Source organism: Paramormyrops kingsleyae, chromosome 11 (genome assembly GCF_048594095.1).
Source record: "Paramormyrops kingsleyae isolate MSU_618 chromosome 11, PKINGS_0.4, whole genome shotgun sequence".
NCBI lineage: Eukaryota > Metazoa > Chordata > Actinopteri > Osteoglossiformes > Mormyridae > Paramormyrops > Paramormyrops kingsleyae.
In genome coordinates, this window is record NC_132807.1 from 12,051,407 (window position 1) to 12,123,495 (window position 72,089).

At 42.5% G+C, this 72,089-nt stretch overlaps 1 protein-coding gene and 2 long non-coding RNA genes across 8 annotated transcripts; 2 read left to right on the top strand and 1 right to left on the bottom strand.

Annotated features, from left to right (window-relative positions):
- Positions 1-1,796: 1,796 nt before the first annotated feature.
- Positions 1,797-46,512, top strand: LOC111841016 (MOB kinase activator 2-like). Of its 3 annotated transcripts, none has more exons than XM_023806457.2 (5): positions 1,797-2,282; positions 42,449-42,609; positions 43,042-43,135; positions 43,987-44,111; positions 44,274-46,512. In XM_023806457.2, the coding sequence occupies exons 1-5, from the start codon at positions 2,266-2,268 to the stop codon at positions 44,540-44,542; spliced, it is 666 nt and encodes a 221-aa protein (XP_023662225.1). In that variant the 5' UTR covers positions 1,797-2,265; the 3' UTR covers positions 44,543-46,512. The 3 variants fall into 3 exon arrangements, with proteins under 3 accessions (XP_023662225.1, XP_023662215.1, XP_023662207.1); XM_023806447.2 differs by lacking the exon at positions 1,797-2,282 and adding an exon at positions 16,367-16,621; XM_023806439.2 differs by lacking the exon at positions 1,797-2,282 and adding an exon at positions 34,052-34,271.
- Positions 18,345-19,931, bottom strand: LOC111841031 (uncharacterized). The gene is made up of 3 exons (XR_002837581.2): positions 19,686-19,931; positions 19,459-19,511; positions 18,345-18,831 (listed from the first exon to the last, which is right to left on the bottom strand). It is a non-coding gene; the product is annotated as an uncharacterized lncRNA (long non-coding RNA).
- Positions 46,513-61,150: 14,638 nt separating the features above from the next.
- LOC111840154 (uncharacterized) lies at positions 61,151-70,307 on the top strand. Of its 4 annotated transcripts, XR_011993789.1 has the most exons (6): positions 61,152-61,551; positions 62,025-65,997; positions 66,513-67,206; positions 69,010-69,093; positions 69,209-69,366; positions 69,873-70,306. It is a non-coding gene; the product is annotated as an uncharacterized lncRNA (long non-coding RNA). The 4 variants fall into 4 exon arrangements; XR_011993790.1 differs by having other exon boundaries at positions 61,151-61,551; positions 66,513-66,875; positions 68,979-69,093; positions 69,209-70,307; XR_011993788.1 differs by having other exon boundaries at positions 69,209-70,306.
- Positions 70,308-72,089: the final 1,782 nt, after the last annotated feature.

Below are 72,089 nucleotides of genomic sequence, written 5' to 3' on the forward strand. Positions count from 1 at the left end.
TTTGACATTGAAAGGCTCTACTGTACATTACAGTATGTAAAGTTCACTGGCAGCAGAAAGCACTTGCATGTGCATGTAACTTCTTCAGGTCTCAAGACAGTACTTAAACAAGCTGTCTTTATAATTAAAGCTTATACATTTAATTAATTTATGATTTATAAAGACAGCTTGTTTAAGTGTCTAGGTTTATTAAGATTTATTTGAATCAGTGATTGAACAATTTAAACTTTGTGAATCTTAATATGCATATTAAATTATTAATATTATTTGTATTTATATGATTTAGATTGATAGAAACATTTCTTATAATTGAATTGTATAAGTTGAAAGAATGACCCAATTTTTTTTTTCTGTGTATAGGGAGTGAATGTAATGAATTAGAACTATACAGTACACATTACTGGAATTAAGCAGTGTTTCAAATACTTGCATTTTTAATATATTTTAAGTTGTAATTTAACCTGTCTGAGTAAGTAATCTGCTTCAATGTTTAGTTACTTCACAAATGAATACTCAACTAAAATCTGGAAAACTGGCTTCTCATCCACACCTTTGTGCACTATAGTATGACATGCCTTGCTTCCATCTGATTTTTAAAGCATTAAATCAGTCTGGGCCAGGACAATGTCACTTTTTCTATATAGTGGGATACCTGACGTGTACTGAGAAGTTCATATTTGCCTGATTGGGCATATTTCCGGGCCTGATTGGGAGTGGAAAGACGTTTGCGTTTGTCTCATTTTCTGATAAAATACACACATACTATTACTGAAACTGCCCAGATATGTACTTTCCTCAAAATAGTAACAAGTCAGTAGAATCGTGTTCAGTTAATACGAATCGAAAGCCAAATACAGTCCTGAAGGTAAGCCTCGCTAAATGAGCCCTACAAGCGCAATCGCGTCATTGCATTGGGCTGCGCAACATTTTAAGGTGGACCGGAAAATCCGAATAAGGAGCCAACTTCAGCCTCGTGATTATGCAGCTAAGCGTAAACTGTTCCTACATTCGAATTAGATTCGAGACAGAAAACGACAATGATGTATGTCATCTATGGACTTCGGTCCGATGCAGAGTTGCAGTGAAAAGATACAGACGAAGCAGTCTGTGTATTCATATAAACGAGCACGTTAAAAGTTCCTCGCTTTGAGTTTTCTTTCAGTTCTTAATTTATTTCAGTAATAAATGAAAAACAAAGTTGTATTTGTCTCTTTATTTTTTGTTAATCCGAAAAATGATCCGATCCGTGACTCAAATACCGTGATGTGAGCCGAACCGCGAGTTTTGTGATCCGTTGCCCCCCCTAAACCAAACCAAGCAAGCTACCTCGCCAACACGTTTACACGGCACATTACGGGTTCATTGCAGCTGTATTTTAAATAATTCTCATAAATACAGAGAAAACACATCGGTAGATATATCCCAGACTCAACAAACATGTGGAACGTCCAGTTGGTTCCGGTAATATCAGACAGTGATATTGATTGGTTGTTCACGGCGAAAACGTCATTCTGCGCGACAATATTTTCATTTAGCAGCTACTAACTACGATTACCTTAAGTAAGAGTGGTGCAACAGACAAAGAATGACACTAGTTTCAAATTATTTAGTTTCAACGTAAGACTTAAGGTACACTTTACACGATCGAACTTACGCTAAGTTGGTGCAACCCAGTGCTGATTCTGAATATGCGATACGTGATGGCTAATTGGACTACATTTCCCAGCGGTCACCTCGGCTGCTGTGCGTTAACGCATAAACATCCCGGGAAGAAAGGGGGAGGTCGGGTTAATGTTTACTTCCGGGTTTCCTGTATGAGGCAGCGCCTGGTCGCAGAAGCGGTTGAGTAACCCATGCAGCCGTTCATGACCCAGGACGGTACAGCAACACCCCCCGGGACTCCTTCTCTTTGGTCCTGTAAGAGGAAGAGGAGCTACGTTACAGCGGAGCACAGCAACTGCTGTCGGGACCAAAAGGACCGGCTTACACCGCCATAGTTGTCGGCGATTGCCTGTCTTAAGCTGAAAGTCAATGCGGTCCTCTTTCGAGTGCCTTCTAGAGGAGTAGCGCCAGGCTTGCCGTTATGCTCCACTTTCTCCTTACTGGCAACTCCTGCTCCCAAAATTGAGAAATTCTAAATAACCTGCGGGTAAAAGTATAAGCATCCCCCTACGGAGAAGTTGTCCAATAAAAGGTTGGAGGGACCCAGATAAGCCGGGGGACGCCTCCAGAAGGCAGTGGATCTATCCTACCCTCCCAGCCATCATGGACTGGTTAATGGGGTGAGTCACGGACCAAAAAGTAGCAGTTCACCTTAAACAGCCACGTTTCTGGAACTTTCTTCATCAGTCGATGAAGAAGGAAAAAACACAGAAACACAATGCAATGCTCTTTAATGCATTTCGTTAGTTTTGCAAGCTACATCATGCTCGGTGTTTGAGTTTCACTTGTTCTTCTTATCCGAGCTGGTCACACTTTTAGGGCTTGAGTGTCCCCGTGGCTTGTGGCACAAGTACTTCTATGGGTTTGCTCAACAAGTTACTTTGAATGATTATGAAAGCCTTGTGTTATAAACAAAAATCTGCAGCGTTTCATAGTTTTGCAGCCTGAACTTTCACATGCTGTCCGAGATCGAATGCACACGTTGTAGTTCTTGTGAATTCTTCTTCCGAAACATGTTTAAATGATTTTCATGCACAGTCCTGTCGCTTTACATCTAATGCAATGTTGTGGACAACGTGAGGATCGTTACGCCAGTGCTATCGCTATATTGAGTTATCCAGATTTATTGGCCGTTGAAGTAGTCATTTTATCTCGACAGTGTTTTAAATAATGTACAAACGATGAAGTCAGACGTGATCTGCAGGGCACATAAAACCGAGCTCCCAGCCATTTGTGGATGTTTTCTCATTTCCCTTGTTAATAAACTTGTAGTTAATACTTAACTAACGGTAATAGATAGTATACAAGCCTGTGATCTCAGGCGTATGCTGATGATGGTGGAGGTGCTGATGACAGCTTCTTTTTTTAGGAAAGTGCAGCAACTCCATGCGACTTTCTTTAACACCGCTCCTTTCCGTTTAAGGAGTGCTCTTATCCAAAATAATAGTGTTACAGCACATTTTCTTCCCAAGAATAAAAAGCATAGCCTAACAATGGTACAAGCAGTTATAGCAGGAAAAAAGGATGTTGATGTTACTTCCTAATGAGGCTGACCTAGTAAGTGGAGTATTCTGTCATTTCAAGTTTTTACTTACCCAAGTTAAAAGATGTTTCCCCAATTTTATTTATGTTATTTTCTTTGATTTGGTTTTGGAAATGTGTTTAGTACATATTAGTCCACTGACAGCTTAAGACATCAAAGCTGAGGTAATCTGCATGGTGTGTTCAATTGTAGAGCCATGGTGGCAAATATTTGGCATTGTTATCTACGCCAGAATGAGTATATTTCCATTTGGAATCTATGTTTTTAAAAACTGAGGTTCAGAAATATATGTTCCTATGGTATGAATTTCAGACTTCTGGGTTCCCCTGTTGGCGTTCATGTGGGACAGTCACCCGTCCAGCCAGTGTAGATGAAATCTCGAACAGGTTTGTTAAATCTGTGTTAAAGTCTTTTTATTGACAACTTACAAAAAACATTGTCTGTGCAGGCTCTAGCATGCCTTAATTGTTCTTTTCATCCCTTAAGCCTTAAGGTTCATAAATCCTCAGCTTTTAAATGAGGCGACAGCTGTTCAGATTGATACCTTTCGAGATGTGTCCTGCATGTGATTCCTCAGGTACTGCTCAGGCATGCTTGGTCTGTGTGGTGATAGACCCCATGTCTGAAACCAGGAGTCTCCCCACCAGGCTCTCCGTACGGAGCACAGCCGAAGCCTGTCCTTCTGTTTGTCACCCAACCACCATGCATCTCTCTACAGTGACAAGGGGGGAGGTGCCACCAACTGTTTAGGCCTCCTGATGGAATTAGGCTGTTTCTTCATTCTCTGTGTATCTTCAGTGGGGGGGTTGTACATGAATTTGCTCTAAAAGATAAATGTAACTTTTGCATTCGACTGACCAAAAAATCTTGGTCAAAATAGAACCCGTGAGACTTGCATTGTTTGTTGAAACTATAATAATAATGATATTACTTCTGCTAGCTTGGTGGCTGATCTAACCCCCCCCCCCCCCACACACACACACACACACACACACACACACACACTTATCGTATGCAGTAGCGTCATGATGCATTCTGAATGAAGCAACAGGCTGCCATATCACTGTCCTAGGTTGATCTTGTGGCACTTTGTCTAGAAAGACTTCCTGGATATTTATCCTAGCCTGAATGGTCAGTATAACCCAGTGCTTCCCTGGTAGCTCAGGCACTGGGTCGCAGGGGCTGGATGGTGGCGCCGCGATGCTGCGTCAGGGTGGGTCCCATGCCCACGCCTGGCCTCCTGTCCAGCCTGTTGTCCATTCCAGCCACACCCCCACACTTCCCAACAACAGTGACCTTTACAGATGGAACCCGCACTGGAGATATGCTGGCCTTTTAGCTGCTGGTCTGGATACGCAGAGTTGGAGGAGGAACTGGTCTATAGGAGTGCCGTGCTTCAGCAGGGCTGTTGAAAACAGGAAGCCCCCAAGCCTTTGTAACACACTGTAAACGGAATGGGACCTTGTCTATCATAGACTAAATGCTCTATGAGAAAGTATTATGTTCCAGCTTAGGATCTGATATCTGAGTAATATAATTTTTGAGAAATTTATGAATGGTGCTAAGAGCAATGTTCATATCCTGCTCACGGCTCATAAAATTTTGTCCCTAACATGATCATACTGAAACTGAAGCAGGTCGTAGTAAAGATGTAGCTGGAGCAAAGCCTGTTCCTAGTGTAGGTTGTTCAGCCATTTTGTCTTGTACCTAAAGCACAAGAACCCTTGCAGCTTATCGCGACAACTTGTTTGCTAATGCTGAAAGAAAACTGTCGTCCACGGCAGCCAAACAGCGAGGCCACATAACCGGACCAAACGTTTGTACTTTTGGCCTGTCCCAAAACCCCAAGGCCGGCAGGCTGATCTCAGGCGGGTGACAATTGTGCAACTGTTGTGTAAGGTATTGGCATTGCATGCTGTGCGACGGACAACAGTGGGCTGTCTGTCAGCTCTCTGTCTAGAACATTCTGTTATGGATGAGTCCTTCCCAGTATGAATTCATATTTCTAGCTGATACTGTAAATGCAGTCTCATTTGTGACCATTGGCATATATTTATTGCTGATACCCATCTGAGTGATTCTTGTAACTTGAATGAGTCCTTGATTCTTTTTGGTGCCTGAGTGGCACTTGGAGGACTTGTGCAGTTGGCCAGCTGGTTTGGCCAAAGCCACCCTAAAAGGAGTCAGGGAACCCTCAGAGCTGTTAAGGGAGTAGCTTTACAGATGTGGACATGCAGGCTATCCCCTGCATTAACCAAGCAGCTTTCGGTATGTGATTTGCTTTCGGTTCACATTGTCATATCTCAGGGTTTGGTCATGTACAGGGTGTAATATACATTCAGCGCAAAGTCCATGTAGCTACAGCTTTGGACTTCTTTTCTATCCTTAGAACAGCCTTTGAATCTTTCTGTATAATGAGCCTATTTTTATACTAAAAGATGGAGTTGACACATTTTTAAATGACTTTTCCTTCATTCTCAATCCCAGTGTTTACATCCCTTTTAGCAAGCATGTCCACTCTTTTCTGTTTCGGTAATGTTAGTATGCCCGGGGGGGGGGGGGGGGGCAGCCAGGTGACCTTGGACCCCCAGAGCTTTTTTTTCTCCCTACTTGGGAGTTTTTGGTTCCTCTCCTCCGTTGTCTTCTGGCTTTCTTTATTCAATTTCTTTCTTTCCTTTTTTCTGCATTCCGTATCTCCCTCTACTTCTGTTTTATGTATCACAACACAATCCTGTAAAGCGCTTTGGGACAACTCTGTTGTGAAAGGCGCTATATAAAAATACATTGAATTGAATTGAAGGTTTTGTCAAGTTTTGTCTTGGGTCTTTTGCAGAAAGTTTTGATGTTGAGTCCTGGGTCTTATTGTCGTCATTTTGCACTATTTTTTTAGTAGTAATTAGTGCATGACTGTAAATATGTAACACTTATTGCAGTCTCAGACTGGAGACTTCTTGATCAACATATTACACGTTAAACTACAGTGGTGTATTTTTTAACTGCACTAATTTTAGTGCTTATGAAGGAGAAATTACATTTCAATTTATGTGACAAATGTGGCAGGAATGTACATGATAGTGACGAGCGGCTTTCAAAAGCAGCTGGGGAGCCTATTCTAATTATCTTTTTAATGTTTATGATGGTGCAGTGTTCTGCTCGCGGCAAATGGCGCAGTGTTTGAATAGCCTCTTCCAGGAAAAGGTGTTTGATCTCTGATAAGCTGAGCCAAACCGAAATCCCTCTTAGCAGCACTAAATCACTCAAGATTCACCTTGTGTTTCAGAAGGCCGTAACAGTCTTGGAGTTTTGGAGTGTGTGTGTGTGCGCGCGTGTGCGCACGCACAGGTGTATGTGTGTGCATACATGTATACATACATACATACATACGTACGTACGTACGTACGTACGTATATATGTGTGTGTGTGTGTGTGTGTGTGTGTGTGTGTGTGTATATATGTATATGTGTATATATGCATGTGTATATGTATATGTGTATGCTATGTTTACATGTTTTATAACTACATGATAAGGAATTGTTTGCACTTTGACCTGAATTATTCATTTATTTCCTGATTGCATCTCTAAGCCTTCTTTTCTCTCAAATATTTCACAGCACAGTAGTTTACCTCCTGCTTCGTTGAGGTTATACGTGTGTTTGAAAATGGAAAATGAAAAAACAGTTTTGAAAGTCAGTAGCTGTGTATTAATTGGTCTAATATTTTGGACAAGAATTATCTCACTGACCATGTATTTATACAATTTTCTTGAAATCCCAGGCTGGAAAGTGTCAGTGATACTGACACTTAAAACTACCTATGAGATCAAATGCCCACAGAGGGTCTTCCTTCTGTTTTCTAGAACAGTGTTTCTTAATCCGGTCTTTGGGGACACCCAGACAGTCTGCATTTTTGCTCCTTCCCAGCTTCCTACCAAGGACTGGGTTGGGGCACACTGGTGTCTTAACACTGATAATACTAGCAATTCTGATGTCGACTCTGTCTGACTGACCAGTGAAGCTTCTGGGACCTCAGTAGTCTTCTACGCCTTAAAATAGGATATGGTAACAGCTTCAACTCCAGTTGGTTCCTCCTCAGATTTGTTAATTTTTGGGTCTTTGTAAGATAATTTTTTATCTTTGTAAATGGATTCCATCCCTCATGAGAACAATATCACTTCAGCATGATTGCATTGAAAAGAATAAAGTGAGTACACCCATGGAAAAATACAACCTCGATTTAATCTAGAACTGATCTGATGAAACAGCACCATAGACTAAACTGCGATTGTTATCATGTTGCTCAGTCCTCAGGCTTCATATGTGGAATGTGTGGCTTCATGTAAACAAGCTAAGACTAGTGCCATGTTTGGTGAGAGACCAAAGACATTGTAGCATTTGGCATTTTCCCATATCTCCCTGCTATATTTTCATTGGTCGATTATGGCTAGTGATGAGCTTGTGGGGTTACCTTGCATGGGGTAGACCAGTAAGGGATAACATTTTTTATGCCTCCTGTGTAATCAAACTATTCCTCACTTGTTTAGTTCTCTGAAGGTATGATTCGGTGGTACTTGCCTGAATATTACTCAGTTTTAGCAGCTGAAATCACAAGCTCTTTTTCTATATTTCTATATCCCCCTTTGGATCAGTATTTAAGGTGCTTCCTAGTTAATGCACCTTTGTTTCTAATTAAGCTTCATGGGTTTTGAGTAACCTTGGGACAAAAACTGGCATAATGGTTAAGAAGCCAGGCCTGAGACTCAGAGGTTACTCTACAGCAGGGCTATTCAATTACAAATTCAGTTGGGCCAGATTTTCAAACCAAGAAATTTAGCTGGGCCAGACATTTTCAGCGGCCCGGTAAGTAGCAGGTAATGACATTTTAAACCAGCACAAATGAATGTATTGAAAAACAATTTTTATTCATTGTTTCCTCTTTAAATCTGGTCACATCTGACACAGGTATCAAAAAGTGCACATAAAACAACAACAAAGCTATAACTGAACAGAATCTGAAGTAGTAGCAATATTTTTTTCCACTTTTGAAATAAAAAAACATAAACATTTTGCTGGCATCTGACACTGGCACATCTCAAAGTGCATAAAATCAAAAAAGTGCACAGTATTAGCAAATAGCAATAAAATTAGTTTCCCTTTTGAAATAAAATAAATATTTTGGTCATATATGACCCAGGCACATCTCAAAGTGCATTTAACAGAATAAAAAGAACTATCAATGCGGTCAATGCACACACCTATGACAAATGATAACCATAACTAACACGCAACGTCGACTGCACACTGGGGGAAACATTTTAAGCATTTGAACTGGTGTTCGTTTTAAATCGCCACTTGTGAATGTGAGAATTCATGAAGGCTTGTGAAATGTGTTTTTTTTTTTCTTCCTCTGCATTTCTAATCAACCGATCCATACTTATTATACGAATCTGTTATCGGCCATATATGACCGATCCATGTCGGACACTTAATTATTTAGTTTTTGGTAGACTATAAAAAGATAGTTCTCTAAATCGATTTGTACAATCAATCGCACGTCCGTTCTTTCCCGTTTTTCATGTGTTTTTTTTTTGAGACATTCAAACTGAACGCTAACGCTGCAATTCAGTTTCTTTGCCACTCACCAGGTCTGAGCGCAGTGAATTCCGCCTGCTGTGACTTCACGCCCGTACACTTCGCGGTAGGAGGAGCGTAATGAAGTGTATGTGACGCTGTTGCCAGTGAGAGAAAACAATCCATTTTAAGCATTCAGCACTCGGAAGATATTCAAATTGAACTGCAAATGCCTCAAAAATGCTTAAAACAATGTTAAAATGAGGTGGGACAGTACGTTACGTATGTTTCTAGTAGCCAAATTAAATATTTTTTAGGGATACAATTTTTCATTTGTATTTACTAGTTAAAAAAAGAGTTCTGGTATCAGATATTGGGTATCATGCTTGTATCGACACTGGATAAAATGTGATCGGTGCACCACTAGTTTCTGGCGGGGTCCCGTTCTGGGCCGCTTGGAGGTAGCTTCTGGGCTGCATGTGGCCTGCGGGCCACCATTTGAATAGACTGGCCGTACAGTAGACCATGACAGCAGACCATGCTTTCCACAATGAGCCATGACATGAGGTCCCCTGCCAGTGTCAGACTTCTCATTAATTTCCCAAGGCAGAGTGAGTGAACTCTTGGTAGCAAGGTCGGCTTCTGGCTGGTGGAGGAGTAGCTTTTTTGGTTATTCCGCATTATGTAAGGGATTTATTTTAATAGTCTGTCACCCAGCCCTGGGCCCCAGCTGCAGAGGCCCGCTATGCATAGCAGGCCTGCCTGGAAGTAAGATACGCCGCAGACAGGATGTAACCTGAGCCAGTGCTTACTGCGCTAAGTGGACCGAGTTACCTGGATGCTGCTCCTGCCCTGGCTCTGCTTTGAATCGTCACTAAATAGGATTAGCTCTCATTCTCTCAGGCTTCCTTTGGTCTCTAGGATCAGGAGATGAGCCGAGTTGTTCATTCCAGAGATGCCAGTTTGGGTGAGGCCCCTGCTCTCAAGTGCGCCCCCTCCCCGTTCAAACCTACACACCATCCTGTTTGACTTTGTAACCCCCACCCCGGTACTCCCTTTGCCAAATGCATACCCCACCTGCCCGTTTCAGAAGCCCCGCCTCACCCAGTGGCCCTTAAATGTGATTGGCCGCCTTGTGTTTCGTTTGGTGCCGAGCGGCTGCCTGCTGACCTGCCCCCAGCTTTGCCCCTATGCTGCTTTCTTGTGTTACTGGTGAGAGGAAGAAGTTGTTCAGGGCCAGCAGGGTCAGGCTCACATCAGCCGGCTTACATTTAGGATTCAAACTAAACCTTGTTCTGCTCTTACAACAACAACCAGCTTCTGCTGGTCCTAAAGCTATGACTGAGCGCATGCTTTGTGTCTGTGTACTATATTTATGTTATTTATCTCCTTCCTTTATTTATATAGCCATTTTTTTTGCTCCAGAGAGAGCACCACAGAGCTCACATTTCCTGTTTGCAAGTTCCATGTAGACATACTATAAATGTCTTGAAGATCATTTGTAACTAACGTCTATCTTATTTTTGTGATTTTTTTTTTGTATCAAACGATATGAATAGTTATCACAATGTAATTCAAACCATTATTTCCCTTAGAATTGTCCTTAAACAGGTTCTGAAAATGACAAAAAACAACAAATTGGATGGACTGCCGACTGACATGTAATTTTAATAAATAAATCATACAAATATTTTTTTGATAGGGTGTAACACTAGAAAATGACAGTGCATGGTGTTGCTGGGTTTTTTCTCTGCCTCACTCAGCATGTTTACATGCACATTAAGAAAATCAAATTATTGTGTTAGTCCGACTAAAACTGGACTTACAGTACAGTACATATAAACATGGTAGTCTGACTGAAATCATACTAAATTGGACTAAGCCACCCAGAGACTGGTAGTTGATTTACTCCGGCATGTATACATTCAGTTAGACTCAAACCGGCCCAGGCACTCTGCCCATGCTCCACAGAATCCCCCTGGGCTTTGATCTGGAAGTAACAGAAGAAGCTGATACCCAGAACAAGCTTGGAGCATAAGAGAGGACGCACAGTACGTACGAAATGTACAGCGCTGCAAAGCGTCCAGTTCACCGCTCAATCACTGCCATAAAACATAGAACCCACGCTGAATGACATCACAATGTGATGTGGGGTGTTTTGTACTGAAGCCGAAAAATGGCTGTAGTAGGAATGGAGGGCGTGCAATATTAATACCAACATCACATGTTATGCACATCCAATTCTTACATTGCTAGTCAGCTAGATTAAGATCAGGCTTTTTCTTACATTCAGTTTAGTACGGGTATTATAGTGTCGGGAGTTTAAATCTCGCTAAAACGTTTTTACTCTGTCATAGGAAAAAAAACCTAGCAAGTTTTGCCATTTTAATTACTATTCCTTTTCAGGATTATGTAGTATAGGTTTAAAAATCAGTTTAAAGTTTTACCTCCGCTGCTTTTGCATGAGTGCTGCATGTGTTCTCCGAGACGATCATAATAATTTTCATCCTTGCTGTTTAAATCACTCCTAGACGGGTTTGTGAAATTCATGTTGAACTCAATCAAAGCTTGTGTCACTTCATTTGTCCTCAGACCTGTTGTTATTAATTTTATTATTTTTTTACGTCTGTGACGTAATGGGTCAACCTGAAAGAAGCCATATCGCCACATATCGTAGCGGAGTTGGACGTACTTTGATCAATAAATCGATTCCCATCCCATGCATGTATACTTGGGTTCCATGCATCAGGCAAGGGGGCAGATGGGTGTTTTTCATCTTTGCTGACTTTCAGCATTAAGGGATGTGTTATAGTGACAAATGTCAAATTAGCATTCTGCAAATCCTTTGAAAACTCTGAAAAGTGATTCTGGCCAATGTATGTAGTATTGTTCCTTGTGTGTACCATGTAGGTCTCTACAGTAAACAGAATTTCATTTCTGTCAGTAATTTTTAAGTGTCTTTTCGACTGTGTGCATCAGATTCATGAGCTGAGTCAGATCGCAATTTGCGGTTTTGTCTCTCTACCTTTTTCTGTCAGATTCCGCTTAACTGGGGGGAGCTGGCGGCCTCAGCCACTTCCTGTCCCACGCGGGTGTGCAGGTGAGCAAATGCTTTCGCTTCGGCAAGCCGTCCCAATCTGGTGCTGAATTTGCTCTCCCTGGGCCTCATCACCATGTAAGAAAATGCACTCATGCCGGCCTTGTTTGCATGGGTTGCTGTGTTTCATGGGCATCATTTATTTAACCAAAACTCCTGCTTGGTAGCAGGGTAGGGAGGAAAGAAAAGAGTGCCTTACTCTGTAGTACAACTGCACTGAGCTTGTGAAAGCCACTCTGACACTGAGATATGTGCTGTTTAGGCGTTAAAGGCGGAAAAGAACTTGTTGCCAGCATACACCAAACCACCAAATAACTATCAAATAATTAAGAAAAAAACCCAAAAATATCAGTCGATTACACTACATTTCATAACATTAGATCTTGAACAGGGGTAATTTTATTGTCACTAAATTATGGGCAGTAAAAGACGACACAGTCCTGGTAACAGATAATTACTGTTGCTTGTTATCCAGTGACAGAAGAAGTTTGTTTAATTTCGATTTAAGAATTTTTAGGTTCCTCAGCCATCCTGAACCCGGCTTGGCTCCACTAAGGTGGTACCACTGACATGCTAAATGCATCGTTGATGGAGCTGATGAGCTGAATTTAACCGGCTGTTGCACTTCCCGGAATTCCACCACCAGGCGGCGCAGTAGCACGGATAATCAGTGTCGTGCTGAAACTCGCTTTAAAAGCAACTGTCAGGGGATTTTTAGTTTCCTTATCCAAATAGATTTAATTAGTTCATTTTACATACATTTTTATCAGAAGTAAATTCTTCTCTCTTACAACTTTAATATTAATCTAATTCTTTTTTTTAAATCATATTCCCTGTTACCACAAATAATGAAATAAAACCCAACTGAATATATCTATGCATATTTGATTTCTAAAAATAAAATATAATCATGAGTAAGCGGAAACATATTGCAGAGAGTTACTGCACACTTATTAAAGCAGTTTATTCTGTGCCCTGGTGGGCGAATAAGGCCCAGTCTCCCTGAGCATCTGCTGTCGGTCTGGGGCCTATAGTACGAAGCGGGGTTACTGGCTTATCAGGGTAACTTGTAGGATTTAAGGTAGTCTGGGCAAAATGTAAGTGAACGAATATGAAGTCCATTTAAAATGTGGTACCTTAAATCCGTTACCCCAAAAAGCCAGTAACCCCGCTTCGCAGTACAGGCCACTGGTCTTTGTTCCAACCCAGGGCTGCAGGGACAGCAGGGACATGAGAACACAGCAAAGCAGTGCGCAGTGCCTCAGACCAGCTAACAAACAGCCCACAGGTCGCAGCACTCTCATGCATTCAGTCTTTCTAACAGCATATTGCTGGTTGGGCTACTTAAACTCACCGCAAGTACAATTGGGCATGGAAGGTTTACAGTTGTGTGAGTATTTAATAAAGGTTTTTCAGTAAAGTGCATACTTATAGGTGCCTTCATACAGGGTGGGTACAGAAACTCTTCACAGATATGCAGGTTTCTTCTGGGTTTATTTTCATTGACTCCTGTCCAGTTTTTCCATACAAGGTCTATGGGGTGGTTGTTTTGAGACAGGGCAGGCCTGGTCATGAAGTTATCTTTCACTTTTCCTTCTTCGCCTGTTAGCTCTTGCACAAGTTTAAGGTGTGCTTTGGGTCCTAACCTTGCTGAAAAATGAAGGACTGCTCTATCAGTTGTAAACCTGATGGAATGGCATGCCTTTGAGGTATCCTATGATGGCCAAGCTGGTGAAGAAGGTCACCAGCAGAGACACCCCAGACCGTGGTTCTTCCATGCATGCAGAGCTCACACGCTCATGTGCTGCATCACAGTAGCTGAACCCTGATATTGCCAGGTCTACCTCATTAGTCCATAAGGCTACTTCCAGTCCTCACTTCTGTTAAATGACGCACTCCATACAGTTTAACACATAGATAACTATGGTTTCAGGTAGCTGCACCAAAAGTTTAACGATATTCTGTGTGTGTGTGTGTGTGTGTGTGTGTGTGTGTGTGTACACTCCTTTGAAGAAAGGGATGAGCTTGGAACCTTTCTGCCATTCCGTTACTATTCCGATCCAGGAGTAATGGCACAGCCCTAACAAACAAACAGGGGGAGGAGGGTGTGACACAGCACAGCCAATAAGGGTGTGATTGCCCCCCTGGGTGTGCAGAGCCCTGAGCTGGCTTCTGTCTCGCTGCACTACATAAGGCTGCAGAAGCCATTCAGGGGATTTGTCATTGTGCTGACTCGCTGTTAGTGAAATGAGAGATGGAGGTTCAGCGGCGGCCGACCAGGAGCTCCCATTAACGGAATGCTCCACGGAGCGTGTGGACGTGCCCATGCTGTGTGTGGGGTCTGGGGGCGGGGCCTTCAGCCGGTGCCCGCGAATCCTCACATCATCTCGCCGCCTCAGGGTGCCGGCATCCCCAGGGTTGCCCGCCAGAGGAAAACATGTCCACCTCAGTCTGACCCGAGAGGCATCAGGAAAGGTTGGGTACAGGCAGTCCCAGGGGGTGGGGTGGGCCGTGTCGTGTCGGGGCATTCTGTGGACATGACTCAGCACGGCTAGGGACACAGGACATGCCGCTTTCGTCCCCCCTTATGCCCTGCGCGTGATTGGGAGAGCGAGGCCACCTTGTAAGATCGCTGTGCTCACAGCTGCAGAAAACTTAGTGTGTCGCACCCCCAGGAATGGGGGCCCTTAAATTGTTATAGTAAAAATATGCGTGTTTGGAAAAGCCCTGTGGTTTTTTGTGTCCTTTTTAATCAAGGAGCTGTGTGTCTTAAATCTGTACAATATCTGTCTGGGTAAGTCTGCAGGAACAGCCAGATTGCCCAGCTGGAACCTGGACAAACATGGCAAATTTGGCACATTTAGATTCTTGATCATCAAGTGTCTAAATGTAACATTAGAAATGATGATATGGTATGGAAAGGACAGCGATCTTCCGGAAAAGCCTACACATCATCCCGCTAAACCAGGGCTGTCAAACGCACTTCAGTTAATGGGCCACATTGGACCCAGTTCAGTCTCAAGTGGTCCTATCAGTGCGTGAGTAGAATAGTCCATATTACTGGAAGTCTGATGGTGCTAATCAAAATGTAATTGCCAGTATAATACACAGTCATCAAAGTGTGGCACTTAGAACGTCACCTGTGATTTAGTTTTCAGTAAGGTAGTCTCCATTCTGTGTAGTTTATTCAATTAATAACCAGGCAGTGATGAATAAAGAAAATACGGTAAAATATATGAGATCTGGAATCCTGTCTGCAGCCGCATTTCTTGGCTGGACAGGACAGTGGGCATCTGCAGCTTTGGACGGGCATGTCTTCACAAACTCACCATCCAGGTACGGCTTCGATGATGTGGTGAATCATTAGCGTTTATGTAGCTAGGTTTTAAAGCTGCCTTACTGATCTCCCAAGTACATTATAAAATGTCAGTCCTGCCAGTAGGCCGTTTGCATTCCGTTACATTTTCAGCATGGCGAGTCTGATGGTCACTGTGAATATTACAAATATTTAGATTCCTTCAGAACTTCCTCTCCTTTAGGTGGAAAAACAAAGAATGGCTGGGCTTTTTCTTCTTTACTTACTATAATTGTAATGTGAAATTTTTCAAAACAATGTGTCTGTGTTCTGGGATCATCTTGCTGACTATTATAACCTTTATCAATGTCATTTTTTGTTTTGTGTTCACGTAGGCTGTGTAGAATGAGGGAATGCGGTGTATTCATTCCGTTGGCCTTGAGTATGACACCTGTGATCAGTAAAGTTGATCAACCCAAAATGAGGAGTCATACCTATCAGGCTGTTTCACAGGGAGGGTAGGGAACTTGTTCCATGGAGGGCCGGTGTGGGTTTGTGGATGACCTCTCAATCAGCCAATAACAGTGGATCCCCAGGACTGGAGTTGAGAATCACTGCTTTATCATTGGCTGATTGAGAGGCCATCACAAACACCGGGACCACGTGTCAGGTTCCCCACCCCTGGTTTACATACATTTCATGGATGTACAGTATTTTATGATTCCATAGACTGCAAAGGGATAAATGTTTGTTTTGGGGCTGAAATCTGTCTTGTGTGGAAAGGAGCGAAGTGTCTGGAAGTGTGTTTGCGAATGCCTATAAAGCCTAATTAGTATTGTAGCGCTCCATCATAATGCATACTATTTATCACTGATTAAATGTTTTGTTAAAACAAATGACGAGTTTTAACGCTTTGCATACGTTTTCTATACTCTGCTGGCTATATATAGCAGCTAGTTGATTATTAGCAAATATTGGTTTTAAAGTGTTTTGTCATACGAATGGTAATAGTACTATTACTATAGTACTATTTTTTTTTATATAAATAAAAAATATAGCGACTGTTGCGTAGTGGGGTCCCAAAGGGTAAAGGTTTTACACAGCAGGCGAGTTTCAGTTCGGGTAAACCCCCCAGAAAGAGCCGCCAGTCGGAGCCCAGCCCGCACCTCCTACGCAGAGGCGCTCAGACACGCACGGAAAATACTATTCCTTGTATTTCAAAAGACTGCCGAGAGGAAGGCATCGTCAGTAGCCCGACAGGCGTTGTAAGCGCTGTCCATTTCCGGTGCTTTGTGATAAGCCACTCCACCGTGTTCGACTCCTAGGCGTCCGGCGGCGTCTGTCCCGGATTCCCGCTGCGGCGCGACGCGAGCCGCTCTCGTTTCGTTCCGGATCTCTGTCCGGCTCCTGTCTGCGGGCATGAGGTTCAAGAAGAATGGCTCGTATACTCTGAACAGGTGAGATTTGTGAAAGCTAGGTGTTTTTAAGGAACAAAAACAGCGTTTTAATAAACTATTTGGGGTGTTAAACGGCGCAATATACCGAGCCCCGGATTAATGGGAAATACCGTGCGGTCGCATAGTACTCTACCATTGATATTTTGCGAGTGTTATTCATTTAAATGTGATGTGTTCATCGGAGCAGTTAATGCAGGATCTCTGTATGGCGAATATGAGATGCTTTTTCAAGCTGTATTATTAACAGTGTGAGACGGATTGAACAATCTGGGGCTTTAGTCCATGTCAGATCCCATAACTTGTGTGCATGTTGTGTGTTTGTGTCGCCTGATAAAACAACGTCCAAAGAAAATGGAAAATGACCTAATTTCTGACTTAATGTAATATGCATGTCAGTAAACCTGCATAGATTAGATGTACAAAGCATTTTCCTCGTACAAGTCAGACCGTGTATTCGCGCGTTGCATGACTTTTATAACTGATCTTTAAACTCATGGTATGTGTGTTAGTAGTAAGTCCTCTTTGCCCATTTTAAAACAGGAACCAATGCTGTTTACCTGTTAAGTGTAACAGATGGAGCCCCGCTTTTCCTTGGCTCCCTTGGTACTAATGCACGTGTTTGTCTCACCTGTAAGCAACATGTTTTCTGTCTCTCGCAAGGATACACGGGGGAGTGGGGAGGTGGAAAGTCGGAGCCGCGCCATCCCTTCGCCATGATTCATTTCAAAGTGCCCCTATTGTAGATTCAGCTCTGTGATACATAGGCCATACACTCTAGTGTAATATCGTTTCTCATTGGTCATTGTGCAAAAACAAGTAATACATAGGTAGACATGAACATAACTGGTACGCAAGTAAGCATTTACCTTTAAAAGCGATACCTGCGATACAAGAAATTATCGTGCTTTTTGACCTTCATATCGCAAATAAGGTACGAATTAGCATATAAAGGTTAAAATGCCCGGTGATTTCTTGTCATATCTAAGTAAGGAGATGCACTGATTACAGCGCGTTGCCGCACCCACCACACGGCAAACCACCTCAGGGATGAGAACCTGAGTGCAGCCATGTGTCGGGTGATACCTCAGCCCCACACTCGTCCGAATGGACCAGTGTGAGGTTTTTCCTCCGGTGGCTGGAGTGCCAATCCTGCCACCAAGTTATTCCCTGTAAATTTGGAGGACCTCCTCATAGGGCTGAATGTAGATTAACATCATACCCAGGATGAAGCAATTGCAGTTTAACTGATCCCTAGCCTCAGAACCACCACTCTGTCATATCTAGAGCTGCACAATTAATCGCAAAGAACCGCAATCTTGATTCGCATCTCTATGGGATCTCATTTTTAAATTACAACGGTTCTTCTAAGCTGGATCAAATCAAAACTACTTTTCCCCAGAGAGTCTCAAGCATCCCATAATTCTGCATTCTCTTTAAAGGGTGCTTTTCCATCGCACCATGCACCTTACTTTTGGTACCAAAAATACGGTACTTCAAGGTTTTGGTTTAAAAAAACTGGTACCGGCGGCGAATGACATCACAGCGTGAGGCGGGTATTTTGAACTGAATTAGAAAACTGGCTGTAGTATATTAAAGGGATGGACAATGTACAATATTAATACCAATATCGTATATTATGCACATCCATTTCTTACTTTGACAGTCAACTAGATTAAGGTCAGGCTTTTTCTTTCTTTCAGTTCTGTAAATAGACATTAAAATGATAAAGTTTTGCAATTTTAATGATATGCTAGATTATTCCATTTCGAGATTGTTTAAAAATCAGTTTAAAGTTTACTTTCGCTGCTTTTGCATGAGCGCTGCATGCGTTCTCCGAGACATTCATAATCATTTTCGTCCTTGCTATTTAAATCATTCCTAGAAGGGTTTTTGAGATATTTATGTTGAACTCCTTTTTGTTTCTAAATACCCCAGTATTTATTACAATAAAATCATAATGCAATACTTAGAAATTTTCCAATACCGTGCTGTCCTACTGTATTATGCAAAATATTTCTTTTTACACTATCCTGATCTTTAGTTCTTTCGACCATATTGCAGTTAAATCTCGGGTCCCTTCACTTGTCCACGCCATGGGCGTCGCTAGGTCCGATCACTTGGGGCTGTAGCCCTGAGTATTTTAGCCCGATGCCAATCTTCCTTTCTTCAAAAAACAGTCATGTCCCAGGTAAACTTGGTCTTTTCAATAGCTAGAAAAAAAAACGTTACAGAGAATCTCAATTCTAAGCAAAAGAACCACAATTCACATTTTTTCCAGAATTGTGCAGCCCTTGTTATATCAGCGCAAATGTACATGAAGTATGCATTTGCACTGTTACAACAATCGATTGCCAAACATTTATCTTTTAAATTTTAATGCGTACATTCATACCAGTTATGTGCTTCCCTGTACATATGTTACACACAAGATGTTTTATGTTTGACACATGGGTGTAAAATCTAGACATGTACATAAGACAAAATTGATAAAATTGACAATATTTTTCACCATGCCCTAATTTATAAGGATTTGACCCTAAGTGCATTTTCTGCATCATGCTTTTATGCCTTTATTTAGTGATGATATACCATACATTCTGTTTTCTGGTTAATTATGGCTTTAAAGCATCGCGTGATAGGGCCTAATAGCATGATTACATGTTATCTTAAAACCCCATAATAGCACCCTGCAGTTGTAATCTGTAATTTGTCATCCCCGTCCAGCCAGTTAATTGTGGGAATCCAGACAAAGCAAGAATCCTGCATTTCCTGCTGCCTCAGGCAGATAGACTAATTGCACAGATCATGAAAGTCATTGTTGAGAGGTAACCTCTTACCAAGTGGGAATATGCAGCCACGCAGGGCAAATGCTCGCATTGAGCTTCGTAACCTGACAAACAAGCATGCAGAAACATTAGTGGTATTTTCTGGAACTTCATAGCATGTATGTTATTTTACTCTGTTTCATTGAATAATGCTACTGCCGCTATGACTGACTGAACATCACAGCATGGCCGCCAGTGCTGTGAAGCCACTCTGCAGTTGTCTCTGCTCCCCAGTGTACCTGGGAGATCCTGCTTCATCATGACCGCTGCTTCCGGAACTTTCTTTCAAGGCTTCCCTCTGGCTCTAGGCTGTTCCCTCTAAGGTCACACGCTTTGCTGCTGTGCTACTGCAGTGCTGAGACACACTGTACCCTGTGCTGCTGCTCTCTCTCATTCAGGGGTCATTCCCGTACTCTGACTCGTGTGCCTCCCCCCACCACCGGTCTCATGTTCATATCAGTCACATGATGTTTGCTGCCAACACATCAGCTGTGAAGGTTAGTTATGAATAAATGACACTTCCAAAACTGATTCTCTTAATGATTTTAGGAACCACAGGAGGAGGCAAGAGGGGACAATTTCACAAAGCACATGGTCCTCATGTAGACATGAAAAATAAAAGAACAAAAGTGCCCCCCCCCCCCCATGATGCAGTACATCCAGTTTTATAGTCAGCAGTATATTTATGCAAGTACATTTGCTAAGCTAATCTTTCTGCTTTGAGAGAGCAAGGGAGGGGGAGAGAGAGAGAGGGCGTTTGGGAACATGAGGGGAGGGGAGAGCGGCAGCAGTCCCTGTGACGTGGTGAGCCCCCCCCCCCCGCCAGCCCCTGTGCAGGTGTATGCTCTGGTGACGGCACTTCTGTATCTCTCACTCCAACCTTGCGGCTGCTGCTGACCGCCGAGAGGAAGGTTCCCCCGGAGGGTGCCGTGCCGGAGTTCCGTTCACCGACGTGCGCCGCATCTCCTCTAAACACAGCCGAAGGAGTCGCGATAGGCAGTGCGGGACGACGGAGTGGTCCCGGCTGTGTCCCGCCATCTCTGCAGCTTGCATGGGTGTTCTGGTCTGCTGTGACTGCTTCTTCTATAGGTACAGGCTGGAATATTGTTTTTCTTCCCCCTAATATATTACTTGCAGTTTTGAGAAATGTGTTAAGTAAACAGCTTGCCTGGATCAGTTCAGTTCAATTGAGTGATGGTGTGATTTTTCAAGGCTGGAAGATTGATGGCATCGCAGTAATTAATGCTTGTATTCAGGGACACGGCGACCTATTGCTTTGGAGCTGAGTGGCTGGGGACCAAGCTGCATCATCCTATTATTATACTTTAAAGAGTTTGTCTTCATATGTTTTTTTTTTTGTTTGTTTTTTCCCCTGGCTGGTTTTTCAGGCTTTCCTGTTTGCAGTGATTTACTGAGACCTTCCTCTGTATAATTAGTCTCTGGAGTTTGTGGAAGTCCATCGCTGGGAGCATCACTTTGGAATTCTGCTAGTTGGGATTTGTAGTCACAGCCCTGCGAAGCGAGTGCATGTCAGCAGATGGTGTCTGTTTGTGTTTAGCCAGTTGGGAGGGAAGGTGCTTCTAAAAAACACATGGCTTTGGCCTTTTTAACGCTGCAGTAAGAGAGCTTGTCTTCATAATCACAAACACACACGAACACTCTCACCCTTTGTCTCGCTGTCTTGTGAAACACACACACACACACACACAGTCGTTTAAAGCAGCCCTGTGCAGTGTAAATGTTGTCCTTGGTGCCTGTCGAGCTGCAGTATTCACAACTGGATTTAAGCTGTCAGAGCAGTGCGACTGCCTCCTGCTTCCCCTTGTTTGTGGGGACCTGATGGCCCTGTATCACTTCCTGTGTCACTCCTTGTGACGCCCTTGCTGCTACTGAACTTGGAAGCGATCTAGTGTCAGTCTCTCCTCTGCCCTGCGGTTTTTCTCTGGGTCATTTACAAACGCTTCAGTCGACAGAAACGTAGGGCGTAGAGTGAGGTCGCTCACTGACCCCAGGCCTGGCCGCACTAGAGCTGAGGGGGTCAGCCGGCTGGGGGAGTTCTTGGTCTTCCAGGCTGCGTCTGACTCCATGCTTGGGATCTAGTCCCCATGCTGGAATCGGGCAGCTTTCTCAATCCGCCTGTCAAGGAGAGCGACTGAAGCCTGCGGCTGGAAGGTAACGTATCTGACTGGTGCCCTTCAGCAGGGCAGCTGCTGTGCTTAGCAGTGCTGTGGTCTTGGCCTCCACGCCTGGGCCAGGCAACCAGCAGAGACGGTAAATCTGCCCAAGACAAGGTGACCCAGACAGTGTCCATGCACACATGCACACATATTATATGTTACGGCTTCAATCCTAAAACCACAGAAGCTCAGAAAAGTGGCACAATATGAATGTTCTTAGTCCAAATTTAGATTCAATGATTATTTTTTTAAATGCTGCCACCAATTGAAATGTATATAGTCACCTGTCCAGAGCTTGTGTGTAGCAACAAGTTAGGGCATTAGCTGTTGATAGTTTGTGCGTGAAGGTTTATCTAGGTGAATACACACTTAAGATTGGCTCATCGGTGAGGTGCATTGTAGTGCCGTTGGGTAGCACATGGTACTGAACCTAAATGAATTATATTATGTGCTGAAGTTTATTATGAAGAGAGCATTGGTAACACTGCCTCAGATCCTGCTCTGAAGAGCCGTGTGTCTATCATTAGGCCGTGTTGAATGGGTATTGAAGCTCTGAAGTACTGAACAAAATATGTTTTCTCAAGGGATTGGGCTGGGCTTAATGACTTGGCTCTGAATCATGCCGCATCGACGCCTTCTCCTCGCCTAAAAAGCACCTGAATGCCCTTTAAGACAGGCCAAGTGTCTGTCAATCATCAGTTTCATTTTATGACTGCACTTGCCTTATTTTTACTGTATTGAATGCTACTTTTTAACACTTAAATGATGCCACGAGCATCTTACATATTTTCCTTTACCTGACAAATGGTAATTGATAGCAGAAAGTGATGCATTTCTCCTGGGAAGTTAGGCACATGTACAAAGAGGTTGAGAGTTTTCTGGTATAGTGGTATAAAAGAAAATGGTAACTGTGCCTTTACTCCATTTACTTGAATTCCCCCCTCCCTCCAAAAAACGATAATGAAAGTTATGTCCCAAAAAGAGAGATGCAGCAACACGACAAACACAGCTAAATTAAGCCACTCATTCATTCGGTCAGCTGTGTTCAACTTTCAGGGTATAGATGTAATGTTCACTAGTGAATTTGTAGTGATGCTGAATATACATAATACACAGTAGTGAGGGTAGAGCAAATAAGCTGTGTTTCAGTGGACTGTGCTCACTTACTCTGTCCAACACGCATGAGTGTATGGTAGGAAATTCATTTTAGCTTCTAAAATAACTAATCGATAAAGTAGCATTCATCCTAATTAGGAGAAAGCTAGCTACATGATAATAGATTTCTAATTGGCTTGTGAGCTGTCTGATTAAATTGGTTCACACTTTAATTCTTTGGACATTGTCGTTTAGTTGATATGAATGCATTGCGTTCTGCATAGCTGTGTTTAAGATGTTTCGTTTATTCTTTTTACCCATTTTCCATAACTACATATCAACTGGAAGGCTGAACTTAAAGCAAGATGTATAAAAAATTTATGAATTAGCTTTATGTGTAGCTTAAAGCCTATAAAGACTTACTTGTTTTTTATTAATGATATTAACATATTGCTCAGCCCGATTTTCTAATATTTCCTAGTTTTTTTTCCCGTTTTTTTTTGCCAAATTAGACATTTATCAAATCATGTCTGTCAGCCACCTGCTGTCACTCTCCTGGCTGCCCACTTCATCTCAACACGTTTCAGTTAATTCCAGCCACAGTTCTCTAGCTTCAGGTTAACAGCAGACTTTCCTACAAGAGGACTATAGTGTTTTGCTATTAATTGGTAAAAAATGGTATTAGCTGTTTTATATGTACATAGTGGATCATAAATGGTCCATATATGTTTTATATAGTTGTCTCAGTATTACCTGTTTTATGGAATTAAATCTAAACTGACTTTTCTGAATGACTTGGCTCTAGAAGAGGAATGCTGGTTTCATGTGTACGTGACCATTTTAATTTTCCTATGTTGGTGTTGTGTGCTATGAAAGTAGGCTTAGAGAACCTAACCTTAGGTATTATAAACCTGGTTATAAGTACCTGCTCGTCGGGTTATTTTTGGCACTTAGTAATATCATCCCACAACGTTTCCTTTGAATGGGTGCACAGATACCTTGGTTGTGTTGTGCTTGGATCATCTTACCATGTGGTTTAAGGGCTTAAGCTCTCCGGTTCAGGTCCTCTGCACTTTGTATCCCAGGGAAAATGCCTTCCCAAAATAGCTCTATAAACAGAAATAGTGTTTACATATTCTTTTCTGGTGTTCCATGCAAGCATTTATAATTTGAGATGTATTTAGATCCTGTTCCCTCATAACATTTATCCTGCCTCTGATTGAGATCTAACATGCAGTTGAGCATATGGAATGTCCGTTTGAACTGCAAATCAATTAGGCCTTGAAGTTGGGGTGATATGTCTTAACTTCTTGCTTTAATGGTGAGCTAGATGCTGTCATGCGAGGAAAGCAGAGCTTAGCGCGAAGGCGAATGCGAAGATTAGCCAGGCTGTGTGTCCACGCTGCAGCTGCACTCTTTAGCATAGCTGAGTAATTGCCTTCAAGACTGCAGTGCAGTTCTGGCATCCTTTCCCTGTCATTTATTTCAATTATCCGAGGCAAGCAACAATTCAGTGCCTGGAAGAAAGGAGTGTTTTTGCAGGCAGACAGACGTCCCTTAGCGATGCATGATGTGTTGTCTGGCTGTTGCCTTTTCCTTACTGCTTCTACTCCTCTCTCTCTTTTTTTTTTTTTTTTACTTTAAGCGAATACCTTTACTCTGCTCACGGAGGCTGCTTTAAAAGCGTAGCGTATGCATCTGTTACCCCGGACAGGGAGAATGATCTCCATGACGCTCTGGTAGTGGGCTTGTATTTTTCTGCTCATTCCTGCCTGAGCTGTCGATGAATAGCAGGCCCCTTGGGACAGAGCTTGAAAATGAAGCAGCGAGTAAGGACAGGAGATGGAGAACAATGAGGAGTGGCTTTTTTTGGCTGCCCGTTGCCAGTCCTGTGCAGGCATTCCTTCTGCCGGCGTCCCAGCTTACTGGCGAAGCTACTCTTCAATCCACACTCACTGTGGCTACTCTTGTGGTCTCCTCATTCATCACACATGCTTAATGTATTGATTTCACCCTTTAACCCATTATATTTTTCTCCTTTTACAAGTCAGTGGCTTCCTCTGGCTCTTTGAGTAGAGAACATCTGTTTGGTTGGCTCTCTTCATGGGCAGAATTTCTCTTGCGTGAAAGCTGACATAAATTGTGCCTTTCTAGCTAGCAGAATCCGCACTGACCACTTTTTCCCATTCCACCAGGATAACCGATGATTGTGGTCAATGGGTCTTACTTTGAGGAATTGATTTCATGGTCCAATTTGCCATAATTTCCTTCTTAGTCATCTTGCATGGTTAGGTGTGGCTGTACTGTAGTGCTTTTTGACATTGGCTGTTGGGGGTTAGGGTAGTTTTAGTTCTCCACCGTAGATTCGGTAAATGTAAATGATGAAACTAGTACCATTCTCTAATCGGTGTTATATTACTGAGGTACTCTGAGTCAGAGCTATTTTTAGCATCACTTAGAGCCTTGGAGTTACCAGAATGCTGAGGTTTCTTTGTGCTGCAGTTTTTCCCCAGAGTGCATACACTCGTGAGTTGCTTTGTAGCTGCCAGATAGAACATTGTGTAATAATGCATGAAGAAGCATTTAATCAATTGTTCTGTGTTGAGAATTACAGTGTTTTTTTTTCTGGGGTGGAAACTCCTTCCACATTGCTGAGATGTCATTGAGGTTCCACTGTTTCCAAGAGAGATGACAGCACGTAAAGAAATCTGCTTCCCATGTGGGTGAAAGTGACACAAGGAGGATTCTGAAATAGCCAGGTGCCTTAATGTAAATTGGGGTTCATTTTCTGAGATGTGGGAATTGGAATTTCCATTTATCCAGGGGCCCAGCAGGTGACACACGCCCCTGCTTGGTGACAGTGTATGCTCCCGCTTCCATCATCGCTTTATGGAATGTAATAACTGAAGACTGGCTACATATCACCTTCCCTTGCTTTATCAGGCCTCCTTGAGAGGCCACATGAAAACAGGAAAGCAGTCTGTATGTATGAAAGCTGCCAGCATAGGAAGTGGGCCTCTTTCCTCGCACGACGCGGGACCTGAAATCTCCCGTTTCAGAAAGGAGTCTGAAATGGCAAAGTCTTACGTCACAGAGGCCGAGTCTGGGATCTTATACTGACTGCAGCCGTTTCACTGTAATGATTATGTAACCCACATTTCATTAACCTTTAAAGTACAGTCTGAAGAAAAACGTGTTACTGTTCGGAGCCGTGTTCTGTTCGGAGCCGTGTTCTGTTCGGAGCCGTGATCTTCCCTTTTACTTTTTCTGTTTTGATGTTAATAGGTAAGGCTAACCAGAAGTCCAAATGGACATATGCAAAAGCCATCTAAGAACAAATATAATGTTCTTTTATATCTTCACATTTTAGTAGTCTGAGTTCTATATGCGTTTTTAAATTTGAATTAAAACGTTACACCATACTATAAATCAAATTTTCATTAATTGAATGAAATGATCTGTTCTATGAGATAATTATAGAAGAGAACAGTGTTTGTGAGATTTGACAGTCTTATTTTCCATATTGTTATCTTCTACAAGCACCATTAGCTGTTTCTAGGTCAGTTCACTAGGCAGTTTATTGCAGAAAACTCTGAATAGGTTGACGCAATGTCTCCCTAGGTGGAGAGGTGAAAGTGTGCCCCCTCTCCCCGGAAGTTAATCCTCTGCTATTTCTGGTAAGTTTTCTCCTGAGTCATGGAGTGTTGAAATAAAACCTGATCGCTTTATCTATAATGCATTTTGTGTATGTCTCTTACACACACACACACACACACACACACACACCCCTCTCCCTCTCAAGAATAAACATGTCTTATAGAATTCATTCATGGGAAGGCAACCTTTTAATCTTACTCTCAAACAATGTTAAAGTGTAATTTGGGGTTAGGCTTACTTATTATTACTACTACTACTACTACAATGAAGACCACGGTCATTCCCGATGAGAAATGATCAGCACATAGTGTAAAAAAAACCACGAGAAGTGGGAACTGTCCAGCTGTTAGCATAGTGGATAAGGGCATAGGGCTCTGTTAGGGCTGAATGATACCAGAGAAAAATCGCTTTGAAATATTTGAAATTTTTTAGATGAGTATTGCTACATTTATAAAAGGAGTTGAATGTTTACCCAAATTAAACTATAGCCAAGTAGAACTTATCTTACCATGAGCTGTGCCAACAGACACAAAGCAGTGCCGACAAATCACTTGCCTTTGCTCAAAATCGTCTCTGTGGAATACAGAATATTTCCTTACAGTGGAAGATGAACGCCTTTTTGTGACCAATTCTTGTTTGCTTTTCTTCTCCTCACTGATTTTTGTTAAATAGTGTTAAAGTTATAAAATTGTCAACCTAGTTAATTTTTGTTTCCTGTGACACAGTAAGAGTTAAGTGTTTTAGTGTAACTTCTAGATGGTCTCAATCCAGCTGACTCTTGCAGCCCCTGTGATGTGATAATTGCATGTGCATGACGTGCAACATTGATATTAACCTCAGTCATTCTGCAGGCCTAAGCTGAGGCCTGCCTGAGAGCACAGTGGGGCTTTGTGTGCAGGCCTGGGCTACAGTGACACACTCCACCTTCTTATTTAGTGCTGTGAGTTGGGAGCCAGAAACTGACTGCGGTCAGCACATTCACACCCACTGCCCTCATTCTTGCCGTCAGAGGCGATGTGCATCTCCCCCCCCACCCCACCCCACCCCGCCGGTACCTGTGCCCCCATGAAAAGCCGTCACTGTTCTCCCAGAGCTGCCCTGCCCCACTGCTCAGCCCTCTTCCTGGCAAAACATAGCAAGCTGTAGCCAGTCCTGGCTCAAACCCTGCTTTCATCCCTCAGCTCATTTCTATATACCCTTTAAGATAGACCTGGTGCATTTGTTGCCTATTAATTAATTAAGGCCCCTGGTGTTTAGTTTTTATTTCACATTGTTGACTTTTTACTGTGCCTTTGTCATAAATCGCTGACAGGGAACTGAAAGCCCAAAGCTAATGCACAAACTTGTTTTTTGAACCTTGGCCAGAACGTGACTTATGGATAATAAAGTGTCACCTTTGTGAAACCTGATTCAAAACCTGAAAAGGACTGACCTGCTGCTTGCGTTGATGCCGAGACCAGAGCCACTTTGAAACTCCTTCCGCAGCCTGTTGTCTGACTTCAAACACTCAATACAATTGTGTGATTAATTAATCATGCTGCTGCCCCAGTGTAGCCATGTGGGTCTGTCTAAATGCAGCTGTTTATGACATTAGGTCTGAAAATAATCCCTAGAACACGACAGGACACCGTCAAACGTGGAAACGTTTCTCTCGCAGCGCAATGAACCATGAGAACACAGAGAATGGCATAAACTATATGGAGTGTGTTTACGTCGCTGGTTCTGAAATCTGTTCCCAGTTTAGTGATGTGAACCTGTTATTACTCACACTGTGTTAATGGGCGGTTCAGCTTTATCAAAGGCAATACTGTAGGAGGGTTATTTTAAAGCTCGGCACACGTCATCAGAACTGTACTGTTTCAGGGGCCAGAGACGAGCCCTAATGTTGAGCTCAGTATGTAGTGACGCATCCTCTGACAGTAGGGCTACTGTCTTTTCTGTGCTTTAATCATTTACCTTTATTTGGAGCTGCACATCATAACCATTAGCAGCACAATTCATATGCAATTCTTCCAGCGTTGCACAATCAGTCAATGTTGTTTTATAGGAGGGGTGATCTGCTTTTGTGCAAAAGCAAAACAACTCTGCAAAAGCAAATGCCTCCTTGCCAAGTTTGAAAGCTTCCCTCTTGGGAATGAAATTAGCACTTGTTTGGGCTTGTCTATTACTTTATTACTCTAATCTGTTTATTAGTGTTGATTAGGTCTCCCTCGTTTTCAGTGGACCTGCGAGTCATCTTAGGCAAGGGCGGGTTTGGGCCTGGGTGACAATTTAGGAGGAATGGAGACACAATGTGCTCCAGATGTGTTACCATTATTTGTGTTGCACATGGTATAATTCCATGCCAGAATGTCGAAAGAAAGAGTTTGAAGAGTTTGTGCTTCTCCTGTTATCCCCATGTGAGGAGTCTAGGCAGGCCTTCTCTGATGTACCAGCCTAGCTTGTCACTTATTTGTCAAGGCTAATGCAGCACTGACCTGTTTTGAGGTGTGTCATACTGTATTTTGTCTATGTTAATGAAGTTATTAGTGTATACCGCTGATATAAATTCTCATGATCTGACATTTGGGTCCATAAAGCTGCTAGCTAAGATCCCTTTGGCGATGAGCTGCACTGATAGCTAACATGTCTGTGGCAATGGGCCATGCTGCTAGATAAAATCCCTTTGGTGAAGGGCTGTGCTGCATTAAGATCCCTATGGCAATGGGCTGTGCCGCTAGCTGAGATCCGTGTGGCAATAGGCTGCGCCACTAGCTGAGTTCACCAGGCATTCTTTCGTATTGCGGCCATCTGCGCTGCTAGCTTGCTGCGACAACTCGGGACACAGTTGGCGTGAACCAACATCCCTGGTTTATAAGCTTAAACATGCCACTACCATGGAAGCATACAAATGAAATAAACATTCTTATAACTCTGAGTTATATTGTCATTTTTTTTTTCTTCTAGTTTCTATTTTTATTTCGTGGTTTGTTTGAAATCAATAAAAAAAAAATGTGTGTCCCTAAGCCACTTTTGTGGTTTCACCCAACCGTATGAATCTCACTAAACCAGCAACAATAAATCTACTTGCATTTGTTAAGAGAATGTTTTTCACTTTGCCAGAGCTTTACCTTTACAGACTCGCCTGCTTTGGCAAACCCATTTATTTTTCTATCTAATGTTTTGCTTTGCGGCAGATGAGGCCGGGTGCTGGGTTGCATGCCTTGGCGTGTTCTCTGACCTGGAGAGGAATGCAGAACTTTGTGCACATCCACCCAAAGCATTTTAAAGAGTTTTTTTAATGGGCAATATTGCTGGGACACACTGTGAAGTGCACTTCAATGTGAGGAAGGGCCACTGGATTTAGCGGATTGTTGTGACCAACGATTTTAATACTGCTGACGTCAATCCAGAATTCCTCCCTGACCTATAATGTTTTTAGCGTATAATTGTGTACTGGATGATTAAGCAATAAATGGTAGGAAGATTGTGTTGCCCTTACACAGGATAACATGGAGATTGCTTGGGGATATGAAACAGATTGTGCTCTTACTTTAACCTTTTAGAATCTGGCTAAATCATTTGAACCAGAGCTTCACATGTTAAGTATCTTTGGTTTGGCTGTGCATAGAGCAGCACATTACAGCTGCCATGGTTACTCGATTATACTCAATTACTCAATTTTTAAAAAAAGCATTAAATAAAATATTTTCTTCTTGATTACTCGATAATATGGCAGAAGGAAGATGGCCGCTCAGGGTCCGAATAAGGAGTGCAGCACTTCATATTGGTAATATTTAATATGCGGCAGCATTTCACATTGAAAGTGAAAGAAGACTTTCAGGTCTGATGTGAGGATAGCATTATAAGCCTCTGAGTAGCCTAGCATGCCATTGTCATTGCTTTAGATTATTTTGCTTAAATTGCTTCCTGCAATTCCTGTATCTCAAGATAACTGCTGTTAAAACAAATACTAGTGCTGTCACTTGGCCACATCATCTGTCATACCCATAATACCATGTAATATTAATTTTTTAATGAATTTATTGTGTGTATTGAGTGGGGCTGAACCAGGGCTGCCAATGGCGGGGGCCTGGTCCGATGTCACTGGCCTATGGGGTCCAGGGGAACCTAAAAGGACCCACTAACCTTTAAATTATCTGCTGGAATAATTTCTCAAAAATGCACTATATACTTTATATAGTATTTGTAAATCACATAAAACAGTTTTTATCTTCCTAATTTTCTTTTACATAGGTATTTGAAAACAATTTTAGTAACCCTCCCTATAATGCAAAAAATAGTTTGATCTGCTCCTTTAGTGCAGGTCGAACAAACTTGGGGTCTTTCCAAAAGCAATGCCTTATAATGCAAAAGAAGCATCAGAATTGTTTTTAGTTTCCATCCAGATTTTTGTTAGATATCGTCAGTGAGAGACGTCAGACAGGCAGCAAACCTGGTGTAACATGAGAGATTTCCAGCAGACCGAGAAAGATGCAGTAAGTGGATTGCGGCAGTCAGACAGGAGAAATGGCAGGCCTCTGAATACATGCCTTTGTGTATTTATATGTAGGTGGGGCTGTCACTATCATGAAATTTTAGTTGACGATTAATTATCATACAAAAAATTGCAATTAATGATTTAATAGTGTTATAAAATTAACAGAAGGACAATCAGCCTGGAGTTTAATAATACATATATACCTTATGAAGAACTGAATATTAAACATATAAATAAAAATTGAATCTACAATCTCAATAGTTAAATCAAGCTAAAAAATTTTTGCTATGTTCTGTTTTTGCCTTTATCTTTATTGTGATGCAATGTCCTCTTTTTGAAGAGGACAGTTAGATTTATCAGTGGCATATCTTACAGAACATGCCTTTGTGTTTTCCGGCTGCTAATATGCAGGATTTCCCTTAGGGCTGCTGCGATTAATCAACGTAGTCGATGATGTTAATGTTGAATATTTTAAATCGACGCATTGTTTATAAAATTATTTTGATGAGAATACATTATGATTCTAAAATGCATCAATTCATTATAACAGATGTTTCATTTAATATCACTATGTAATAATGGAAGCAGTAACCACCAAAACCAAAAGGTGGTTTTACACTGTGCAAAGATCGATGACATAACACTACCCAGGCACTATCTCTATCCACAAGTGCCTGAAGAGAAAACGCACAGGCGCTGTCCTGGACCTCCTGAATAAGCAAAACCAGCATAAGTGTTGTCTATTCATGTTTATTAAAATACCATTAGTCCTTGTATCTGCCAAATACACTCATTATTAAAGCCATAAAGTTGTCTGCCTGCTACTTTAGAATCTCCGTTGAATAAGTGTTTGACATACATGTCAGACTTCAGCAAATAACAGCGCCACACCATCATAATCTTTTACTGTGCTTATTTACAATATCTCCTCTTTTAAAAGATGTTGTGGTTCCTGATTTGTCCCTTTCTTGACTTCAGTGCTTATCGCTTCCATGATTTACCAAAACAGTCGCATGTGGTGTGCTCCACTTACCGAATTCAATAAGCATAAGGGTACGCCGAATTTATACAAATTGCTAACTTTTGGGTGTCACAATACACATCTTATGAATATTTAGAGATCTAGTATGTAAAGCCCTGCAATAACATAGTTTGTTGTTGTCAAAATAAGATTAACTTAAATGGTCTATTTGATTCTCTTGTGGAAAATTATTCGCTTAGCTTAATCGACCAATAGGTAAAATAGTTGATCGATTAATCCATAGAAAAATAGTCGTTAGTGGCAGCCCTGATCCCTTTTAACCTAGGCTGAGACTTTACATGGTCTGATTGTGTCGATTGTTGCTTGTTTTTACATTTTTAATGGAACAGTTGTTTTGTCTTCCTTGTCTGGTTAAGTGAGGGCATAGGGTACTGCTTTCATCTGATTAGGCTTTTGCTTTGGGGCATTGTTTAAATGAATCTCAAACGATAAATTATACTAAACCAAACTCAAGGAGTCATAACACTGGAAAACCTTAAAGCAATCTGAAAGCTATCTGGCACTAAATTTTAAGAGGTCAAATCAAACACAAAATAATTGGTCTTTACAGTTTCTCACAACACATTTGGCCTGTTTACATTGTTTTTATGATGGTGCTTGAGTTTAAAATAAGTCTCAGAACAAACTGGGCTGGCAGGTTTACCTCCTCATTAACCTCAGTGGACCAGAAGAAGGTGATCTCCTCTTCCTCGTCTTCTCTCTGGAGTCCCACCTCCTCTGTCTTACCTGTGTTCTGATTCAAAATCTGTTGGACCGATGACCAGTTGATTTGCTTTGGTTGTCTGACATTTTACTGCAGTTTGTCATTTGCTTGTATGATTGTATGCAGTATTTAAAAAGTACAATGTACAAATTGTGATCTTGTAATAGTTGTTGAAAGATCTAATGAATTACAGAGCTCACATTTTTAATTTGCATAAGCTTGCAACAAAACAGTTTTTGGGAATATTTTCTGGTGTGTTTGTATACTTAATAATGCTATTTATATTTTAAAACGGACCTTGGAAATCTCAGTTCCCCTTTAGCTTACTAAATTTAAACTGGTAAGAAACTATTAAAAGCCATTTTAAGATTCTTTAGGAAAAACTTCACATTTTACATTTTAGCTTCTTGAAGTGATGCTTTGGGTGTTAAATTTGCTTTAAAAACATCTGGTTGGTAGGACAGTCACATGCTATGTATGTGTAACTTTTCCCTACACATACACACGCACAAAAGCCCTTCTCTCTTCTGTTTGTATGGACAATGGGATGAGGAAGGGACGAAACATGAATGTATGGCCCAGGTGTGACTGTGGGACCGTCCTCTGTGCTATTCAGTTCCTGATCCCAGAGTACCTCTGGCTCAGTTGTAGGCTCTGACTCAGAGACTGAATCTCCCTATTCTTCCCATCATCCTGCATGTCATCTCTCTTTTCTTTTTACCTTTGCATCAGTCTGTTTTAGTGTTTATTAGACAAAAAAACAATGGAAATATTTCGTTTCTGCACATATCTTTTATCGTCTAGCTGTAAACTATTTATTGACGCGTATAAAATATGTATAGGCCTATGTAATGCCATTTTTGATATGTCTGCGGTTCATTTCGCAAACCTCATTGTAGAAGATATTTGGAATCAGGTTGTAACTTGTCCCTCGATTACTCGCGTTTGCCTTATGGGTTACATGCTTCCTCTATCCTGGCTGAAAGCGGAGCAGAATGGCCGGCTGCACAGTTCGGATCTGATAGCCGAGAATTCACCATGAGCGTCTGTACGCGTAATGGGGTTCCTAGGATGGAATACGCTGTGCTCAAAATGACACGTGTGTGCCGGATAATGACCATTTAATACTGACGGCTTGCCGGTCCCCCTACTTCCAATTAGCTGCGAATGCACAATAACTTTCTGGACGTATGCTTCAAACTATATTTGATTTACATGTCTATTATGTTTTGAAATCTGACAAAATATGCCCAGAAACCTTCTAGTTATGTACATACGTGGGATCTACGTTAATCGTCCGGATTTATATGTTTATATTTGTTTAACATAACCATATCTATGGTAGGGACTAAATAATGTGCTTTGTGGGTTTATGTTATCAGACCATCACCCGGTAGCCGTGAAATAAGGACACGCTCCGCCTTTGCCGTTAGTTCATAGGCTGGAAGTTGAGGAGGGTGATCCTCTGAAAGGACGAAAGGGGGAGGAAAAAAAGACAAGCTGCTCCTGTAGTTTGTACAGATGTGAATATTTAGCAGAAGCAGCGGTGAGGTGTCTGGGAGCGGGTGACTTTACCATGGTCGGAGACCACTGCGCGCTGCCGGGGGAGAGAAGCCCCAAAAGCGGACTCAGCTGTAAAATGGTCCTGCAAGCAGTCGGCAAAGTCCTCAGGTGAACTTTTGCTTTACTTGTATTTTGGAGCCCCGAAAGCGAACTCAGCTGTAAAATGGTCCTATAAGCAGTCGGGAAAGTCCTCAGGTGAACCTTTTGCTTTTTTATTTTGCGCAGATCGCAAACACGAATTACTAGATTCGCAAAGTTGAGAAGTTCCCTTGTAGTGAATAGGGATCGGGTACGAGGTGCGTCAAGTCTGGGATTTTACAAAAAAAAAAAAAAAAAACTATTTTGTTGTGCGATTGTAGGCATAATGACTAGATGATTGGTAGAACACTGCGTAAAATTATATGAGGCGTAATGGGAAGACATGTTCATTTAAAGGGCGGGTATTACGGCTCGTTGAGTCCCGTTTGTTCACTTGTACGTTTTACATCCAGAATCAGAAACTTTGTTCCAGCAAATTATTCTTCAGAAAGTTACTTTGCAGCTTTAAAATGTTTAATTATTTTAACGTGAATTGTATAGCATTTAAGTATTAATAATGAGTTCTTTGAAATCACTCATTAATCTGCTTCGCTGCAGTGCTGTTTTTGTAAGCAATAGTTTGTACATTGCAAAGGTACTCTTGTGCAGTCAAGCAGTGTCTGTAATAAGCATGCATTGGTAATTAATGTCATTTACGAAAACAATTTATAAACTCAAGCTGACTACCAGGAAATACCTTTTCGACCAACTGGGAATGGAGGGATTATCTCGACTTCCCGTGGCTGTTAAAATGCAAAATGCTTACCATAGAGAAATTTGGAGTAGCAGTTGCCGTCATAAAAGGCAGTTGTGGCCAGCAGTGAGAGACTGATGATGAGACCTGGTATTAGCTCCTCTCTCAGGCCACTGTTATGTAGATGGTATCACAACAGGGGTTCCCTCTCCATCATGCTGCTTGTTCACAAGGTGCTGTTGTCCTTCACGGACCTCGTCAATAAGAATTTGGGCTCGGTGCCACAGAAGATTCTCAACGAAGATGTGATCCCACTCTCCACAAAGCTCAAAGTGTGCTATGTATTTTTGGGTCAAGATTTATTTATTTTTTGTTCCCAATCTCGGTGGAGTTGTCATGTCGCCCTGTGGCTAATCTGTCTAGCCATTAGTGCTTTTTTAACATGCCTCAACTGAAAGCAACAGAACAGCCTGGCTTGTTGCTTGCGATAATTAGACAGAGTGCAAGATGAAACACATCACTGATACTTAAAACATACCTCTTCCTTCAGTACAGAGGCTAAGGAGTGGCTTTTTTTTTTTAAAGAAATTACGTGAATCATAATTTTTCATAAGAAAGCAACTTCTTTTTGAACATGATACCCATGCATTTACTCAGGAAGTTCATAGCTGAGCATTTGTTTGTGAACATGGTATCAATGTCTTTGCTCAGAAACTACATTTCTGTGAGCGTAGCTGCCCTCCTTCACATTGGGGGGAAAAAGCATGAAAGTCATCCATTCCATTTTTAGTCTCCATAATTGCTGCTGTGGCTTTTCTAGGACTGGTGTCTTGCCAGCCTGTGGTTTTTCGGGGAAAAGACCATTCACAAGTCCTATCATGGCCATCTAAATAGCACTTCCAGATCTGCAAGATGCTTGGGCTTAAACCAGCTCCACGCTCTGCATTCTCTTCTACAAAATGGTGCCATCCAGACATCCTTCCAGTTTTCCTTGGTTCACCTCATTTTTGTTTCATGTTCACATTTTAAATGTATATTTAAACTGGTTTGATTTTGATAGAGTATGCCTTATTTTGGCCATGAGTCTCTTAACTTTTTCTATGCTTGCATTGCAAAGATGATACTCCTGTGATTTAGCACTAAATTTTACTTGAAAAGGCAGAATTCAGGCAGCATGGTGGTGCAGTAGTTACCACTGTCGCCTCACACCTCTGGGACCAGGGTTCGAGTATCCGCCAAAGTTCCGTGTGTGAAGTTTGCATGTTCTCCCTGTGTTGTTGTGGGGTTTCCTCTGGGTACTCTGGGAGATAAAAGATATACATTGCTTTTGTAGAATTCCATAAGAACTTAATAATGTGCTGTTGGTTTCTTCAAACTGACAGTGGCCTTTTCTGCCCAGGAGCCTCAGACACTGTCATCTTCACTAGCTGACTGCAACCTTATAGCCCCCTTCACAGATGAGCTTAATTGTGTCCATATGCTTACAATGAAGTGCTTTCCAACCCCCCCTCCCCACCTTTCTCAATCAGTTTCCCTTTCAATTTTGCAATATTGTGCTTGCAATACAGATGGGGGAGGGAATTAGAAATCGATATTAAAGGCAAAAAATTTCCAACCATTTGTGATTTCAAAATCCATTCGTAAAATGAGATATTTCTGCTGATGAAGCAATGTAAGCTGTACAATGAAAACACAGAATTTGGTTAGTAGGTGAGCTGGTCCCTTCATAAAAGGGGGACTGTGACTTTGTATACAATCTATTTGTGATTCAGGGAGTCTTCTCTGTAGAAGTGATGAGTAAAAACTTGGCTCTCTGACATTTTCCATAATCTAGTTGCTGTCCAATAATTAAAGTGATTTAAAGCACACTTTCATTCTTGTATCATTCTTGCCAGAGGCCTCACTTTATGATGCCTATTTTTAGACTTTGGTTGCAGAACAGGTTGTTAAAATGCCTCCATTTAATTGTTGGATGGTATTAGCTATGTTCTGCATGCAGTGACAGTGTGTGCTTGATTATGGTGATTTACCCCAGGATTCGGGGTTCTGATTATGGCATGTTAACGTATTTGGCAGTGTCTTGAGTTGACTCTGGAAAATAGTTTAGGGTGCTTTACGGATCGAAATCCAGTGTCTCTGAGCAAAGTTTTTCCTGCCTGCTCCTAACGTCTGTGCTGCTTATTCCCAAGTTTCAGCCCATATGCAAGTTTGATTTGCCAGCCAGATGTCATCAAGACATATTGCATATCCTTGTCTAACTATACATCTGGATTTTAAAGGAAGTAAATCAGGATTTTGGGGCCACGTGAGAACAGTTGGGGCACTGTAAGCTTTTGTTTTCTTCTGACTCTATTTGCAGAGTGATGGTTAGTTTAAAGTTTTTGTGTTGTGTCTATGCTACCTAAGAAGAGACAGCCTTGTACTCTGAACCATAAACTTTGAAATGAGATGGATAGGTCCCTTCTCAGAGGAACTGTTAGGGTGCTTTTCCAATGCACCAAGTACCGTACTTGTGATATGGTACTTTCGCTTTTCCACTGACTTACGGTGGAGTACCAGTGCCAAAAGTTCCAGTACCGAAAGTGCCAAACCAGCAGGGGTACTTCTTTGGTACTTCAGCACTTTGGGGTGGGACTTCAAGCGCTTCCTTTTGTCGATTGGTAAGCCTGCCGCTGAAACACAATACAAAGACCGCCTTGAAGACAGTTGCAAACTCATAAAATAATTATAAATGAAGTAAAAAAAATAAATAAATAAAAATGCGATTTGGTCATGAGAACATGTACAACAAAAAGATCCAGATGGCATGACAAGAAATGAAGTATTTTGTTGAACATACTAATACAGCATGCATATAGCATGCTGTCCTAGTGATGTGATTTTGTTATAAATATAGTGATGTGATTTTGTTATAAATATAGCTATGTGATTTTGTTGTAATATAATTCTTCACTGTCAGTGATTTAAAGGGCAAGGGTGAAAATGATTACGATTGTCTCTGAGAATGCATGCAGCACTCATGCAAAAACATTGGAGGTCAACTTTTAAACTGATTAAAAAAAAAAAAAAGAAAGTTTTTTTTGTTTTTCTACGACAGAGTAACAGAGTAAAAATATTGTAGTGAAACTTAAACCCCCTTCGCGATAATGTCCATACAGAATTGAAAGTAAGTCTTATTTTAATATAGCTGACTGGCGTTGTAAGAATTGTACGTGCATAACATGCGATGTTGCTATTAATATTGCACATCACCCTGCCATATAATATACTGCTGCCATTTTTTGAATTCAGTACAAAATACCCCATCTCGCATTGTGATATTGGGCACCGGTACCAGTTTTTACACCAGTGGAAAACCAACACCTGACTGATGGAGTTTGGTAACCCTGCCGCATGGTTACTAGCACACTGTTTATCCACCTTTGAGCTCTGCAGGGGTCAGATATCCATATCTTGACTAGTCACCTTTTTTAAAAAAAAAATAGAAAATTATAAAACAAACAGTTTCTAGTTGGTAGCTCAGGGCCCTGCAGTCTGGCTTGACTAGCAGTCGGCATTGACATATAGCTCTTCATCTTTAAGCGCCTGAATCAGTTTGAGGGCCCATAGGTACTTGGAGTGTTCTGCATACGTGCCGGAGCCCCCCTCCTGCCAGCTCTGCCCGACCCCTGCTGCCTCCCATACCCGTCCCGGGGCTGGCCGTGGGCCACATGCCGAAGTGTGCATGTCCGCTGCCCTTCATGGAATCTTAACTCTGGCTGCTTTAAAAATTAAAGCTGCTGTTCTTAAACGATGGTTCTTTGTTCGCCTGGTTCCCTAATTTGTGTGTTTTTTCCCCTTATAGCCGCCTCCTTGCTGTGGTATGAGGGGAATTCCTAAACCATTAGTTTATTTTAAGAAAAAGAAAAGCAACCCCTCCCCCCAACTCTGCCACCTTATGGCAACTGCCCTGGTTAGTGGTTTCTCATGGAGAAATATTTACCATAAAAGGCAGTGTGTGCCTCCCGCCCAGGACAGGGGGCTGTGGACAAAGGCCAAAATCATCCTCGCCTGTCTGGAAGTACTTTGGATGGGGGCTGGGAAGGGTGGCAGAGGTGCGGTAAGGTGCTGACTGCTTAAGGCTCGGGGCATCGTTCCTGAGGCCCCTTGATATGATCCAGGAAGCAGACACATTCACGTCACAATGGCTCCAGAGCACCATATGTAATTAGCAATCATGGTCTATGCCAGTCCTTGGAGGGCATGAGAGTTAGGTAGGTGAAAGTTTCTCCTGAACTCAAGATGTCTTGGTCCACAGAAATGGCACACCTCTGCAGTGCTGGTCAAAAAACTTATAATGGCGCTGATTGTTTTCAGTATCAAGAGGAATGTACTGGGCCAAAGCCCGTTATCCACCCTGCAGTAACATATCTTTCATCTCCACATCTGTGTGATATAACTTGCACAAATAGGTGGGGAACACAGGATGAATTCTTTCACCATCGGTGCAGGAAATAAGACAGGACACAACATGCAATAATCCCAGAGGGATGCAAGCAGCTCTTGTTTGAATACTTGCCTAGTTATGTTCACTGATTTTATGTTGATATGTTTTTTTGCTCCATCCATCCTTCAGTTCATCCATCTTGAGTAAGTGCATATCCAAAATAACATGGTCTTATTCTTATTTATTTGGTCGGTCCAATATACTTCCTCTTGTGCTTCATAAGGTGCTGAGCCTCAACCTAAATTAATTCAATAAAAATGACAGACCTCTCCCTTCTCCTTCTGAGTTATGGATTTGTTTTTCTACCCCTGGTTTGTTAATGGGGTTTGTATATTCCCCTCTGCATGTCCTCACTTTATTATGCTTTTATCAAGTCTTAGGTGGATTAGGGTATCTGAAGTTTTCATGTTGTGTCTGCTGTTTTGTCTGTTTGTCCTGACATCCCATCCAAGGTGTCCCCCGTGTTTGCGCCCTGTGTTTAATGGGATAGACTCCAAACTCACCCTTACCCTGCACTAGATAAGTGGTTATGGGAAATGGATAAATTGATGGGAGGGCATTTGTTCTGTTGTTCAGTCATAAGATGCCTGCATCCACCACAGCAACCAAAAAATACGTCTAATATTAAAGTGCTCAAACCAATGTTCTCTGTCTACTCTCACAAAGGACCCATGAAGTATCAGTCTACACATTGTAGACTGCAAGCGTCCTGCAAGTTCTGGCACATACTGTTGAAGTGCAATATTTGTGCTGGATTCCATTTCATTGTTACATAGATCTTTTGGAAATTTTTTGGGAATTTTTTTTTTTTTGCCTGGAACCTAACCTGTTTTAGCCATGCTAAAATCCTAAATGGTAAAACTGATCTCATAAGGGTGATATTTATGGTGATGTTTAAGAGCTGCCAGTGCTTTGGTGGTGAGTTCTGCACCTCAAGGAGCTTGATCTCCTCAATTTTCTTAAGAGTATTTCTTCCTACTTTCATCTTCCCCTCGAATTTGGACTCAACTATTTTACAGTGTCAATGGTTGAGCCTCAAGTGGTCATCGAGACCCTCTCATCACAAAAAAGTCATTGTGGTCTACAGCTGAAATTTGCTTTGCAGGTCCACAAGCTGGATAAGACAACTATTTGAAGGTTTTTTTTTCTGTAAATGATTGCCCAGCTTATCACCTTGATGGCTGACTTTCAGATCCTTTATGGATAAAAGGGGGTGTGAGGGGAAATGTCCACGCTGAAGTTTCCAAAGCAAGCTGAAGGTTTACAGGTCCCAGTCGCAGCACGCTTTGGTCTCTGACTGGCAAAGGAGCATACCTTCATAAATAGAGCCTGCTGTCTTCGCCTCTCCTTCGTGTGTGTGTGTGTGTATGTGTATGTGTGTTGTATATATGTTGGCAGAAGTGTTGAGGTCTCCTTTGGTTTATTACAGAAGCATATGGCTGTAGAGGCTCCTCCAGTGAGGTGTATATGACACACAGGAGCTTAAACCTGGAGAGGCAAGGACCTTCCTGGGTTTCTCTGCCTTGTTGTTCAAGAAATTTGAAGCAGTCTCTCTAAAGGACCAGAAATGGGAGTTTTGTTTAGACGTAGGGTGGAGATGAAAAGGTCAGAATCGGGCTGAGAGCAGCACTGCATTTCTGCTGTGCTCTGCGGCTCTCTGGGCTGTGCAGCAGTGCAGTTCGGCAGTGCAGCAGAGCAGCACAATGTAACTAGAAGCAAGCTAATTGAGCAGTTTAATCCCTGGTCTTACAACACGCATGGGCTTTTGGCCGTAGTTTGGTTTTGATATTACACAATGGCCAGATCACTCACACAGCTGGTCATAATGACTTTAATGGTAATGTATTGGCAACCCTCAGTGAATGAGTCTACATAAGAACTGTGGCCACTTGCCAGCAGGCTGCTGTCTATGGGATGAGCTAGTTAACAATGCGTCCATGTTTAGTGGCGGAGGAGCCCCTGCGCATGCAGTGGCTTGTGTTTTGGGAAGCTGAGCCCTGTGTACATAACTGCATGCTCTGGAGCGTAGTGAGTCCTGGGTCTGTCTGGGCCAGACTGAGCCGCCCTTGGCTAGACCAATAGCACCGCACAGTACAGGCCCAGGCTGGGTATGTGGACTCCGAAGGCCGACTGTGTGGCTACTGCACACACAGAGCCTCCTTTGTCCTGCCGCAGCACGTGCCCTGGGCCACACATGACCCCTCGCTGTTACTGTTTGCTGGGAACGTCAACTAGAGGCCCTTGGTCCTGTGTGGAAAGTCATGCCGGCTGTGCTCTCTGAGCCGAATGCTGTTCATTTATTTTGACTCACTGAGATGCACAAGGCCACTTTTATGGAGTCACGTGACCTAACGGGATGTTACAGGGCCCACAGCATATGGTGCCTTGGGTTCTTAGACCCTTGGGGACACCGGGGGGCACAGTGACTAGATTCCCTTGTCTTTGCTTGGTTTTATTGGCCGAAGTTATATGGGTTATAAAAGGACAGTTGGCAGAGAAAAATGTTTGTGTTTAGTTTCAAGTCTTTGTTCTCTTGACTAAGATATAGAATATGGGGCTCTGGTGCTGCACTGCTGTGCTCTGTGGAGTTTACTGCTCGTCCCTAGGTTCCCAGTGCTCCCAGTGTACTGCAGGATGTGGCTGGTGTCTCTGGGGCGGGGTGTTGTTAATATAACACATCACTGCTAAAAATAGCACTGGAAGTAAAATGGACGGCCCTCTGGGGCAGGCAGTACCCCTTGCTCCTGATACCAAGGGGCCACCCTTAGGTCACTTGGGCTGACTGTGGTCTCTCTTCAGCCCCGCTGGTCAGTACCACACAACAAAAGCAAACAGTCCCGTAGACAGGATGCGAATTTCACCAGCGGCAGTTAACGGCATTCTGTGCAGGCTGGGCCTTTCATTTCCTCAATCAGTGAATCAGCCTTTGTGTGACATTCACACTTTCTCTCTACACCACACTGTCATTTTAGGATGCCGCTTACATACCCCCCCCCTCCATTTTTGTTTTTTGGTTGTTACTCACAGGAAGTCCAAGGCGAAGCCCAATGGGAAAAAGGCACCGACAGAGGAGAAGAAGCCTTACCTGGAGTCGGAGTACACCAAAGCACGGGTGGTGGACTTTGACCTGAAGGAGTTGGTGGTGCTGCCCCGAGAGATCGACCTTAATGAATGGCTCGCCAGCAACAGTACGTCTCGACTGGCTCTCAAAGAAAACACCTGATTATTAAACACCTTAAGCCAGTGTTTCTTAACCCGAACCTCTGGGATCCCCACGCAGTCCCTGTTTTTGCTGTAAGGGAAACGCTGCCTTACAGGAAGCCCAGGCTCTTCATATTCATCATCTATCATTCAAATCCGGTTGTATTCAGCTAGTTTATTATCACACTGCCAAACGTGGTTGTGTGGAATACCGATATACCTTCATACCATTTCGCCATTATTATCCTTGAAGTTGCCGGCTCCTTTTCTGTTCAGCATCATGGCTTTTACCAGCAGGGGTCCTTATTAGAGCATGACAGGGCTTAAGACACATGTAGAGGAGGCTTCGCTTTATTAACTGGCTGTGTGTGTCTGTCACTGACCTAATACTGCCCTCTTCTGTTCGCGCTTCCTTACAGCGACAACCTTCTTCAATCTCATAAATCTGCAGTACAGCACAATCTCCGAGTTCTGCACTGGAGAGACCTGTCAGGCCATGACGGCGTGCAGCACGTGAGTCTGGCACGTTTCTGTTCACTGTTTGTGATCTATGGTCTTGGGTTTTGAGCAGCCTGTAGAAGGGAGAGCTTGAGTTTGTCTTGTAAGGCCTCCATTTATTACAGTGTATTAGGCCTGTTAACACACAATGCTACTTAAAATGGTGAGGAACGAAAATCAACCAAGTGATTCACAGACCCCCCCCCCACAACAATCTCATTAAAAACACTTTTTGTAGCTAATACAGTAATGAATTATTAAGTATTGTGGCCCCTTTTAATCCCAGAAAAACATGACAATTCAAAGGTATTAGAAAGCAGCAGGTCTGCCACAATGTTGTTGGCTTTCAGAAAGTTACTGCAGGCAAAAGAAAAGCCAAAAATATGTAGCCTGCAAATAGCAGGGTATTAGGCACTCTTTGTCAGCATGTGCTCAACTGCGGTTTGGCCTTAAGATCAGTTTAAAATAAAGTATTAGGTGAACTAACTGGGTTTGCCTCTTCATTGCCGTTTGGGTTCCTCACACATAAACAGGCTTCCTTCCTGTCGCCTGAGTGTTTAGTCTCTGGCCCCACGTTGGGCCCGTAGGAACATGCATCTACTGTCTCATCCAGAAGCCTCGTGTGCATGTCTACAGCGTGGGGTGGCGTGGCGTGGGGTGGGGGGGCATCTGGGAACACGAGTGCCAGTCTGGGAATGTGCCCATGAGGAATGGCACGTCATTTGCAGGCGAGATTAGGCCCCCTAATCGCCAAAGCCAACCGGGGCCCTGGGTCCTCGCAGCCAGAGCCCGATAGCTGCTATGCAAGATGGCAGCTCAGGGCAGAGCAGCTTCTCAGATGCATTCTCTGTCTTTCTCTGTCTCAGGATATATCATTGGTATGATGAGAAGGGAAAGAAGACAAAATGTACAGCCCCACAATATGTAGACTTCGTCATGAGTCTGGTTCAGAAGCTGGTGACAGACGAAGACATCTTCCCCACAAAATATGGTAAGACAGATGAAGTTCTGTTTCCGCTGGCTGTTTTGGGTCAGCCAGAGTGCCATGGTCATGTGTACCACGGACAATACGGTACGTGACTGTCTGCAGATTGTAAAATAGCACATTGAAGTAGAGTGAAGGTTGACATGAGCTCTCTGCCCCCTGATGTAGGTAAGGAGTTCCCCAGCGCTTTCGAAGCTGTGGTGAAGAAGATCTGCAGATACCTGTTCCATGTGCTGGCTCACATCTACTGGGCGCACTTTAAGGAGAGCGTGGCACTGGAGCTGCAGGGCCACTTGAATACGCTGTATGCACATTTCATCGTATTTGTAAGGGAGTTCAACCTGGTGGACCCCAAGGAGACCTCCATCATGGACGACTTGTCAGAGGTCCTTTGCACACCCCTGCCCGCCGCACAGAACCACGTAACAGAGAGATGAGCCGGCCCGTGTGCAGCCTGCGCAGTGGGAGGATCTGGGACAGGGAGGGCTGAGCTGGCTGAGCTGCCGGCACTTAGAGACCTTCCAGACCCTGAATGTGGCTGTCGGCAGCGGGACCGTCACACCAGCAGCAGTTGGTGTGTGCTACTTTCCTGGCGGATTCCGCCTCCCCGCCCAGCCCTTTAAATAACAATCATCCTCTCTTTATTTTTGTTTCCTTTTATTTAATTTTCTTTTACCTTCCATACTCCCTGCTGTTGTAATTCCCAGAGTGTTTCTGTTCTCCTCTCTTCAGTTTCCTCTCTGCTCTCATCCTTGTGTGGTGGCCTTGCCAGTGTCCAGAGTCCTATGGTATGATGTTACTATGGATATGAAACACAGAGAGCGACCTTTCCAGCTTGAGCCATGCTCTGTTACTGTCCCGTACCGGCACGGTGAGCCCGGGCTCTGTTACTGTCCCGTACCGGCACGGTGAGCCCGGGCTCTGTTACTGTCCTGTACCGGCACGGTGAGCCCGGGCCCCGTTCCTGTCCCGTACCGGCACGGTGAGCCCGGGCCCCGTTCCTGTCCCGTACCGGCACGGTGAGCCCGGGCCCCGTTCCTGTCCCGTACCGGCACGGTGAGCCCGGGCTCTGTTACTGTCCCGTACCGGCACGGTGAGCCCGGGCCCCGTTACTGGTGAGCCCGGGCCCCGTTCCTGTCCCGTACCGGCACGGTGAGCCCGGGCCCCGTTCCTGTCCCGTACCGGCACGGTGAGCCCGGGCTCTGTTACTGTCCCGTACCGGCACGGTGAGCCCGGGCCCCGTTACTGGTGAGCCCAGGCTCTGTTACTGTCCCGTACCGGCACGGTGAGCCCGGGCCCCGTTCCTGTCCCGTACCGGCACGGTGAGCCCGGGCCCCGTTCCTGTCCCGTACCGGCACGGTGAGCCCGGGCTCCGTTCCTGTCCCGTACCACAGCCAGCCTTCTGCTTGGATTGACTCTTCTTTCCTCAGTTTGTTTTGGATTTTATTTTGGGAGACAGGCACATTCTGAGAGGCCTTCCCACTCAGGACACGTGAGGACATATGTTACTGCTGCCAACCGCGGAGAGAGCCGCGAGAAAATACTGTTTTTATGTTAACACAGTCACACGTGTAATATTGAAGTCAAGTAATCTGGTTGCCACTTAACTATATGTTTGTATGTATGTATGTATGCTTCAAAACTCTGGTGTGCATGGAGAGAAAACATAAAGGACATTAGTCTTTGACTCAGAGGAAGCAATGTAGAGCTTTTGGTTGAGCTCAAAAACAGAATTAATAGAAAGTCTGCACTGGGGCTCCCCCTGTGGCACTGGTGAGGTTTGTTAGGGTTTTGGGCCAATGAATGATGATGCTGCTGCTGCTTTTGCTCACATAACCAGCACAACATGAGGACAAAGACAGTTAGCACTGTCTGCTGTACATGCAACCCCCCCCCCGGCCAAAAAAAGACATAGACATTCTGTTCAGGGTGCTTATAGTACGTCATAATATGGGCATCTGTCCTAGGGCCTATGCAATCACGCAAGAGGTAGCAAGGGGGTATTTAAAAAGGAACTGCGCTGGCCCTAACTGACCACCTTGCATATGACATTTCCATCCCCAGAACCCACCCACCCCAATTCTTGCCTGTCCTCTGACAAAGGCTTGAGTGTGTCTGTCTGTCTGTCTGTATGTGTGTGTGTTTGCACACTGATGGGACGGCAAACCCAAGAGAGAGAATGGTAATTCCAGTAATCACTGTGTATGACTCTGTCACGAGCAGTAAAGAGAGCTTTCTTTTTGGACGGCCTCTGTGTTTGAGGAGGCATTTTATTTATTTCTTTTTTTAATATTTGCAGGGTTCTTCAGTTCTGGCTTTCGTTTTATGTGTTTTTAATTATCTAAGTTAAAAGCATTTAATATTTTAAGCTCTGCAAATTATAACCTAATAAAATATAAAATATGTGCATCTGACTTGTGTAATTAATGTTTCGTGTTCTGGTTAGGTTCTTCTTAAAGGTAAGTCTTCTACAGTAGGGTGTGACATTTTTGGGGAGTTTTGGGGAGTTCTTCTGTTAGTGTTGTTCCATACTGAACTTCTTAACTTCTGAGGAAAATATATTTGCTGCATATGGTTCGCAGTGGGTATTCTAAACTGCTCTCCTGCCATGTCATAAAACTAACCTTCTAATGCAGTACTGCTCATCTCCATAAGGTGTCAGTGCCATGCAGAATGCAATGGCTTTAAAATGTACTGAATTTTGTACATTTAATAATACACTAATTGCTTTTTTGTATAGTAAGATAATCATAAGATTGAAAAACCTTATTTTTGACACAGTGACAAATTTATTATATCTAACATTCACCAAGAGTATTGTGGTTGTTTTGCCAACATACTTTTTTCCAAATAAGCTATTTCCAGTATTAGCACTTAAGCAGCAGGCTGCTTAATTTCCACCTTTGCTCTTACAACATCTCATAAGCTTGTCATGTGGGTAAAGGATCCTGAGAATCTGTGTAAGATTCCCTGTGACATTAAACAGGTGAGTCACAAGAACACTTGTGTCTGAATGATCCATGATGCATTCAGGTAATCTGCAAGTAGTTTTATGTTAATAAATCTAGCAGAATAATTATTTTAACATGGTGACTTGTTTGTAAGAGTGCAAATGGTATCCTGGTAATAGTTCCTGTTTCAGGTATAACTTTGAAGCTTCATTCTGTTAGTTTGTTCCAATTACATTTGCTTTTCCTCCTTTCATTTATTTGTTGCATTATACCATAAGAGATTTCTCCACCCCAGCGTGTGAAATCCTCTATATTACCTGTAGTCCAACCAGGGCCAGTGAACTCATTAGGTGACATAGGCGACTGCCATCTGAGGGGTGCTGACATAGCCGGCCAGTGCACTGCCCGAGACCAGGCGATATCGGTGAGGGGTGCTGACTTAGCCGGCCAGTGCACTGCCCGAGACCAGGCGATATCGGTGAGGGGTGCTGACTTAGCTGGCCAGTGCACTGCCCGAGACCAGGCGATATCGGTGAGGGGTGCTGACATAGCCGGCCAGTGCACTGCCCGAGACCAGGCGATATCGGTGAGGGGTGCTGACTTAGCCGGCCAGTGCACTGCCCGAGACCAGGCGATATCGGTGAGGGGTGCTGACTTAGCCGGCCAGTGCACTGCCCGAGACCAGGCGATATCGGTGAGGGGTGCTGACTTAGCCGGCCAGTGCACTGCCCGAGACCAGGCGATATCGGTGAGGGGTGCTGACTTAGCCGGCCGGTGCACTGCCCGAGACCAGGCGATATCGGTGAGGGGTGCTGACTTAGCCGGCCGGTGCACTGCCCGAGACCAGGCGATATCGGTGAGGGGTGCTGACTTAGCCGGCCGGTGCACTGCCCGAGACCAGGCGATATCGGTGAGGGGTGCTGACATAGCCGGCCGGTGCACTGCCCGAGACCAGGCGATATCGGTGAGGGGTGCTGACTTAGCCGGCCGGTGCACTGCCCGAGACCAGGCGATATCGGCTTGCTCATGCCCTCTGCAGTGCTGACACAGCAGCTATGCAATGTGGGAGAACTAACTTGGCGGCAGTTGTGGCAACTAGCCAAAATTGTTAGTGACGTGAACTGAAGACTGAGCCCCCCACCCCGGTATAATTTGAGAGCCGATCATACAGGTGCAAGAAAAAGTATGTGAACCCTTTTGAATTATATGGATTCCTGCACAAATTGGTCATAAAATATTATCTGATCTTCCTCTAAGTCACAACAATAGACAAACACTGTCTGCTTAAACTAATGCCCGTCAAGTAATTATATGTTTTCATGTTTTTATTGAGCACGCCATGTAAACATTCACAGTGCAGGTGTGAACCCCTAGACTAATGACATCTCCAAGAGCTAATTGGAGTCAGGATTCAGCCAACTTGGAGTCTAATCAATGAGATGAGATTGGAGGTGTCGGTTAAAGCTGCCCTGCCTTATAAAAAACACACACCAGTTTTTGAGTTTGCTTTTCTCAAGAAGCATTGCCTGATGTGAACGACACCTCGCACAAAAGAGCTCTCAGAAGACCTACGATTAAGAATTGTTGACTTGCATAAAGCTGGAAAGGGCTATAAAAGTATCTCCAAAAGGCTTGATGTTCATCAGTCCACGATAAGACAAATTGTCTATAAATGGAGAAAGTTCAGCACTGTCTCTACTCTCCCTAGAAGTGGCCGTCCTGTAAAGATGACTGCAAGAGAACAGCGCATAATGCTCAATGAGGTGAAGAAGAATCCTTGAGTGTCAGCTAAAGACTTACAAAAATCTCTGGCACATGCTGACATCCCTGCTGACCAATCTATGATACGTAAAACACTCAACAAGAATGGAGTTCATGGGAGGACACCACCGAGGAAGCCACTGCTGTCCAAAAAAAACATTGCTGCACGTTTGAAATTTGCAAAACAGCACCTGGATGTTCCACAGCACTACTGGCAAAATATTCTGTGGACAGATTAAACCAAAGTTGAGTTGTTTGGAAGAACCACACGACACTGTGTGGAGAAAATGAGGCACAGCACACCAACATCAAAACCTCATCCCAACTGTGAAGTACAGTGGAGGGGGCATCATGGTTTGGGGCTGCTTTGCTGTGTCAGGGCCTGGACAGATTGCTATAATCGAAGGAAAAATGAATTCCCAAGTTTATCAAGAACTTTTGCAGGAGAACTTAAGGCCATCTGTCCACCAACTGAAGCTGAACAGAAGATGGGTGATGCAACAGGACAATGACCCAAAGCATAGAAGTAAATCAACAACAGAATGGCTTCAACAGAAGAAAATACGCCTTCTGGAGTGGCCCAGTCAAGAGTCCTGACCTCAACCTGATTGAGATGCTGTGGCATGACCTCAAGAGAGCGATTCACGCCAGACATTCCAAGAATACTGCTGACCTGAAACAGTTCTGTAAAGAGGAATGGTCAAGAATTCCTCCTGACCGTTGTGCAGGTCTGATCTGCAGCTACAGGAAACGTTCGGTTGAGGTTATTGCTGCCAAAGGAGGGTCAACAAGTTATTACATCCAAGGGTCCACATACGTTTTCCACCTGCACTGTTAATGTTTACATGGTGTGTTCAATAAAAACATGAAAACATATAGTTATTTGTGTGGTATTAGTTTAAGCAGACTGTGTTTGTCTATTGTTGTGACTTAGAGGAAGATCAGATCACATTTTATGACCAATTTGTGCAGAACTCCATATAATTCCAAAGGGTTCACATACTTTTTCTTGCAACTGTATATTAGTCATTACTATAAATATTATAAGAAATATTAGGGTGTTCATTACACTAATCCTAAATATTTCCAAGTAGTTGATCATTTAAATGAAATGTAGCCCTATTTAACCATACCTGTTTCCAGCAAAACTAAATCTAGGAATCTGCAACCAAGGTGGTTCACTAAGGAAATTAAGAATAAAGTCAGGAGGAAAAGGGCTCTCTTCCGCTAATGGAAATTAACTAATGATTTCAAAATAAAGCAGGAGTATCTAAGTCTACAGGTTGAGTTAAAAAATAACATTAGACTCGCTAAGAGGAATGTAGAAAGAAAGATTGCATTGGAGGCTAAGGATGACATTAAAAGTTTCTTCCAATATTTTAACTCCAAAAGAGCTCTAAAAGCTGAAATCACTAATCTGCAGGATAGTAAGAGTCTTATAATTAAAAATGAAATTGATATAGTAAATAAGTTTAATGATTATTTTACACGGGTGTTCACAGTAGAGGAGACAAGTAACTTGCCACCATTTAGTGCAAATACAGTGTCGTCTGACTAATATATGTGAGGCTGATGTGGTACAAAGCCTAGCTAAGATCAAAATTAATTGCAGGGCCCTGATGGCATCTTACCTATAGTTTTAAAAGAGATGAGGGATATTATTAGCCAACTAATAATAATAATGGCAACCCTGGGTGAATCCCAATATGCGTACTTGACTGTACATGTGTTTCCGTATACCACGTTTACATGATTACGTCGAAGACCAGATAAAATACTAACAACACAAGTACAGAGGACGGTAAAAATCCCCAGATGTTGGTCTTGCGAGACCTATCCCATCTTTGAATTGCATCTGTATATTGCAGATTGTTAAACATGACTTTTCATAACTCTCATAATATTAATTATAAGGCCAGCTACAAAATGCAAGTGTAACTAATGCTATAACTCTGTGTTAATGTCAGCTACGTAAAACTGAGAAACTGAAAACCATGTGTCACGTGTATGTTGCAAGTGGGGTGAGAGTGGTGCAGCAGAATATTATTTTTTTCAAACTGAGAAAAACCTGTTTCATTAATTGTCTTGCTATTAGTTTGCCTATTTATTTGTTTGATTTATTTTATTTGTTTTATTCATTTTACTGCCAGAGGTTATATATAAACCAATGGGTCACTTTATTTTCAGATGCATCCTTATGAAGTTATTTTTTTCTTCATGGTCATGCTTACAGTCAAAGTTTAATTCATTAAACTTTTTCCTGCAATAGTTTATACTGAGCTACTGTAAATGGTACAGCTTTTATTTTCAGATACACATAAGTGTTTATGATTTAGATTTCTATATTAACAAAAATATTCTTATGTCTTACAGTATGTCTGTTTCTATCCGCAAACATGTACATGAGCTGAACGTTTGTTGGCATACTCTATGACTTTCTTCAGGGTTGGCAGGTCTGCAGTATGTATGACATAAATTAAGTTGCAATATTTACCAATACAATAATTAATGTGTCTGTAAAGCAATCTGAAATGCCATGGATTCAGGAAAATGAATCTATCAAATCTTTGGCCATTTGATTGTTATCCATTTTTGCATAAAGACATATCAAAAGCATGATAAAACAAGTAAAATTATTAGCAAAAAAATTTGTGATTTGTTAATTGCCAGCACACAAAGGCATAGGTTCAGATTGCCAGAGAGATGATTGAAATGTTGTCATTTTTCAAATAGCATCACGCAGATCAGTCCTAAATCCTACCCCATCGTCACATAGCCACCCCGCCAGGGAGAGCTTCTTCTAAGGTATGTCTAAGAATGGCAGACATGGCAGTACGCTGCAGTGGACAACCCTCTTTTAACCTTTGTCCATAGAAGCCCCCATGACAGCTGTAGCAACAATCCTGTGCAAGTTGTCCCCTGCGAGTGGGCCTTTGTGGGCTTTGCGGGCAGCGTAGTGGCACGTGAGCGTGTTAATGTGCAGTTCATGGGGCTGACGCGTTTCACGTTACCACTGCCACTCCCACCCACAGCTGCTGGCCAGTGCGCTCCCACTGCGCTGAGAGTGACGGGTTTTGTCAGTGTGGGGAGACCCGAGGAGCGCCTTTCATCACGGGCAGGCTGAGACACACGGCGGCTGTTCTCCCTTTCAAAACCTACCGCTGGGGATTTGGCCTGTGCGATGCAGGGGGTGACACAGGCTTCGGGGGGCTTCCTGGTGAGGCATGCCCCATAATCCCGTTCTGTTTCATCATTCAGTCATAAGCTATTCCAAAACCTGGCAGTGGGGGAAAATCAGAGCCGTTGAAGAATCAGTGGCAAAATCCTGCAGTGCCCAGGCATGTCATCAAATATCTGGACAAGCGCTTGGATTACAAAGGCATATGAGCCCTGGGCTTGGCTTCCGGAGTCCAGTGCAATCCAGCCTGCTGATGTCTGGTAATCACACCTGCTATAAATACTGCAGCATTTTGTTTTACTTAATGGAAAATTTATACGAGCTGAGGGGGCTCAGATGCAAACAGAGATCGGGTGTCGTGCTGATGGTGCCGAATTCCTTCTGTGTTAGATCAAGAAAGGGTGCAGTAGTGGAAAAACTGAGGTTAGCTGGGGTTTGGCCTGAACAGTATCAGTGTTTCCTTCTGGATTCTGCCCACATACAAATCCCAGCACAGCAAAGGCAACTGGCACAGAAAAAAATACGTAAAGATTCCCCTGATGCACTATAGAGGAAGTTACTGATGGTGGCACCCTAACCCTGCAGGACAAGTAGGTACAGAAAATGGATGCAGAGATGCTTTGAAACCTGCTTCCACATCTATCCATCTTCTAACCACCTACCATGGTGAGGGCAGCAGGGGGCGCTAAAGCATATCCCAGGTTATTCAGTTAATCGATTCAGTAATATGCTCATGCGTACAATTTGAGGAAAAAGAGGAACTGAAAACTTGTAATACAATGATCATTAAGCCCCTGTTTGCAGAGCACACAGTGGACGGTGTCCTGACAGCTGGTCTTTGTGTTTTAAGCACATACATATAGACAAGTAATGCTTGTCTATTTCATTCAAATGACTGTAAAAATAACCTCCCTTAAGTAGGAAAATCCACGCCTCCATTTTCTGTGCCCACTTGCCCTGGGCAGGATTAGGGTGAGGGTACTACCCCACAAGAGAACTGGGTATAGAAATTAATAAAACACATAAAGTTATTTTAGTCAAAAAGTCAGTACCCTACATCCCTGCTTGGGATAAGCAGTTGAAAAAGTTGAAGGATGGATAGATGGATGGATGGGCGGACGGATGGATGGATGGACGGACAAAGTACATAGTAACTGTATCAGCAATTCACATATCCTCCCACAGAGGGCGCTGTTGTCCTTAGTTGAGATCTGAATGCCCTGTGTGTGGCTGTTGTGGTGCTGGATTGTTGACAAGATCACAATTTAGCCCTGAACAAACCATGTAATGCCTCTGATTCAGCTCAAGTGCAGCCTGCCTTCTCATTCTGTGAGTGAAAAGACAAATACATTTTGTCATATACCCACTTATTTTTCTCTTCCTCTATTCATATGCAGTACTATGCAGAAATCTGTCAAATGACTAAGAAAACACTCGTGACGCTATTTATGTTGGTAGGAAGTGTATATTTGCTCAAAAAACATTAGAATACAGTATATTAAAAATGTTCTATTCTCCAGAAAGTTACTGATATCATGTTAGATGACTAGAATATCACCTTTTTAGTTCCCAAACCAGTCCCCAGGGGCACCCCAGCCATTACATGTATCTGTTACATTTCATCGACAGCCATCTTTGTTAATTAATCTAATTAGTTAAATAACTCAATGCAGTTTTGATTGGCCCTAACAAGGTGTAGTAGTGGTTGAATCAATAAATACATGAATATATTTGATTAGTTACTGCAAACACTGGGCTACTTTAGGAGAGGTTTTAAAGTGGCCCAACAGACATACTTTGACTAACAAAAATATTTTTTTTTTATTTACAGCAACATAAAGATAACTTAAACATAATTTTCTTTTAAGACTTTTGCACGGTGTGTCATATACAACTATAAGTCACACCCCTACTCTGAATCTATGTTGTATTTAAATTATTTTTGCAAATCAGATGAATTTAGTATCCAAATGAAGTTGTTTTCCATTCAACTACAACTAAGCTGCTCAAACAGTGTTATAAATTCAGACCAAAATATAAACATGATGCATTACTACTGTTGTGCTTCCATTAAAGGGGTTACGGATTAATATGGCACCGGAACCCAGACTAAATCCTTTGCATGTGCGCCTTGGCTTATACGATGATCCCCATGAACATTACATCATCACAGAAAAGTGTTGCACTTTTTTTCAGTGGTTTAAAAATCCATTTCAGTTCACCTTCAAGCCATAATCACTTATGTCAGACCATGTGTCTTGGGGTTTCACGCCTGTGTGGACGTAACACTGTTTTTCTGACATTTTTTTTATTTTAAAAGTGACTGGTCATCTGTCAGTTGCTTTATTATTTATCCCTGGGCATTAAACTAGCAGTTGCTGTTGAGTCCATTACTCCCCACTGTACTGTATAGACACCTGCAGCTGTCACTTCTGTAGAAGTGTGCCCCCCCCCCCACCCTCCATCTTTACCCAGGGCCCCGTCTTCAGTTTCCCCTTCACCCACCCTTACCGCACGCACACTTGCCCTGTCCACAAAGTCCCCTGTGGGGTGTGCTGTACTGCCAGGACTAACCATAAACAGACTGATGTGCCCTTCAGAGTTTCTTTGCCACACTTCAGAGAGTAACAGAAATGCCTCCTTCTGGCTTCTTCAGGGAGTTGGCACTCCTCCACTCAGGAGAAGCCTGAGTCCGTTGGGAAGGAGCTAAGATTGATGGCACCACTGAGGAGCTCATGTGGAGCTGGTATCAACTGCAGTAAACATTAGCAATACTAAACTAGGCACAGTCAGACATACAGCAGAACTACCCACTCTCAGTTTCCTTCCTCTACTCATAAATCTTTGGTCTGACCAGACCTTGTCCTGCTCCAGGACACAAGTATATGGACAGAGTCAAGGTGTCAAGATGTCTCCTCTCCTATGCATGTAAGATGTTATTACTAGGTTCTGGGTGTGAATATACTCCATGCTTTTTCACAGCTTTCTCTTGCCTGACTGCAGAACAGAAATGTTGCCACTGAAGACTTAAAGCATCAAGGTATTGACTGGCTAGATGCTACCAGAGACATGTTCAGTAGCACATCCCCTGTGACAGTGACAGCTCTGCTAGCTGCTTTGTATGAACTTTGGGCAGCCGGGAGGTATGGCATTATGTCCCAATTATGTTAAACAAAGGGAGTATGTTTTGCAGTATATTACAGGGAATGGCATCCTAAATATGTCTGGGAGCAGTTACTGTAGGACACTATGATGTAGGCTGCAGATGACGCTCTAAACTTTGTGCTGATCTCGTGACACTCTTAAAAGACGAAACATCGATTCTGTGAATCTAATTTCCTAATCGGCATTCCCTGCTGTACTTTACTGCATTGCCAGCTTCTTGGTCCAGCACTGAAGAGGTGATCCAGCACAAAAGGCCTAAATACATACCTTCTACCCTCCCTACTCCCTGCTCCAGCCATAGAAGCTTAGTGGTACCCTGTACAGTTTCTCCATTTAAACCTAAATCTCATTCTGGACAGTAAAACTGAACATGACCAAAAGTGTTCTAGTTAGTAATGAGATATTAACTTCAATATCATTTTCATTATCTTTGTTTTTTCCCACTTGACACTCATTGGCTGTGTACTAATACCATCATTTGTTCAGAACTGTTATGGGTTAGACTTTCTCCTTTCTTCGCAGTACTGCTGGAGTCTCCCCTGTAGGATAAAGCCTTGCATGGAGGTCTCACAGCTGTTGCAAGATTTCATCCCCCTTTGGGTCGATTGTTGTGTAATATTTATCATTCCCTGGTACAGTGGCCAGTGTCCCATATTGAAATGGATTCATCGCACATCACTAATAGGACAGATGTCAGGGCTGGGAGGGACGTGGGGTGAAGCCTTTTGAGAGAAGAGCCTGTCAAATCTGTCCAAGATGTAACATTAGAAGGGTTTGACGTAGGCAGTACTGCAGAATCCATGGGACACCTTGGGAGGATCCAGTCCACTTAAGGGACAAGTCCATTTAAAGGTACACTCGCATCCTGTCACCCAAAAGGGGGAATTAATTCAGCATTTATGCAAAAGCATTACTGTTTTATTAATTTATTAAATATTGTTTATTAATAAACAAGATGCCCATGTATATTCATAAAAATATAACTTAAATTTGAATGTGTTCTGAAGTATAATGTATAATATAAAATAATACGAAGTATAATTATTCCCCTTAAAATGTCTAAAAGTCATGTCTTGAGAATAAAGCATGTCAGATTCTGTGAAATGGAGTAATTTCACGTGGGAAAGCACCAGTGCAGTAGGGACAGTGGTGACAGGATGAGCATCTAGGGGCCGCCAATCCCTGCATGCACATTACACACGCAGGTCCGCTGGCAATTTACCTCCCCCCCCCCCAACTTCAGTTTTCTGGCATGGAATAGCCTTCGTTTCCCAGAACAAGAATAGACTGATGAGTTTCAGAAGAAAGTTCTTTGTTTCTGACCATTTTGAGTTTGCAATCGAACCCACAATTGCTGATGCTCCAGATACTCAACTAGTCCAAAGAAGGTCTTTTATTGCTTCTTTAATCAACACAACAACTTTCATATGTGGCAACATAATCAATGAACCTTTTATAATGATAAACTTGCATTAGCAAACACAACATTCCACTGGAACACAGGACTAATTGTGGCTGATATTGGTCCCCTGTACACCTATGTAGATATTCCATTAAAACAGCCTTTTCCAGTTATGATAGTCATTTACAACATTAACTATGTCTACACGGTATTTCTGATCAATCTGATGCTATTTTAATGGACAAAAAACTTTGTGACCCCAAATGTTTGAACAGTAGTGTATATGCAAATAATTAATTTATCTTTAGTGTGGCTAGCTGTTTTTTTTATATACCTCTGGTTTGACTGCTGCACAAGTTCTTTATTACACATATGGTAATGCACTCAGCTACTGCCCATCCTATGCCATGCCATAATCCTTCAGTGCCAGAACCTTACCAATTCCACCATTGCAGTCTAATTATGTTTTTATTTATCTCTGGTGTATCTTATAGCTTGTGTATCTCTTTGTGTTGACACCTGCACCAGGAGGAATTCCTTGAACCTTTGGACGTGCTGAACAATAAAGATTTTGAATCTTATTCTAAATGTCGTTTTGCAAGATGCACAGCACCACCCAACAGTGTCATACTGCAAAGCAAAACTAAACAACAACAACAAAAAGCATATATGGCAGTAGTTACGATAGTGTTTGCAACATTCAGATGAGCTGTATTAGAGCCCAGTGGTGCCGCATGTTGTTTCTGTGAGTAAGTTGCAGGGCAGGTGTTGTGTGGTGCCCCAGCATGGCTCCTCTGCCCACACGAACACACACTCTCTGCTGTACGGCGCTAATCCCCAAAGCGACGGCCTTGGTGTAAATTGCACTGCAGCTGTCCATCCTTGGAACACTGGGAAATTGTCTGCACATGTTTCAGCTGTGCGAGCAAATGTGTGGCAGCAAATGAAAAAACAGGGTGTCCGAATGTCTGTGTGTGTGTGTGTGTGTGTGTGTGGATTATGTTTATGTTACATTGTGGGGACCAAATGTAATAATGTATTAAAAACCTGTTATTGTGATGTTGTGAGGACCATTTTTCAAGATCTGTGACTGCAATCAAAAATCTAAAAATGCCAAAAGTCTCATTTTTTGTTTGGTTACTTATGGTTAAGGCTGGGTATGGGTTAAGGTCGTCATCTTGGGATTAGAGCTTTCCCCATGATGATGATAATGATGATGATAATGAATGGAGAGTCCCTACAAAGATATAATTACAAACCTGTGTATTTGTGTGTTTCTGTGTGTTTCTGTGTGTGTGTGTGTGTGTGTGTGTGTGAGACAGAGAGCGAGAGAGAGGGACATGGCAGAGTGGTTGTTAAGTAGAGGCTGTGTGTCATTGGTGTATGTGGAGAATACAGGCTGCTGATAGGTCAGTGCTGTGACTTTAGGGCACAAGCCTGTTTAAGTGCCAATTAGCACTTTAATCTCAGGCTGTCTGGATGCTACACGTGTGCAAAGGGGCTGGAATTGAGCCGGCTTACTCTCTGGGGGTGGGGATTCATTATACTGTCATGCAAGCTAAAAAATCCAGCATGATAGTTGGGAAACTATTTTGATTGCTGCCACATTATATTTGTTTGTTTGCCACCAATTTTAATTTGCAGTAATTAAATAAGTAAGTATGTAAGTAATTCAGACCTACAAATACAGACCAAGATTTTGTTTCAACCAGCCAGTTGAGTATAAAGAGCAACAATCACAGAGTACTCAACTGGTTGCTTGACATAAAATCCTGGTCTGAATTTGTACTTTCTGAACCTGAACTTTCCACCTCTGTTGATATTTGATACAGTGATTAGAATGATGAAGAGACACAGTATGCATGTAGCCGCCTAGTTTATTCTTCTTTACCAGAGTGTAAGGCCTGACGGTAATTTAGTTTTATGTGAGATTTGTGTTATCCATGGTGCCACTACACCACATCTATGATCACTTAAATATAAAGATCTAGTAGTTTGAATGTTACTTGAATTTAGAAAGATCAGTAGCAATTTGTGGTTAAATGCTTGTGGCCATCCTGTCACAGTTCTCATGTATAACACCGATCCATTTTCCAACCACATATCCTTCTGGGTCAAGGGGGGTCCAGAGCCTATCCCATAAGCTATGGGCACGAGGTGGGGAACAACCCAGGATGGGCACACACCATTCACTCCTTTGGGCAATTTAGTAACTCCAATTAGCCTCAGCATGTCGTTAGACTGTGGGGGGAAACCGGAGTACCTGGAAAAAACCCCAAGACAACATGGGGAGAACATGCAAACTCCACACACATGTAACCCAGGTGGAGACTTGAACCCTGGTCCTAGAAATGTGAGGTACCAGTGCTAATCACTGCACCCCTCCTGTATAACATTAAGGTGTAATACTTTACGTTTCAGGCACAGGTACTGCTCTCTTACATACTGGGATGTGGCTGTTAATAGGATGCTGTTATTATTGCATGAAATTATGAATCAGCCAAAACTGTAAGATAGCAAACTCACAAAACGGAGTCTGCGCCGCTCTGCGCTGGATCTACTTTCCCTGCAGTAATTCACCATCACAAACATGCGGCTAATCGCTGGCTTAGGCCACTTGGCACCAGGAGAAACAAAAGCAAAGCCGGATTCCTCGCCGTAAAGATCTGAGTGCTGTGATTTCACTGTGAATGAGGGCGCCGAGCCCTGGCTGCAGCGGACAGCACCTGCTGGGCTGGAGGGAGGAGCTCCAGGCCTCAGAGGCAGCGTATGCTTACACTCTGGAGGCTAAATGCGAGAACTTCCATCTTCAGCCTGCATTACTGTACCAAATACGCATGATGTCATGCTTTTACATTTTTATTCAAACATTTATATGATATGACCAATGCAATGGCCAATGTTGAGATGCTAATCAGCCCAGCTCTTCACATTTGGTCTTCATTTCTGTCCTGAAATATGTAGGTACAACTGTGTGCAGCACGCCGTAACATTAGGAACCACAGTAGCACTATAAAGTCAAATCATGTAGTTAGGTAGTCTATCCATTCATTCATCTATCCGTTAACCACTTATCCTGGTCATCATGGGGGCTGGAACACAGGGCACAAGGCTAGGGTAATGGATAATCCAAATGCATTAATGTAGTTTCGGAGTGGCAGAAAACCATGGCTATTGACCAGGTTAAAAGTCAATGAAGAACTCAGCAGTTACTAAAACCAAAACAGCATTATGGTAGTTATGTCAGTTCCTATTTGGGAACATGAGAAAAAGATAACAGTGTTTAAATAAAAATGAAAAAAGGTGTGTCATCCGCCATTCATATTCAGTGTAAATATAACAACAATCTAAGTACAAATGACCCAGAAAGATGGATTATTTCTCCTACGAATCTTTAGAGGCACATCATTTTGATAATGTGTCAGTTTACTTTTATTGTGGTACCAGTTATCATTGGAGGTAAAAATAAGTGCCTTCGTTGTAGCTAAGCAAACTTGGTGAAATGTTTTCTCAGTTTTGCACAATAGCTGTATGTGTCTGTATTGTGACAGGTGACAATAAACAGGAAAGATTAAAAGTTTTAGGTGTTAAAATTAAAAAAGAACTTCATCTGTCACTGCTTAATCCCAACTGGGGTTGTGGGAGGGACTGGAGCCCATCCTGGGAACAACAGGTACAGGCAGGAACCAACCTAGGGCAGTTACCAACACTCATGGGGCCAACTTAGATTCTCCAATTAACCTATCATGCACACTTCTGGGCTGTGGGAGGAACCCGGAGCCTCCAGTGGAAACCACACAAACACGCCACCCATTTTGAATTCCTAACTTAATTAATACCTACAACAACAACAGTAATAATAACATTTGCTAGAATGATTTTACGTGTGTTATCAACTTATATTTGATTTACATAGTCCCACTATATAATGTCTTTCATTTGTCATGGAATAAGAACAAAGAAGCCAGTTGTGCTTTTTCATATATTATTCCATATGAATGCAGACTTCTAATAGGCTTCATACTCACATATTGAAGTTTAGAGCCTGTTTAATATGGAAGCCCTGTGAAGGATAAGGAGAGGGAATCCCCTTCTGCCGCCTGTGAAGGATAAGGAGAGGGAATCCCCTTCTGCCGCCTGTGAAGGATAAGGAGAGGGAATCCCCTTCTGCCACCTCACTAATATTATTTGGGTTTCCGCATCTGGCAGTTTAGTAATGGGGATATACCATCAGCACGCTAAAAATCAGTGTACAATTTGGGGTTCTGAACCTACTAGCCCTTAGAAGTTTTCCGGTGGATGGAGCAGGCTGTGGCTATAGCAAATAAAGAATTCAAAGGCCAATTTCATGTTGTTATTTCTTGCTTGGCGTCTCCTGTTCTTTCACTACTGCACCATATTCTGGTAACATGGATCATGGCAGTTATCATGTCTTACATTATTGAACTATTGACTTACATTATTTAACTAAATTTTATTTCCTTCATATTACCTATTCTCGTTTTACTGCATATATTTTATTTTTATTACTATTTTAGCTTATTACCTATACACGCTAACATGTTTCCTACTAAGACTCAAAAGGTTATTTTGTCACAAATTGCAGCCTGCATTTGTTCCTTTAAAAAATGTCCCCCCAAAACCTTCCAGTATCTCATCGGTTGTCTCACAGGCGACCCCGGATCCCACAACGTTTTTCCCACTAATTAAATGTTGGCCCTCCTATCCATGAACCACTTGCAAATGGCATGCAAACAGCTTCAATTTCAAAGTGAAGGACCAGCTGTGTGCTAAGACACTTGGCCATTTTTGAAGACCTAATGCTTGGGCTTTTGAAATTAATGCGGTCCCGAGAAATAGAAAAAAAAGTACAGAAAAAGCCTCCCGTTTGATAAGCAGCAGATGTTCTCCTGGATATTCCGTAGTTGCTGACAGTTTCTGATATGTCGCAGCTTGCATACTGTATATACTTGATATCATGCATAGGCGGTAAGTTGTGCACACCAAAATCTACATTTTAGGATTTGCTCGGTTGAAAATATTGGAGGTGTACTCAATGGAATGCATTGCAAATCAGGCTTTATGGATTATTTTCATACTTTATTTATGGCCATTTTGAAAAGAGAAAATATCTTCTGCATTGATTCTGAATCTGTTACTCAGGAATAGGCTGATATATCATTCTTGCCTGATTGTTTCATCTTGAGGATCAAGGTACTGATAACCAAACATTTGATCGAAAGAATTAAAAATGTGTTAAAAGTGTCTTTGATGCAGGAAGCAGATATATGTATTTTAAACTGATGTTCATATAACTTTTAAGTGCCAGTTATAAGAGTTAAGTTTTTAATTTAAATGAGAAGGACATGTGAAGGATATATGTACTTTAAAAATGAAAGACATGTTATCTATTTTAACTAGGGTTTTTAAATGTGTCCGAATTTTTACTTCTCTTGTTATAGAGATATGAAACATACACCTTTTGGGCTGTGAAGTTTCTCAGAGCTGACTTACCGAAGCCAGTATCCATTCATGTCCTGAAGCTGGAATCCCAGTTTTTCATCAGCAAGATTTTAGAGTCATAGTTTTTCCCTGCTTTCTTGTGGGCTTATTTTTGTGGGAAACTGATCATCATTCTTATGGAACTTCCATACACAACTGGTGTTATTAATTTAATATATGTATACCATTTTATATTATAAAATGTAAATTTTTATCAGTTGTATCTGTGTTTGGAGATTTAAATGTTAATTTGAGTATCTAATCCATATCTAGAGGAGCTGTTTTTTGTACATTTATAATTGTAGGCAGGGCTACTGTACATTCTTAAATGCACGTTGTACAATTTTGTTTTGTTCTAATCACTGTCATTGTTGAAATGCTTGTGTGAATTGTAGTTCGTCATTTTTACATTTTTTTAATATCCTCTTTTCAAAAAAAAAAACAAAAGGTGCTTTGATACCATTGTTGGAAGGTAAAGTACTTTAAGGTAGGAGGAAGATACCAGTAGAATGCTGATGCTGATTGCTGATATTATTGTGGATGCTGCTGTTGAATTTGCATTCATTTTCACCATCCCCCCATCTGATATTTCACCTAAGAGCGGTGCTCAGCTGCTGGAATCATGTTTGGGGTCAGAATGCTTGAGACAACATTATTAAATGGCTCTCATACAGTTCCTATAAACAAACCACTGGGCAGGACCCTTAGACCTGGCCAATAAAGTTCGGTGGTGGGCTGAGGCTGGGCCAGGGTCAGGTAGGGTCTGTTTGGACGGGTTATTTATGGACAGCAGCCGTTCCCTGGGCCACAGTTGCTAAGGCCCGTCTGGAGTTCTGTCCTACCCTGGGGGAAAGGAAGTTGGTCATCAGGTCAAAGCCTGATGGGATTGATCAGCCAACAGGTGGGCATTACAGAGTCTCTGGAAACAACCCCAGACTGTTCACACCTGTCTCTGCTGTCAATCAGCGCCGCCTTATACTCACGCTGCACGGCGGAAAGTAAAACTCACCCAAACCTCTAGGAAAAAAATCATAAAAGATCTCATTAAAATATATGCTTCTGGAAGCCCATAAAACAACAATTGTTGATATAATTTTCCTGATAGGACGTCTGCCATAGTATCTGTGAGTTGTTTATTGCCTTATATGTTTTCTGTGCTGGGTAGGACTGGTGATTGAAGTGGTCAGTCGAGTGGTGCGTAACTCGATCCCTTAATCTATTCTTGTATTCAAGAACACTGGTTAGAGTCTATATATTGCCCCACAGGGAACGGTTTCAAATGACATACCGTTCCGTTTAAATTTACATTTGCAAGACGTTTATTACTTTTCTGTGTGTGTATAAATAGTTCTTGGGACTCACAATGCTGAGGTGTTTCTGCATTCCTCTGATATAGCAGGTTAATAATCGAAAAGGGACTGATTTGTGCTCTTTGATCCTAAGCCGAGCTTCACCCATTGATTACATGCTTGTTTCTGCACAGTCATTTGCCGTCAGGCACCTGTAGAGTAATTGATGACTGCCTGTTTCATGCAGAAATCATTAGTCACAGTCATATTATAATGCCATCTTTAACCCAGTTAGATTAATTATTTATATAAGCCATTTAACTAATTTCTTTGTCTCAACATTGCTCAGTGTAAATAAGTTTTGATTATTAAGAATGAATATGTGAAACTGACAACTAATGCAGCAAGAGCTGTTAATACTATTATTATTAATATGGTCATAATACAGCCATCTTTCAAATACGTTTTCCGTGTTTTCAGTCTTAGTGTGGATACCCAAGTTATAAATACAATTTGAACCCCCAGCCCTGGAATTTTACATTCTAAATGATAGAATTTAATATTATAGAGCATATTTATGTAGCGGTATGCCAATGGAGGGCCACGGCTTTGGCCTCTGGAGTCTGTGTCCCCTAAGAGATCTCTCCTCTTCTATTTTGTCCACGTCATTGCTGTAAAATAAAATAGCCAATGGTAATCCCCCCAGATACAGTCCAAGATTCATTTCGGTGCCACCTGGCAGCCCGTGCTGGATTAAGCGGCCATAGGCGTAATGTGCCCCCCCCCCCCCCCCCATCCTTGTGTCCCCAAACAACTGGCTCCCCATTGAAACAATGAGCTTATTGGCTGCTTTCAACGATGCGCTTAAATGTTCCCTCTCTGCTGGAATGTAGAGCTGCGTGCTGAGTGTGGTGCTGGAATATCGGAGCACAGCGGCTCCATTGGGGGGGTCAGTGGAAGTTAGCTTTGGGTTGTGGGGGGAGAGGGGTGGACCAGTTGTATGAAATCTTATTCTTTTCAAACAGGCATCAAACAGGCACAAATTATAAAAGCCCAGCTGTCGAGCCTGATGAAGGCCACGAGCGCCAGGAAAAGTAAATATCCGCGATAGAAGACAGTCACCACAAACCCTGAAGTAGAGACTGTGGTTCTGGGCTCCAGCTCCTTAAGAAAATTTATCAGTATCAAAAAATTATGAAATTCATTCTTGTTTGTTTTGTCTGTAAATTACGGTTTGAAAAGGTAGAAAAGGACTGTCGACAAGCTAATCCACACTGAAATTAGGGTTCTATCCAGACATCTCCTATATAAACACAACAAAAATGTATAATTCTCATTATCTTGTTTCATTGTAGGCAATTCCAAAGATGCCACCTATAAAATTTAAGCAGGAATTAAAAACGCCAGTATATCAGTGCAATTCCTAGCAGCAACTCACTGTGAGCAGTATAGCTGAAAATAATACAGATTTTCTGATATTGAAGTGCAGATATGGATGATAAATTTAATTATTAATAGGGTAACATCTTTTTCCACCCCAAGCCTTGTAAATTTAGCATGAAAATTAGCACCTGCCTAAATTTGCAAGTTAGTACACACTGCTATACCATTTTCTTTTGGCAGCCTGCTTGCTAAAAACAAAAATACCATGGTATTAACAGAATTTTCAAAGAGTATATATAAAATATCAAGTTGTTTTCTTTGTAGCACCTTAATACTATGTGTGTTTCAGCCTGAAACACCTCAATCCGTCACTCAGGATGAAGCCCACTGTTGTACTGGCCTGAAAACAAAAGAAAACCCAAAAGCGGTTCCATTAATGAAGGTGGAGAAGCTGCGCTTCACCTCCATGCTGCTTCCCCACACTTCCCCAAAGAGGTCGTCCATGCAGGCTCCATGGAGAGCCGCTCACTTTGTCTGCAGATCTTCTTCTGTGTGGTACCGGGTGGCAAAGTGCAGGGCGGGTGTTGGGGGTGTGAGACGCGCGTGCCGGGTGGTTTCGGCCTTTAAAAGGCTCCTCAGGTCCGTCTGCAGTAGAGCTGTGCAGCAGCTGCCATGGGAATCTCCTGTAGCACCAGTACAAAAGGAGCCCCTGTCATCCAGTGCCACAAATAGTCATACTTCAGTCACTCCGGGGCTTAGGGACACACTACAGCAAAGAGAAATTAGTTCTCAGCAAATTACTATACAAAATAATCAATTTTCTATGAAGACTTAAACAAATGCATTTTGTATTTTATTTTGTTTGTTTTCAAATGTATTAATCAAAAGAATAGACACAATACAGTGCAAGGGATGAGACGTTTCTCCTTTGGTCCTGCAGAGGGCGCTGCCATCACTGTTTAACTTGCTGTGATTCTGTGTTTCAAGGGCTATGAGGGTTTCTGGGTTTCTCTAGTTGCAGGCAGGCCGGCTGGCTGGCACCCTAAAAACTAGCCTCTTCTTCCAGGAGACAGCTGTCCTCTCTGTGATGCTATGGATCGGCCAATGGAGGATGAGAGCTGGAAAGGGGGGCAGCCAATGAGCTGGCTGCTGTCAGATGCTGGTTTTATGGAGCCAGTTGGGCCCAGACAGTGTGCACCATTCCAAGAACTAGTGTCAGGGTTGGGCGTTGCTTCCCGTTCGCACACTCTGCCACTTTCAGGTACCATCTACCATGGTTCTGCTCAACATTTCCGAGTGTGAATAATTCAGCATCCAAGAAGATGCCTTCATCTTATGTTCAGTACCACATACACACCCCACTTTACATTTAGTATATAGTATTTAATTTCTTTGCATGTGGTCAAATGTTTATCACTCTTTCTGGCAAGTGCTTTTAGGCATCCTCCCAATTAAGTACTTCAAAAATTAAGTAATTTTTTACTTTAATGATTTGATACGTAGATATTATTCTGAAGGTCATACTAGAATTTAATTACTGGATTGCTGTTGATTGGTTGACCTGCTGGATAATTGGTTAGCATCATACCTTTGCACCTCTGGAATTGTGTTCTGACTTTGTTTGCGTGGAGCCTGCCGGTTGATGTGAATGTCCCCTAGATACTATGGTTTCCTCCATTCCACATACCTTGAGCATGTTATTATGTGATTGCATGACCTACAATGGAATGGCATCCCATCCAGGGTGTCCCCTGCCTCATTTCTTGTTTTTTCCAGATACGGACTCCAAGTTCACAGTGGAACATTGAGGGATGAATTCTTATCGCTTCTGTTCTGGCAATGATTTAATTTCACAGCAGCAATGCAGTGCTGTCCTGACCATGGCCTTGGTGCAGGTGTGTCTGGTGGAACAGCTATGATGCTGACTTGTGAAGTGAAGCCACTGGATGGCAGAACAGAGTCCAACTGTGACAGACTGCAGGATTGCCATGAGCACAGAGCATATTCCCCGTCACTGGACTGAGCAGCTCTGCCCCTCTCCTGATGCACGCAGCCTTCTGAGGTTGTGACGACCTGCAATCGGCTGCTAGATCTCAAGAGCTTCCTCTGCAGTGACCCTCCCATCCAAGAGCTCAAGCAGTGTGACACTTCGTCCAAGTTTGTCATGCTGATAAATAGCGGAGCATTCTGCCCTTTGTCGCATTGCATTTTTCATTTACTCACATGTTACGGCTTCCAGTGCCCTCCAGTGCCTGGGCTGTGGGTGTGAATCTCCAAATCCATTCCACCATTTGATCGGAAGACTGCAGCGGAAATGGCTGATGTGACGCAGGGCTAATACTATGACGAGTGAATCAAAGCCATTTCTTCCACTGAGAGCGCGTCGTTATACCAAAACTGATGGACTCGTTAAAGAGGACTTACAATTTAACGGACAAACAAGCTATATTTGCCATTTGTACAAGTACAGGTACATTGGAATGCTTCATTCTGCCGACCCCATCTAGCTCTCCATAGCTTGGGGGTCACAGCACAATTTATTCATAGCATTAGAAGAACCTCTAAAAATGGAGGCTGACTTGTTAAGTGTGGCCCTGAATGAGGTCATCCGGTGGTAACGGTGCCATGCCAGGGTACGGGAGCAGAGTGGCCAGCCCCCCCCCCATGGCACTTCCAGTGTGTGTGTGTGTGTGTGGATTATGTTTATATTACATTGTGGGGACCAAATGCCCCCAACAATGTAATAGAAAGGTCCTCAATAAGATTTGTGAATGTGTTAAAAAAAAAACTAAAAATGCCAGAAGTCTCGCATTTTGTTTGGTTATTTAAGATTGAGGTTAGGGCTGGGTAGGGTTAAGGTCATCATGCTGGGATTACAGTTTTCCACATAGAAATAAATGGGGAGTCCCCACAAAGGTATAATTGCGAACCTGTGGGGGGGGGGGGCTCATGCTCTGGCTCTGGCTGAGGGGCAGCCAGTCAGCACTCGATTCCCGTGACTATCATAGCAGCTGCACAAAGACCTGCTCCTTTTAAAAGCCCCATAAATCTTCCCAGTGCAGTGCTGAAGGTACAGACAGCTGAGATTATTCCTAAAACATGCTTTGGATCACTGGGCTGATTTCCTTTGCATTAAAACTGAAACAATTAACTCATAAAAATATGAAAAGAACAAAATGAAATATCATCAAAAAATCAAACCTGTGGACAAAATTACTTAAAAATTTAAGCCAGAACTTGTATGTCTGATCATACAAGACTGATACTGGAATTAATAAAATCCAGGCTTTGTTATAATCTTTTTCCAACAGTGATCTACCATTCAAAATAAATGTCAAAATTTGTCTGCAGCTGGACAAACAAGGAGGTCAGTAACATACATGAGAAAAGTGCATGTCTCCTGTCCTCTGCCGCTGCTTTGTGAAGGGACTGGGCATCCTGTGCTCTGTGGGCTTTGTTTGGCTACTGACCAGCAGCTTAACCTCTTTAGGAAAATTCAGACCCAAGTGTTGTTGTGGCAGCAGCTAATCTATTATCATGGGTCTTTAATGGAACTGAATTTCCAGTATAAAGACTGAACATCTATCTATCTATCTATCTATCTATCTATCTATCTATCTGTCTAGCTGTGTCTGTCTGTCCATCTATCCAGCCATCCATCCATCCATGTATTTATTTTTATTTTTAACTGATTATTTACAGGATTACAAGGTACGGGATATAAGCAAATTTTAATTCTATCTCATATATATATGTTCATTCACAGATATGTAGTTACGGGGAAGTATATCACATGAACCAAATATTATGAAAATAATAATAGTTTAAAAGAGGAAGTGTATTAAATCTTTCAACACAGAGTTATGGCCTGATTCAAAACGTCTCCTGCTGTGTATCATCAAATAACTAACATTATGCTAGACTGAGGTATGTTCAGTCAGAAAGCTGATATGAATTATGCAAAGTAAACAACTAGTGTGTAAAATATATTACATAAACCATATATTTCTAAGATGAATTTTGATTCATTTCAGTGGATAAAGTGGATGGACGTCGGAAGGATAATAATGAACTAGAAGTATTTTATTGATTGTTGTAGTACAAATAACTCTGTAATTATAATTGGGAATGTCCCGGAGGTATAGTGGGTACACGTCTTGTCACTTCTAATTATGAGTACTACAGTCAAATACATTACACATGGTACATTTTACATAGTCATGTCAGCACCTTGTTTTGCAGTGGAAATGGGATTTAGTTCTTTGTTACACAGCCACACGTGCAGACGGCCCTCCCTGCATCATCTCCTGGCGCGCCACGAAAAGCCACCGACTGGCATCAGGTTCGCTCTCAATAGGTGAGTGAAGGAAAATGGCCGACCTGCATGTCTTATCCGCTTCTCCTTTAAATGGCGACTGGGGCTGCTGTCAATGCTAAAATATTGAGCTGTACCTTTGACATTTTTTAAATAGCAAAGCTTCCAGCGGGAGGCGCCCTGACTGCTTTTCCCGTCGTCGCTTGCACTATAAACGGTGCTACGCAGAGGGCGGCACTTTGGTCATTCCGAGGATATTCATCAGAGAGCCTCATGACAATCAGTCTAAATGTATGCGCACAGCGTCTCCGTTCTGTAAGTGTATATCTCTGCATCCGTGTCATCTGGAAGCACAGGCATCTACATGATCATATGCCCAGCATACTCTTAGGCTGCTGTACTCCAAAGAGTCATTTAGCTTGTCTGAAATATGATGCAGAAGAAACGCCCCCACATACTTTATGTGCCTTATAAATCAGTATGCTTTTGTAACCATGTAATCGACAGATTTATAAGATTGACTGTATAGTATTAAATAGTTCTGTGGGGCAGGATGGCAGTTTAGCTAAATACATGAACTAATTCATTATGGATTAAACAGTTTACAGGGCTTTTCAAGTACAGTCAAAAAAGTGAAATTTTGAAGCGCATTTGGCTTCTTGGCTTGAGATCTACATTAATGTCCTGATGTCCATTAGTGTCAAACACTAATGCCAGTTCCTATGGACACACTGTTCACCATTGTCTCTGCTTTGGGGACAGCATGTGTTTAATCTTTGCGGTCAGTTGACAGTGATAATAAATTTATTCTTTACTTTCAGTGATGGGTACGAAGGAAGGAAAAGGAAACTGATGCGGAGCAAAAGAGCACAGCAGAAAATAACTCGGTGTAACTTTAATCCCAGAGACATGCCTCAAAAAATGTCTGCTATGAGAGCATCTTACCAGCAAAGCAGAGAATCGTCCAGATTGCTGCTAAGAATAGAGCCCTGGGAGGCCAAGGGGCCTGAGGGAATGTCCAGTAAATATTGATGATTCATGGGCTGAAACCGCTGTATGAATTACTTCGGATGAGCAAGAATTTCTGATGATTCAGTAACTGGGCTGTGATTTCAAAAACCCAGAATGAAACACTAACTTCAGACATACTGTATATACCTACTGGGTGTATAGATTTCATCTGACTTTATAAGATCAGGATAAGAGTGTTTTTTTAATGATAAATATTACATTAAATCTGTTCATTCGCTAAACTCTTTGTTTCTCCCCTTGAATTTGTGGTACAGTGATGCTGCTCTGGGCAACGCAGCCTGCAGAAATGTGCCCAGGAGCTGTGGGTGGCACTGAAAGGGCTCTTTTGCCAAAGGAACATGAAGTACAAAGGACACGATCTGCAGGGAGGGCATTTGGCTGGTGTCCTCTGGTAACTAAGCCCGTAGCGCAGCTGGAAGAACACAGCGTAATAATCGGGGAATTACCGCTGTTAGTCACACAAAATATGTTACGCTTGTGAGTGAGGAGCTAGGGGCTGAGGGTTAGGAAGCTGACCTATCATTTACATCCTCTTAGTGCTGACTTCCAGTCATTTTTCCTAAAACTCATGGTAAACTTTGTATGTTAATCATAGTTCAACCTTTTAATATCAAAAGTATCTATCTCAGTGTTTTTCCGAATGACCAGTGGATTTTGGCTTAACTGGAGCCTTTAGCAGAAATAAGTACAAGACAGGTGGACACTGGACAGAATACACTACGGGCAATTTAGGCCACTTCACCTCAATACACGATTTTGGACCAAGGGAGGAGGCCAAAGTAGAGAAAGGAAGGCTATGTATGCCAGCTCAGGGGACACTGAGGAGAGGCCTGAGTCGAGCTTGAAATCCTGGACATATGGGCAATAGTGTGACTCACAGAGAAGCTGAGCAGGCCTGACTAAAGCCCGCATTCTGCTTCTGTAGGTTATACTTCCATGGTGCTGATATGCATTTCATTAAATCACTGTTTGACTAATTATCCATCAAAGGAGATTTTTATGCTTTCTAGGAAAAGCAGAGGGTGCCGCAAAATGGAAAACCCAAGTCAGTGTCCCTAACTGGGCGGCCATTCTGAATCCAGAGAGGACACAGAGATAGATGGGGTCAACACTAAATGACAAAAAAGGCACATAACATTAACTGCAAAATTGAATTATATCTGAATTATTTAGTTCTACAAAATTATCATTTACCATTTTTTTTTATAATAATCACTGTTCTTTATAAAACAGCAGAGTATAAAATTAATATGTACTGTATTTGCATTGTCTTTGGTGATAAAAATAGACCAAAATGACGTATTTGATCTCTACAATACCATGATTCTCGGCTCTATAATTAATGTATAACTGGACTTGTGAGACATCTGAAATTTGTGTGATGGAAATGTAAACAGCAAGGTGACTGACTGGCACGTGACTGACATTAGTGACAATATACAACAGCAGATGTGAAGATGAAATGAATCAGCTCAGATATTAATAGATTATATATAATATTTTGAGGTGCACTATTATGCATGGTGTTCAACTCTAACCTGCTTATAAAATCAGAAAGTGGGAGTGAAAAAATGAGCTTCTCATATCCAGCATGGTACCATATCAGGTGCATTTGTTCATTTTTGTTTATTTGATGTTTGTTGATTGTAAGATGCTGTATGTAGCCCTATACTCCTATCTCTCCCTTCTACTGTAAATGTATTGCAAGTGGAAACTTCCATGGTCAATAAAGCTCGCGCTGATTCCAATTTCACCAAGTGCACGTTTTCTCTGGGTCAGGCCACGTGGTTCTGTGTGGCAAAGGTCCAGATTTCCACAAGCATCAGTTACGATATTTAGAGCAGAGTCATCAGGCAGCGCCTGACATATGCCAGCATCTAAACAAGGTGACCTGATTACTTTGGCCATTTGGGTGGAACAGGAAAGTGTAGGAAAGCAGACCACCAGGACAGAGCTGGGGCCACCACCCAAGACACACGCATTGTGAATATCTGCCAGCCCCAAAT

Excerpts from the sequence above, each read along its gene's own strand:
- LOC111841016 (XM_023806439.2), top strand. The coding sequence starts at position 34,177 with ATGGTCGGAGACCACTGCGCGCTGCCGGGGGAGAGAAGCCCCAAAAGC. Across the intron at positions 43,136-43,986 it reads GCCATGACGGCGTGCAGCAC|GATATATCATTGGTATGATG; the intron begins GTGAGTCTGGCA and ends TCTCTGTCTCAG. Across the intron at positions 44,112-44,273 it reads CATCTTCCCCACAAAATATG|GTAAGGAGTTCCCCAGCGCT; the intron begins GTAAGACAGATG and ends CCCCTGATGTAG.